The sequence below is a fragment of the Cricetulus griseus genome, chromosome 4, assembly GCF_003668045.3.
Source record: "Cricetulus griseus strain 17A/GY chromosome 4, alternate assembly CriGri-PICRH-1.0, whole genome shotgun sequence".
NCBI lineage: Eukaryota > Metazoa > Chordata > Mammalia > Rodentia > Cricetidae > Cricetulus > Cricetulus griseus.
This window is the reverse complement of record NC_048597.1, coordinates 91,889,296-91,950,243: the sequence shown is the minus strand read 5'-3', so window position 1 is coordinate 91,950,243 and position 60,948 is coordinate 91,889,296. Positions and strand designations below refer to the sequence as shown.

The following is a 60,948-nucleotide window of genomic DNA, read 5'->3' as shown; positions in this document are numbered from 1 at the left end:
ATTCCACCAGGTAACAGGGGCAGGCCAGCATAATGCCTGAACCTTTCAGTGGTGCATGCCTTTAATCCCAGCACTTGGGAGGTAGAGGCAGGCAGATCTCTGTGAGTTCGAGGCCAGCCTGCTCTACAGAGAGAGTTCCAGGACAGGAAGGATTGTTACACAGAAAAACCCTGTCTCAAAAAAACCAAAAAGAAAGAAAAGAAAACAAAAACTGCATGCACACCATAGGGGCTCAAGATAGTGAGAAAAAGGAGATGGAGGATGATAAAGAGAGAAATAAAATGATGGTAGGAATCGATGTTCCGGGTGGGAAATCTCCGCAGCTTGCCCTTAGAATCAGTCATGGAAGATTGGTGATGTGCTACAGAGAACCCTATCTTCAGAATCTCAGGCTTGGAGGGACAGTAGGAGCTACTGAATAACAGAGAGGAGATCTAGAAGGAAGCCATTCACGGGACACATCCCAGGGCCCAACAGAAGCACAAGCCAAATGCTTGTACCTCTGGATCATCCCAGGAATCCTGGCCCACAAACAAGCCAGTCTTCTTGCCTAAGATGCTGGCCACCTTGTGTAGTGGGAGGGGAGAACCAGACTCTGGGAAAGAGGCAGGGTGTAGGCACCATAGCGCTAGACCCAAGGAAGGCTAGGCAACATGATGCCTCTGTTTTTGAAGCCCCAGAAAGCCCAGAGTGAGGTGTTAGGAGGCCCCACCTTCTTTTTCACTTTCATCTCCTGCCCACTTTGCCTCCCAACCTGTCCCCATTTCTGCCCACACAACCACCAAGACACTGACCCCACCCCAGGATGCTTTGCTCCAACTACCATAAGTTCTCTGCACCTGTGCCTATACTCATGGAACTGCTAAGCTGCCAGGCACAGCTGTGCAAGCTGGCCACCACACAAGGTGTTGCTTCTACACTGCAGACATCACAGGCTGCTACCAGAAGTCTCTAGCAGGTGGCAGGAAGAGGCACCTGTTTTCCTTTAATTACCTATACATGGGGCCATCTGGGCCAGCAGGGGTCTGCTGTTTGCTCTGCCTACAATACAGCCTTCCCTGTGTTTCATGCTTCACAAAGCTGACTCTGGCTCCATCACTTGAGCCTCTTCTCCCAGAAGATATCCATAGCAACCCCCTTCTCGCCAGGACTGGCTAACGTCAGCCAATGCTAACTTCAGATAACAGGAGTCAATAATGCCTGGTAGGGATTTCCGGAAGACATAAGGTTGGACCTGTGGGTTGAATTGATTAGTCAAAAGTAACACACTCCTTTCAATCTTCATTGCTTAAACAGGAAATATATATATCGGCTGGTTTGTGTTTTTCTTCAACACATGCTAATGACTGGCTTGAGTCATGTCAAGAGTAAGCAAGGCCGGGGCAAAGCCCCCCCCCTTTAATCCCAGCACTTGGGAGGCAGAGGCAGGCGGATCTCTGTGAGTTTGAGACCAGCCTGATCTACAAGGGCTAGTTCCAGGACAGCCTCCAAAGCCACAGAGAAACCCTGTCTCAAACAAACTAACAAACAAACAAACAAACAAAAAGGAGTAAGCAGGTTAGAATCAGGGAAGCTGTGGCTGCTGCTGAGATTTACACAGCCCTTCTTCAAACTGAATTTGATCTCTTGGTAGGACTACCTTCTGTCTACAGTATCTGAGGCTGAGTTTTATTTACAAACCCATGGGTCTATTTAAGGTTCCAAGTGCAAATGAACACCAGATCATATCCAAGTTGAGTAGAAAGTCAATGGGGGGGGGGTTGGCTGAAAGGATGAGAGTGTCATGTGCAGGTTCTGGAGGCAGAATGCCTGTATTTGGGTGCAGCCACTCACTGTGGGGACTTGGGCAAGTCTGTTCCCATCTCTGGGCCTGCTATCCTTCACACTTTCAACTGGAAGGATTATGATGCTAATCTAAGTAGTCTGAAAGCTATCCTGTCCTGAGATGTTTGTGAAGACACTAGCAGCCAGGCACAGCGGCGCACATGCCTGTGGTCTCAGCACTCAGGGGGCTGGGGTGGGAGGATCCTGAGTTCAAGGCCAGCCTGAGCTACATAGCAAGGATGTGTGTGTGTGTGTGTGTGTGTGTGTGTGTGTGTGTGTGTGTGTGTGTGTGTGCATGAGTGTTTTGTCTGCATGAATGTATATGCATCACATACATCCCTGAGGTCTATGGAAGCCAGAAGAGGGCATCAGATCTCCTAGGACTGAAGCTATAGCTGTTTGTATGTTTGTAAGTCATCTTGTGGGTGCTGGACATTGAACCCAGGTCCTCTGGAAGTGTAGACAGTGCTCTTAACCACTAAGCCATCTCAACAGCCTTTAGACCTTGTCTTAATAAATAAGTAAACAAGCAGACAAGCAAATAGGCTGGGGATGTAGCTTAATTGGTAGAACGCTTGCCTAGAATGTGCAAGGTCCTGGGTTCACTTCTGAGAAGAAGGCAGCTCATAAATTTAGGATTATCTTCCACTACAGAGGGAAGTGCAGAGATCCAACGTCATCCTTGACTATATGGGAAACTCAAGGACAGCTTGGGACCTATGACCTGCTCCCTCCCTAGAAAAAAAATGGTCTTTATAGTGATTTCTGTGTTTATGACCAATTGTTCTAGTTGCTGCTACAAGTAGGTGTCCCAGGTGGACATACACTCTTCACAGACTTGAGGGTATTTCGGCTGTAGGAACTTTTATTAGCAGGGGGAGATGGGACATTGAGGTGGGGGAGGGGAGCTGCAGCAGGGAGGGGTGCAGCTTGGCTCACTTGGGGGGCTCAGCGGCCAGCACCGGGAAGCAGCCCTCATGATGCCACTGGCGGTCCCGCAGGCGACGAACAGCCTGCATCTGCGGCTGGAAGGCACCCCACTCATTCCAGTGTCGGAAATCTCCGGGCTCCAACAGATACTGGTAGCCACGGTAGCCTGGGTACTGGTAGCCGACCCATCTGGGAAGAAAGCAGGAAAGGTGTAGAGGTGGCCAGGGTCCCCCCACTCCTTCCCATCCTCTCTTTTGCTACCCATCTTGCAGCAAGTGTACCAGAAGGGGTCACATATCTGCCCTTGGCTTGAACTTTCCTGCCCCATTTCCCAGGTCATGACCTTCCCCTTTCAGATAGGCCTCAGTATTCTCCTCTGAAAAGTGGGCATAGCCTTGTGGGCACAGTCATGTGGATACTGTCTTGAGCATGCTTGGGGACCAGATGGAGCGAATGCCCCCACATCTGGGAAGAATGGAATCCTATACAGGAGTCTTGAACTTCCAGGCAATGAGGACAAGCCACCAGGTCTCCAAACCTGGTGTCCTTCACACGCAGGGAGTCTCTCTGGCTACCGTAAACACTGTTCAGAGTCAGATAACCTACAGGCAAGTCCAGGAGCTGAGCTGTGTGGGCCTCAGTTTACTCTCTGTTGGGTGGAGACAGCAGTGACTCCATTCCCTCCATTTCTGGTGAGGACTCACTTCATCTGATGGGCACCCTCACTGAGGAAAGACACAGGGATTCACTCTAATTTCTGTCCTTGCCTGAACACAAGCCCTTCTCTGACCCCGTTGCTTGCCATTGGCTGGTTTCTGTGGAGGAATAGCCAGATTCCATTCAGTTCCTTCCAGCCTGCTAGAGGTGGGTAGACCAGGCTGTGTGTCTCTCTGTGTGTGTAGGGGGAGGGGTGGTTACGAGGTCTTTCCCAGGGACCTGATGTGACATTTCATCTCTGACAGCCTTAGCCTCTGACTCTGCACTTGCTGTTGGGACCCAGAAGCCGGATGCTTACGTGCCACCAGAGACTGTCACACTGCCCACACGGTCACAGAAGCCATATACCCAGAGGCTGGGCACATCATCCTCTTGGATCTCCATGGTGTTTCCCTTGAAGTTGGCACCTTCAAACAGGCAGATCTTGTGCTCCTGGGAATCCTGGGGAGCCCAAGACCAGTCAGAAATGGAAGCAGTGTAGAGAGAAGAAAGGGGTGGGGAGGGACCCATGGGGCTTGTCCAATGAGGACCCTCCTCATCTAGGAAGAGGAGATAATGGTTGCTACATCTCAGGTGCCCAAGGATAAAATGAGGTCATCTACACAGGCTTAAGTTTGAATGTGGAAATGTGTGGCCCCACCCTGCAGCAACACAGAGGCTCAGAGAAGGTGAGCATGTTGATTTACATCACACAGCCAGCAAGGGATAGCACCTTTTAGAGGTGCAGTCTCCGAGTTATTTGAGAGCCCCATTAGATGTCTTTGTGTATGAACTTCTAATCAGAGTGAACTAGAACAGACCATGGGGTTGTGGGAGGGCACGTGGAGCATGGAACCAGGTTTGAATCTTGACTGTAGTCTGTATGCCCAATACCTTGGGCATCTCACTGTGTCCTTAAAGCCTCAGTACTTTCTCCCATAGAATGGGTTTGATGCCACTTTACCCATGGGAACGTGGGTAAGAGACTTTGTAGTCAAACAATAGACCTGAAAGAGACTGAGGTGCACCCCTGCATGCCAGCATAGAAGGAGTTCTGGATGGAACTGGTTGTTGTTGTTTGGGCTTTGCTTTTTGTTTTGAGGTGCTGGGGGTGGAATCCTGGTCCTGCTGCATGCTAGGCAAGTGCTCTTCCAATGAGCCCCAACCCCAACCCACACTAAGTTTTAGTGGGTAAAGTGAGTGACATAGAGATGAGCAGCCAACAGTGCAGAGTGAGGCCCAGCCCATTGCCTGCAAGCTGTGCAGCATGAAGAACTTCATTTTCCATGTTAGGGCCTCAGTTTCCTTATTGTTATAACGAGTGTTTTAATGGTTTCTGCCTGCTAGGGCTGCGGATTCCGCAAAAGGAAGAGGAAGCACTGAGTATACAACAAGTGCTCAATAAAGGATGGCTTCGGTCACCATGGTCAACTAGCAACAGGGGGAGGGCAGGGTACAAGAGCATCCTTCGGTGAGGCACAGTGGAAGACTGTAGGTGAAGTCAGTCCATTAGCTCTCCCGGAGGAAAGGACAGTGAATCAAGGGAGGTGTCATAGGAGAAGAGAAATTTAAGAGGGACTTTGTAGGTCAAGCAGCTGTATGAGAACCAGAGAAGGGAAGTAGGGCAGAGTTCGCACTGAGCAGAAGAGAAGGCATAGACAAAGGCTGTTGTGCTGGACCACAAACGTCCCTGAAAGAGGATGTGTGGTGCGAGGTAGGGATGGGGACACAGAAGACAAACCCACTACTTAATCAATGTCAGTGACTGTCACCTGTAACTATTGCCATTTTGAGAACCTTGAGGAGGGTCAGCCAGTCAGTGGCTCCCCACTGCAATGGTAGTGAGACCTCATGGTATCCCACAAGGCCCTATGGGACCCCACCTCTGGGATGCTCCTTCTCACCCTGCCCCCCCAACCCCATCCACTCTTGCTTCAGTCATGTTTGTCCAGGTGCTAGGACTGAGTCTGCTGCAGGACCCTGCCCTCATTGGCCTCTGGATAGCTTTTCCTCCAGCTCTCCTTGGGCGGCCTCAGCTCTTAACCCTTAGGTGCTTGCTGCCCTGCCCATTCCATCCAGCCCCAGTCCCCGTCCCCACCTACCCCAAGCAGCACAGGCCAAGACTTCTGGTTACAGATGGGCTTCCAGGGCCCAGGACAGAGCTGGCAGAGTTAGGCCACCCCAAAGTGCCTAATAGGGTCTCAACTATGTAGCCCTGTCTGGTATGGAATTCACTCTGTAGACCAGGTTGGCTGTAAACTCTCAGAGATCTGCCTGTCTCTGTCTCCTTGAGTGCTGGGTTAAAGGTGTGCACCACCACATTCAACCCCAATAATCAGGTTTGATTTTGGAAATAACTTTCTAATTTTCATGAAAGTGGGAAGAAAGGGCGGTAGGGACCCCAAGAGCGAGGTGTGTGGGGTATGTGGGGGGCAAGGTGCTTACGAGAAGGACAATGATGGTCCAGGACCAGGACAGTCACAGGGGACACATAGGACAAGTCAGACAACTGGACTATGGCCCTAAGTGTAAGAGACTACCTGGGGTGGGTGTGGGGTGAAGGAAAGGGGCTAGGGTCCCCAGGTGCGCCTATACATTTGGAACTAATTGATCTGGGGTGAGGTTAAGTGTTAAGAGTTTTCAAATTTTTCTAATATATTTTCTAATATGTCTAAAATACAATCATAATCTTAATTTGGCCAATGTGATCAGAGAGCATGATCTTTTACACCTGTGAGAAAGACATGGTGGTGTGTTTAAAACCAGGAGTGTGTTTCAGGCTTTTGGGCACATCTCCATCCAGACCAGACAAATTTCACAGGTTCAGTAACTACTTAGGATCTGATTGTGGTGGTGCACACCTGTAACCTCGGGAGAAACATGAAGCCCGGGCTACAGTGTGGGACCCTGTCTCAAAATGCAAAGCAACACACACAACAACAACTACTGCAAATGGTGAGTGCTTACAATATCAGATAGCAACTTCCAGAGCAGTGGCTCTCAACCTTCTCACACTGAGACCCTCGTGTCTCAGCACACTTCCTCATGTGGTGGTGCCTCCCCAGCCATAAAACTATTTTTGTTGCTACTTCATAACTGTAAATTTGTCACTATTATGAATCATAATGTAAACATTTTTGGAGCTAGAGGTTTAGGCAATGGGGTCACGGCCACAGGTTGAGAACCATTGCCCTCCTGTTCGTTGGTGCTGCCTGGTTGAGCATGCTTCCAGCTGCACCCATTACACAGATGGACATAGAAGGCCTTCAAGGGTTTGAAGCTAAGCTCTATGTTCTTACAGTGTGATCTCTGAAGGCTGAATTCCAGCCTGGGATTCTCAATATGCTTCGATCACTCTGGCTGCCCAACCCACAGCAACGCATTAGTAACTCCTCAAAGTCCTGGGTGAGCCTTCATGAATGCACTTTCTTCACAGATGTTCCCACCTCAAGAGGTGAGAGTCGGTGCCGTCAGAGACCAGCACGCGTGAGTAAAAAGTAATTGGCTCATAATCAGTTCATAATTCTGGAACAACCACACACCATGCGGGACTGTCTCCTCTAAACATCACAAAGCTAATTCAGCATGTTGTCACATTGTCAAGATGTCACAACTATTTCCCCCCCAAATCCCTTTCTTAGTCACTTCACAACTTTTTTCCTTTTCCTTTTTCTTTTTGCAACAATGTCTCACTTATAGCCAAGGCTAGATTTGAACTCATAATCCTCCTGCCTCCACCTCCCCTGTGTTGGGATCATGGGCCTGTGTCATCACACTTACCTGTTCACCACAGACCTCTGTCCCAGTCCCAGTTACTCACCATCCTGATGGGCCGGAAGGACATGAGCCGGTCACTGCGGTAACTGCTGGTCCAGGTGTCCCAGCGTGGGTACTCGCCCTTCTCCAGGACAAACATCTCCCCACGGAAGGCAGATTGCTCAAAGGCCACCCAGCTGAGCACAAGAAGGGCCAAGAAGGGCAGAGACAGAAAGGTGAATGTATCAGCAAGTGCCCTCCCCAGGGCATGATGGGAGTGCCCTCCTAGTATGAAAACCCATAGTGGGTCCAGCGTGTCTGGATTTCATTCTGTGCCATACCCTTCACTTCTTTTTTTTTTAAGATTTTATTTATTTATTATGTATACAACATTCTGCTTCCATGTATATCTACATACCAGAGGAGGGCACCAGATCTCATAACGGATGGTTGTGAGCCACCATGTGGTTGCTGGGAATTGAACTCAGGACCTCTGGAAGAGCAGTCAGCACTCTTAACCTCTGAGCCATCTCTCCAGCCCCATACCCTTCACTTCTGTGTGACTACAGACAAGTGCCTTTTCCTCTCCCAGTATCCATCACTTTATCTACACTAACATTTTCTGGAGTTTGCAAAGGATAAAATGAGATACTGTTCATAATCATCTGAGAAAATTATTTTAGCAAATATGAGAGTCACACAGGCTTTAAATACTATAAGGACCCTGGGCCAACTAACTTACCAAGAAGAATTTTCTTTTAAATTCACTAATAGCTGGTAGGAAGTCTCTGCCTGCTGCTAACATATGCATACTGGTCTAATGCATACTGGTCACTTCTTTCCAACCATGGGAACAGCAGGCACTGGCCCAGCCCTGCAGGCCCGGGTATGAAGTGCTGCTTTGGGTTCAAAGCAAGGCTTCTCACGGGTACCCGTGACTTGCAATGGAACTAGTTTTTTGACTGTCAGAGTGGTGTAGGCTTATGCTCAAATGATTGTTTAAAATAAAAGTCAGGATCCAGGAATGGTGATGCTCCCTGCAATCCCAGCACAGGGGAGAAGCAGTGAGATCATGATATCTGTGGTCAGCCTGGGCTACACCGTGAGACCCTGTCTCCAAACAAGGAAATGAAATCAAAGGAAGCAAATATGAGTAGAATGTGAGAGAAAAAATAATTCACATTTGCTGAGACCTAGCCTGGCAGTCAGGATGCCCACTGTTAGGGTGGGTGGTGCAGAGAATGAGCGTGATAGTGAGTCTCAGGTACCTACTGAATTCTCATGATGTGACACGGCACATGTGAAGGGCTTGGTCTTTCACAAAGAGTAAATTGGACATTCAAAATCTAGTGGACGATTTTTCATTGTGGTCTAATTAGGAATATTAGGGCAAAGATTCTGGGGGGAGGTGTGGTCCTCACTCTGTGTGTTTGGTATTCCAAGAGACCAAGAGAAACCCAGTGGAACATGGCTATGAGTATTATCTTCCTGAGGGCTGCTGGGACTTTCTCATCAGAGTGATGGTAATGAGGAGACACCATCACAGGCTGAGAAAGAAGCACCCCCAGGAGCCTCAGGATCTTGTCTGAGGGATGAACCAACCATTTTGAAGTGACAGAATGGAAGATGTGGATTTGCCCTCAAAACACTAGTGAGGTTTTGATAGCAGACTGGAGAAGAAGAGCAAAGGATGAATGGATGGATGGATGGACAGGTGAATGAATGGATGGATGGATGGATGGATGGATGGATGGATGGACAGGTGAATGAATGGATGGATGGATGGATGGATAGATGGATGTGTGAATGGATGAATGGATGGATAGGTGTGTGGACTGATAGGTGGCTGAGTAAGTGGATGGATGAATGAGTGAATGGATAAGTGGATAGGTAGGTAAATGGATGGCTGTATGGGTAGAAAGATGAATAAGTAATAACAGGAGGATAGTTGTTGGCTGAGTAGTTGGATGAATGAACAAATAGATGACAGGGATGGAAAGATGTATGAAAGAGAACGAATGGAAACTAGACTGATGGATTGGCCTGTAGATGGATACATAGATGGATAGGTGACACACATGATGAACAGAGTGGGTAGACAGGGAGGGAACCTCATAAGATGGTGCTACATAGGGATGAAGAAGACAGACCTGAGTTCTAATCCCAGCTCATCATTGACTTATTCACTACATGATTCAGAGCAGTCACTGATGGGAGTTAAATGTCAGTAAAAGAGAAGAAGTGACTGCATGTGCACCCCTGGAAAGTTTGAGGGTCTGAAACCAGGGGACTCATGGAGCACGAGCTCACACAGTAATCTCATCTATGATTATCGAGGAAAGACAAGACAGGTGCAGTCTAACCACCTGCTCCTCTCCCTCCACACTCCTCTGTCCTCTTTGGGTAGCCCAAGAGGACTCAATCAGCCGTGAGAAATGTCAAGTATGTGTCCCAGTGCCCATCCTCATTGCCTATGGCTCATCTGAGCCACAAGCAAGATGAGAGGAGGGCAGGAATCAAATGGAACCTCAGCCCTGAGAGGTGGCGCCCAACCTGAGTCATGCCATGGTGTCCGGTTTCAGGCTGAGGTCTTCCAGGTCTCATGGTACATGAGCTCTCCTCTCCTTCCCCTGCTCATCTCCTCTTCATCCTTTCTTCCCACACACTTGTCCCTGGATCTCAGCCCCTTGTCTGTCCATTTTGGGCACAACCCTTGAATGCACACACTCGTGTGCACACACGCACACACACACAAGGACATGGGCATAGCTGTCTCCTATTTTGAGGAGAAATACTCTGGGTTTGAGTCATCATCATCCCAAACATTCTGAAACCTCAAGATGGCCACATCCAGCAGTTCCTGTCTGAGACGGGCTTAGGGGATGGGTGGGGCTGACTTGGGGTTGACCACACCAGGGATGGAGTGGGCGCAAGAGGCATGAGTGGCCCCCATAACAGACCATGGTGTGCTGCTATAAAACCCACAGGAAAGTGGGGGAAGGTAGATTGGCATCCCTGCCATCTGTCATGCTTGGGTGTCTACAGTGCCGACCCCACTCTGCCACAGAACCATTCTGACTCTCCTTGCTTCAGAGTCAAGGAAAAAGGCTTGGAGACAGAACAAGATACAGGAAGGAATGAACTTTGGAACCCAAGCTGGTCCCTCCCTTTGTGCTGTGGGCAGCTTGAGATGCTTTAAACACTGGCTGACCACACCCCTTGGGTACTTCATGGTGGGGAAACAATACTAGAGATGCGATGGCCTCAGTTCTTGGTGATAGCCCTGGGGAGCTAGCCTGCTGCTTCTGAGATTGAAATCTGACAGCCTGTGACAGATGTGGGCTCTGACCCTCAGCATGGGTGACCTCACCCATTGACTCAGCCCTTCAGAGCATCAGTCTCCCTGTCTGTTGACTGGGGATGGGGGTAGCCCTCTCTCGGACAACTTGGTGTTGTTATAGCTGACATGCCATGCACCTTCTTTTTATACTATAGATGTTTGGGAGAGGGGATGGCTGGGGACATGTGGTTCCTCCCATGGTAGCCTTACACCTTTCAGGTCATGTCTGAGTCTGTTTCTTTATCTGTCAATGAGGGAATGCAGAGAAGCTAGGGAAAGATCAAGGGGTGGCTACTGGGTGCCAGGAGAATGGAGCTGTTTCGTGGCAGAGAATGTTCTTCCCCCCTCCAGCACTCACGGTCCTGAGATAACAATCAGGCTGCGCACTCGGTCAAAGCCACGGTCCCCCAGGTTCAGGCATTCCCCTGAGAATTCAACCCGACGGCCCTGGAAGTTTTCCTGCTCGAAGACGACCAGCTGCAAAAGAGAAGTCCCCCCATGCCCAGGGGGCAGATTGAGGGGTAGCCTAGCTCCATAACCCTGACCCCAAAATGAACCAAATCTGACAGACAGGAGCTCAAGTCCAACAACTCTTGAAAGGCATGTGTCAGTCAAAGCAGGTAAGGCCTGCAATTCCTCAGGATGCCTGGAGCTTCAGTTTGTGAATGAGCCTCCTCTCCCATCTCTCCACTACTGATCTCAAGATCAGTACCACAGTCAGGTGCAGGAATGGGTACCCATGTCTCCCATCCAAGGTCTCTCTATGTAGCCTAGACTGACCTGGAATTTATTCTGCAACCTGGGCTAGCTTTGAACTTGGGATTCTCTGGCCTCTGCCACCCACTGGTGGGACTAAGTGTGTGTGCCCAGTCCTTCTAGTTCCTTCCGTGTGTTACTTCTCAGCTTGTTATGACCTCTTCACCAGGAGTCCCCACTTGGATCTTCCACTTCCTAACTCATATTCCAGGCTACATGAATGGGCCTATCCTTGTTCTAGCTTGCAGAAGCCACTTTTCACCAGGAAGTCTTCTGGGATTGCTCCTCCTCTACCCTGGGCTGGGGCTGAATGCCTCCCACTGTGATGCCCCTTATAGCCAGGTACAACCCTGGGAAGTCACCACTGCCTCTGAGTCTCCATCTTCCACCTTCTTTTCCTCCTCCTCCTCCTCCTCCTCCTCCTCCTCCTCCTCCTCCTCCTCATCTTCCTCTGCCTCCTCCTCTTTTTCTTTTCCCAACCTTTACCCCCAAAGGTCACCTTCAGGGCGGAGCAGCTCTGTTTCCTTATTTGTGGACCCAGACATAGGTAAGGCTCACTCGTCTGTAACCCAGTGCACAGCCAAACCCTCCTTTCTCTCTGTACTTCTCATTCAGACTTTTACACATTTTCTGTCTCAAACAGCAACTCTGCCATTCAGTGGTGTCAAGGCATTTATCTGACATCAGGTGCAGGTAGAAGATGCTTGGAGTTGGGGAGATTTTGGTGGTGGTGTGTGGTGGTGGTGGTGGTGGTGGTGGTGGTGGTGAGGAACTAGTGTCCCAAGGGAACCTTAGGGCCAGGTAGAGGGTTTCCACCAAATCTTAGCTCATATATGGATTGTCATGAGTTTGCTTTGCTACCTTGTTAGAAAGTAAATTTAAGTCAATGGTTAAATGCAATGATGTAAATAAAACCAGGCACATCCAGGTTAGGTGTGAGTCATAAACCAAGTGTAGCCAGGGATCTACCTGAAGGTGAAGTCACAACAAATCAAACCCCAAGGGCAGAGAGTCTGACTTTCCAGAAGCTCTGCAACCTAGACCTTAGGGAAGAATTTCCAGAAAGATCACAGATCAGACTGGTGGCCTAGTGGCTCTCCTGGGATGAGGGGTCCCTGCCACCAAACACACTCCTCTCCTATTTCTGACTTTGCCAACCACTAAGCTCCTGTATTCAGGCTGGCCTGGCAGCAGAAGTCTTGCAGCACTAGGATTGCTTCACACTCTAGTGGATTTCTCCCTTCTTTTACAGGCATGTGGAACCCCCGTGGTTCCCATAATGTCTGGGAAGAAAGAGCCATGGAGGATGGAGAGCAGGCCAGGGAGGATGGATAGGAGGCCAGGGAGGATGGAGAGAAAGTCAAGGAGGATGGAGAGCAGGCCAGGGAGGATGGAGAGCAGAACGAGTTAGGAGAAGGAAAGCAGAAACACAGAAAGGAGAGAAGATCTGTAAAGGGGGGAGCATGAGGAAGGAAGGGGAGGAATAAAAGGAAGGATGATGAGGATGTGGATCTGTAAAGCCCCTGCCTCCATCCTTACCCTGTAGCTCCCAGGAGGCAGGTCCCCTACTTTGGCACTGGGCCTGGGTACAGAAGCTGGGACCGGGGTGGGGCCAGGGGCCGGGGCTGGCCCTGTGGTTGGGCCCCCCTTCCCCTTGCCATCAGGCCCTGGGTTCACTGCTGTGGTGGCCGCAGCCTTAGCAGCCTGAGACATGGTTCCTGATGCTGCAAAGAAAAATAAATCTTTGGGCTGGGTGGTTTTGGTGTGGCAATCCCAAGCTGCCCCCACCCTTATGCTTTTCACTCCGTGCCAACGAGCTCCTTCACAGATATTGACTCAACCCAGGAAACAAGCATGGAAAAGCCATCCCTCCCTTGATCTCTGTCCTTCCTTCGAGCCCCACACTGTGCTCTTCCCTTCCTTGGCCCTTTGTGCTTCTTTGCTGTCACATGTGTTTGTAGCATGTCACCAGGTAAGTGACAGTCACACTCAGGAGTGCTACATCAAATACAATAACGAATGTCTCATACCTTGACCTTGACTGTGGGCAAGCTGGGGTCAGGATCTTCCCCCTAGAATCTAGCTGGAGTAAAGGTGCCCTGCAGCCCACACAGCAGTCAGTCAGCTCCTTCCTCAGCCAGCAGATGGACAGGCACCTGGGTTACTAAATGCAACCCTGTAAACACTCCTGTCTGGTCCTCAGCATGTGGCTCTGTGCCAGGCACATGGGAATTGCTCAGCCGACATCTGCTCTGGGAGCAAGTGCGTGTGTGTGTGTGTGTGTGTGTGTGTGTGTGTGTGTGTGTGTGTGTGTGTGTGTGTGTGTGTCCTGAACCTCTCTCAGCCATCCACCCCTGATATTCTCCGAGGGCAGATGTGGATGTGTAAATACCAGCCTGGCACTAGGGTCTAGGAGGCACAAGAGAAGGGAGTAGTGTGCTTCCGGCACTCTACACTAGTACTGTGCCTTGTGGGCACTGGGTGGAGAGGACTCTGGTCCCTCAAGAAAGACAGACTTCTTGGCAGGGGTCATGCTTGACTGCACTGTCCCCTGGGGCAAGTTCACCCAAGGTTCTGCTGATAATTTACAAACCACTGGAGTACAGGGGCCCAGAGCAAGCTCCTTGGGTTCAGCCAGGTTCCCGACAATCTCTCTGACTGGGGCGAGCACACACCTTCTGGCCTTCCGCAGGAAGACTGGTTGCTCAGCTACCCACATATCTGGGCCACATCTGAGGGTTTCAGCCACCCTTAACCCTGTCCCTGTCCTAGGAAACACTCCCCAGAAGCTGGTTTTCTTTCCTGGCGTGTGTTCATCTTCCCTCCCCCTCTACTCCCTCTCTGGTCCAATGCTTCTACCATTGCTTGCCTCCCTCTCTTCTTCTCTCCTTGTTTTGAGATGGGGATCTCTCTCTGTAGCCCAGGCTAGTCTCCAATGCTCAGCAATCCTCCTGCCTCACCCTCTTGAGTGCTGGCTAGACAAGTAAGCATGAGAAAGACCTCTGGCTTTTGCTTCCTCCCATGGTCTGCCCAGTTCTTCATCACCCTCCCTCCCTTTATTTCCACCTTCCCCCAGCTCTCTGGCAGTGTGGAAGTCCCCTCTTACCTGTATTGGAGAACAGGCTGGCGCTGTGGGTGCCTCAGGGCCGACCCCCCATTTTATAACCTGGCAGACACCAGAGTCTATAGTGTGCAGCACAAAGAGGTAGCTGGCTCAGCAAGCCTGGACAGGGTCCAGGGCCGGCTCTGCCCCAGTACTGCACAGGCTAGCACTTTCCATTGTGGGCCTGGAACACAGAGAAACCCTGGCCCCAACCCTATTCTGACTCCAGTGTCCATTACCCTGGCTGGAGACAGGCCCAGGGCCCTGCTGGCTGCCAGCCTAGGGTAGGGAAGGGGCACCAGAGAGGAGGCGACCTGAATTAGAATTCAGACACAGCATGGCTTCAGAAGTGTCTACCTCTGTGTATGTGTGTGTGTGTGTGTCTAAAGGTACAGATGACATCTCTCCCTGTGGAATGATACACAGAACTGAAGACAACATTGAACAAGACATATTCCGTAAAGACAGAAGGGCTCTCAGTGCACAGACTCATTCCTGAGGGTTTGCAGCCTCTGGGGTTGTGATTGGCTCTGATGCACATCTGCTCCTCCCTGGCTCGCACTGTACCCATTTCTCAGATGCAGAAGGCTGGGTACAGAGGCCAGTACTGGCCAGGTCAAGCAGGCAGGCATTTGACCTTGGCCCTGACTGAGGTTTGCCGGACATCCTGTGATGGGGGTAGGTCTGGGTCTCAGGCTCATGTGCTTGGCATTCAAGGCCTGGGTCCTTCCTAACTGCCCATCATCCCCCAGGGACTGACCCCAGGGGCAGGGACATGGAGTCTCTGAGCATCTTCACATCCCACTGCACCTGGCTAGTCAAGGGGCCAGCTAGTGCTTCGTGCATGGCCTGGGTGGGTCCTTGCAGGTCCCTGACAGTACCAGGATAAAATGGGGGGATCAGGGGGCTCCAGTGTTCACTGAAGAGGGTGGGGAGACAGAGGTAATGGATGTCCAAGGTGAGGACAGAGTTCAAAGGGTGAAGAGTGATAGGCAGAAAGGGAGGTGGAGGAGACAAGAGATAGAGGGGAGAGCTGGAGGGAGCCCGGGACAAAGTAGGAAGCAGGGCAGCCATGTGTCCTGGTAGACTGGTGAACTCCAACAGGTGGAAGGCAGAAGGTCCACCATTTCCCCAAATGGAAAAACCAAAACCCACAAAGGACAGGTTTCAACCTTGTCCACAGTGTGAACTCAAAGTGAACTGGGGCATGTCTTCAGCTGCAGTGGGGTACATCCCTCTTCTGAGAAACCCTTTTTCTTTGGGAAGTCCATGACCCCCATGGAGCCTTGTGGTTACTCTGGCCCATGAGCCCCTCTCCCTACTAGCCTCCTATTTGCCTTTCATCCTGGGCCAAGTCCTTGAAGAGCTGAGTTGAGAACCACAGGATGGGGCAGCCACTGGGACTCAGGCCAAGATGCCTGTGGTAGGGGCCACCCACAGGTCTGGGTTTTAAGGGCAGGCATCTGGGGTAGTTTTATCCCCCTACCGTCCTGACAATGGGCAGTCTGCCAAAGGCTCTGGGACATGGGAACAGCCTTCCTTGCTGGCCAGCTCTTCTCTGAGCACTTTGTGACTCTCTGCAGCCAGCCTTTGTATGAACCATTTATAGACAAGAAAGTGGGTGGCTCCTTTGTCCCCTTCCAGCCCTCTTTCCCATCTGTCATGCGGAATTGGCACTCATGTCATCCTTTATTTCTTATTAGTGTATTGAGACAGGGTCTCATGTAACCCAGGCTGACCTCAAGCTCTCTATGTAGCCGAGGCTGGCTTTCCTGCCTCCACATCCCACATCCTGGGCGTGGCAAGGGTGCACCACCATGCAGGGCTGTGGGCTCAGTTCCATCTAACCTCCTGAGTCCAGACTCTTAGCCACTATGAGCCCTTGCTTTGGGGGAAATGCCATTCATAATGATAAGTGCTTCTACTGTTAGCAAGGATGGCAAAAGTGGCCAAGGCACCCAGGCAGCTCTCAGTATCCTGTGCTTTCAGGCTAACCATTAACATTAATTTTTTATTACATTGTGTGTGTGTGTGTGTGTGTGTGTGTGTGTGTGTGTGTGTGTGTGTGTGTGTGTGTATTCATGCATGCTCACATGCAATTCAGAGACAGCTCGAAGGAGTCAGTTCTCTCCCTTCCATCATGGGGTCTTCAGGATTGAAGTCAAGTTGTCAGGCTTGGTGGTAGGTACCCCTTTGAACCATCTCACCAGCCACCAGCCCCCACTTGTATTTTTGTTTTTGAGACAGAGTTTCTCTCTGTCTTGGAACTCGCTCAGTAGACCAAGCTGGCCTTGAACCCACAGAGATCTGATTGTCTTTGCCTCCCGAGTTCTGGGATTAAAGGTATGGGTTACCACCACCCGGCCCACTTTGTCTTTTTATTTCCATTTAATACACAATGTAACTGAGGCTCAGAGGCATTAGGAGCCTTCTCACAGATGTGGAGTGAAGAACCAGGCTGCTGCCTGTGGTGGCTGCATCTCATTCACCCTTCGCCAAGTCCTGCCTATGTGACAGATCTTTTGCCATTGCAGGAAGGAAGAAATGTTACTACTTCCTGGCCATCAGGGGACTCAGTTTTTATCTGGGTCACCTCACCCAGCAGCAGGGGTGAGTTTTACCACAAGCAGTTCCTGCTGTGCTACCCACTTCTCTGACAGGCCTTTCTCAGGATGCCCCAGAGGTGGGGTTCAGGGGGTTCCATGCCTTCGGTGTTTGTCTACCATACTTAGCTTCGTGAAGCATGTTTGCAAGCTGCGGTCCCTTGCTTCTGCATGCACAGCCACAGATGCTTCCCCAGATCTTGCAGACTGCACTGGCTCTGGCCCTGACCATCATTCTTAATTTCCCCTCTGAAGATATGTGTTCTGTCTCCTCTGTATTTGCTATCCAAAGCCTTTGCCCTTTGCCCCTGGGGTTTTTCTTAGAATGTCCCTCCTTCCAAGCCACTGTAGAAATTGCCTCCACCCTTTAAATAAGTGGTCTCAAGCCAGAGCCTGATGCCAGTGGGAAGAGGCAGGGGCATGTGAAGTGGTGAAGGAAAGCAGGCACAGCAGGCCTGAGGTCGGGCTTATGTCTGTCCTACCATGCAGACAGACAGAAAGTCACCCACCACCATCAAGGTAATGCTGGGCCCCAAGTCTAGTGTTTCACTGGTACTAGTCAGGAATCCTGTGGAACTCAGGGAGGTGGACTACCCGCCTCTCATCTTCTCTAGTGCTGACCCTAGGGCAAGCCTCTGTTCCCTCCCAGCTAAAGCCAGAGCTGCTGACATGTCCACCCTGGGCCTTGGCCAGGACTGGCTTTTGTTTCTACCACTGGCTTGCTGAGTCTGTGTTTGTCCCTTGGGGCCCCTGCCCCTTTCCTGCCTATAAGAGCCTGGCCTTGTCTGGTCCTAGTTCTGACATGTGCTCTGGGCCCTATTTGGTAAGTCTGGGTGAGAGGCAGGAGTGGAACTGAGCTCTCTGGTGGTGGCATCTTTTTTGGGATGTGTCACTGGTCACCACGAATGCCATCATAACCCAGTAGTCTCTGAGAGTCCAGAGTGCTGTCTGTGACTCTTATTTAAATGCCAAGGTCCCCCCACCATCATTCTGTGGCCTGTGTGTCCACTATTAGGGCCATGCATCAGGCTAGCACTGCACGTGTTTTGTGTGGTGGGGAGTGATGCATCACCTCATTCCACCCACATAGCCACAACAGCCCCACTGTGAGCTGGGGCTGGAGGTGATGACACCCAGATGTGGTTGAGGAGATGTCGTTTACAGGTGGGCAGGATGGGAGAAGGGTCACCCAGTCCAGGAACACCCAGACCCATCTGGATTCTGCCCCTGCTTCAGTCAATGATGCGGCCGATAATCAGGATGGAAGGTGACTGACTGTGTTCTCTCTGTAGGACCCGGCCAATATGACACTGCAGTGCACCAAGTCAGCCGGACACTGGAGGGTAGGGAGCGACCCATGGAGCAGGTGTCCTGGGAGGGAGGAAGCCAGCTAAGATCCCCTAGCCGAAGCTTCACAGGGGAAGGGTACCGACCATCATGCACTCAAGGTTCAGACCAGGGAGTCACACAACCTGAGCTTGAACTTGGGTTCTTCTGGTCCCCACCACTGAGCCGCTTCACACAATCTTCCTGATGTATTCCTTTGACCATGCTTGGCTTTGGGAAGAGAAACTAAAAGCTGGGTGTGATGGCACAAACCTGTAACCCTAGCACTGAGCAGGCAAGGCCAGAAGCTTGTGAGCTCAAGGCCAGCCTGGACCTTGTGAGATCTTCTCTCAAAACAAATAGCTTGGAGAAGCCACATAAAGGTCTTCCGTGAAGGTCTTGAGAAGCAGAAGCTCTAGCTGCATTCCCATGTGACATCAGTGTGGGGTAATACTATGGGCCTGTGCTATCCAGGACCCCATTGTTCACCCTGATCACCCACCTGGCCCTGGAGGCCCTGGAGCATGTGACCTTGGTTCACCTGTTCGGCTCCACCCTGAATCCAGGGTGAGACCCCCTCACTGATCACTGATCACCAATGTCCACACATCATCTTCCTTCTTTCCTGTGTAGATGGTGGTGTGGGATGAAGAAGGCTTCCAGGGCCGTCGGCATGAATTCACAGCTGAGTGCCCCAGTGTGCTGGAGCTTGGCTTTGAGACCGTGAGATCTTTGAAAGTCCTGAGTGGAGCGTGAGTCTGGAGGATATAGAGTCAGGATGGGGGGGGCGGGGGAGGGGCAGGAAGGGAGTTAGAGAGGGATGCTGGGACCCACGCATGTTCCCAGACTTGTCCTTCTAGGCTTTACTGTACCTGTGTGTTCCTCTCATGTGCAAAAGAGAATGCAGTGTTGCTGAGTCACATCACCCAGGTTGTACACATCTCACCTGTAAGGGACACCGTTACACACAGTCCCTGCCCATTAGATGAGGTCTGAAGATGTCCCTCTTAGATGAATACCGAAAGCTAGCATCACTTACACCCAGACCCTCAAGACTAGCATGGGAAGATTTATAAATCTAATTAATCCACTTGAGAGTCACTGGCCACACGTGGCCGTTGAGAAAGAATTTCAAATGTGCATTCTGTGACTTAAGACCTGATGAATTTTAATTTTTACTTTATCTTGAGATCAAATGTAATTAGCTGTGTGTGGCTGATACTTATTCCTTTGGGTAGGAGATGCCAGAAAATTAGGAGGAAGGACCAAAAGGAGGTCCTTTCTCTGTATGACTCAGAGCCAAGGCTTTGTCTGTGGGTGCCCCTAGATCTTGTAGGAAGGGTGGCAGCAGGATGCTAGTCTTGAGGGTCTGGGTGTAAGTGATGCTAGCTTTCAGATTTCATCTAAGAGGGACAGGATCACGAGGAGACAATGAAACTGAGGTCAGCCCATGACTGAACCTTGTCTACATGATGTGACCTTTATGGCCATGAATGTGTGAGGGCCTCAGAGCATCTGCCTAGGCAGTCCCTTCCTTGTTGGATACAGGAAGCCAGTGTGATGCTGGCCCTAGGCAGACTTTCCTAATTGGGGCTTAGGCAGGGTTTCCCACACTTGGCTTTAGCAAGGTCTAGGCATGGCTGCTCTTGGGTACGGTGACCTGGGTGCTGTCCCAGTGTTGGCTTCCACTTACTCAATGACCATTGTATCCCCTCCCAAGTTGTAAAGTCATAACTACCCAGTTATTGTTAAGTGGCCTTAGAGGTTGTCCCCCACCCCCACCCCAGAGCCCCGACCTAGTTTTCAGGCTGGTGGCTCTTCTTTCTTGCCCTGTCTGTTTGCAGGTGGGTGGGCTTTGAGCATGCTGGCTTCCAAGGACAACAATATGTGCTGGAGAGGGGCGAGTACCCAGCCTGGGATGCCTGGAGTGGCAACACAGCCTACCCCGCTGAGAGGCTTACATCCTTCCGGCCTGTGGCCTGCGCTGTGAGTCCTACTGTCTGTACCCCAGGTGATCAGAGCCCTGCTCATGGACACTTGGGAATCAGATCTCTAAGCTCAAGTTGTCATCTGTCATCAAGATAGTGATATGGGTGATCTTTCTCTTCCGTGACCTTCAGTCTCTGTAATTTGACATAAAGTGATAGTACACATCCTGTGGCTGTACCCCAACATGAAATCTCAGCCTGTAGCAATTTTGGCTATGGTGGGAGCCCTTTTGTGTGGTATTTCCATCTTTTCATGGTTCAGGGTCCCTGGGAAAGCTGGATGCCAGGGAAGGCAAAGCTGGCTGGGCAGATGGGTCCTATGTGTTGTCCCCAACTCATCATCTCCTCTCTGATGGGGGAAGTCCTTCTGTGTATATGTTTGTCTTATTGGTTGATAAATGAAGCACTGTTGGCCAATAGGGAAGCAAGTTAGGCAAGACTAGGAGAGAAGGAGAATTCTGGGAAATGTAGGAAAGGGGAGCGTCACCATGCGATCCCGGGAAGAGAGGACTCATGCTGCTGGTGTCCTCTATAAGATGTCTTTATAAAATATATAGATTAATGGCTATGGTTAATACTTAAGACAGAGCTAGCAAATAAATCCTAGTCATTGGCCAGCAGCATTGTAACTAATATTAATCTCTATGTATTATTTGGGGACCTTAACGTGGTGGTAGAAAGAGTTATCATTACACCTCTCTATTGTGCATTATTGTTATTGATGGAGCATGGATAGAGAAAGGAATGGCTCTCCCATTCCAAAGAAGAAAGGGAGATATGATTGGCTCTGTGTTACTGCCATGGGAAAGTGGAGCCTCAGAATTACTGTGTGATGTACCTGAGCGCAGCCATCTGGCAAAGGGCGGAAATTCACACAGTTTCCATAGCACAACATCCTATCTTCCTGCCTGGTCTTCTGCTATGGGACATTGATATCAGTTCCTTTAATTTTTTTACAGTTATGGTGGACTCCCTTATAGTTATTTGTTCTGTCCTTGCTCCTTTGGAAGGATAGAGGCTGAAGTAAGGCTTCCTGTTGAACTTCTCAGAGCTCTGCATGGAATGCTGACTTGGGAGACAGAGGCTGAGAAAGGGACAGTGACTCCTGTGTGTCTACTCTGTGGTCTGACCCAGTTCTTCATTGTCTGTAGAACCACCGTGACTCAAGGCTGACTATCTTCGAGCAGGAGAACTTCCTCGGCAGGAAAGGCGAACTGAGCGATGACTATCCCTCTCTGCAGGCCATGGGATGGGACGGCACTGAAGTGGGCTCCTTCCATGTTCAATCTGGGGCGTAAGTGAACCCACAGCTCTGGTTGTCAAGACAAAGAGATGTGGGAAAGTCTGGGACACTTTCTGTAGAGACTGTGTGCCCAGAGTGCCACAGAATATGGAGGCACAGAGGGCATCAGGCAGGATGTATGGGATTGCAAGTGACAGATGGACACCCAGGACAAGCTGGCTTAAGGACAAAGGACGTATGCGGGCTCATGTGATCAGCTTCAGACACAGATGATCCAGAAACTGATGGGGAATCTGCCTTTCTCCCCATCTCACTCCATTGGGCTCTATTCTTAAACCAGCTCTTCCCCAATGCAAAGATGGAAACTTCGGCTTTACACTCCACACTCAGCGCCAAAGAGGATGCCTTACTCTTAAATTTCCAGGAAATGGGCATATTGGTCCAGCTTTGGGTCGTCATGTGTTCTCCTCTGAACCAATCACCATGCTCAAATGAAAACGATGCTCTGATTGGCTGGCTAGGTCACATGCTTTTTGAGACCCTTGATTTCTTTCCCTCTCGGGATGTGGAGTGAGCGGGAGACCTGGTGTGTGAGCAGGTAGCTTCTTTTCCTGGGCGCTTGGGTCCTGCAAATGAGGATGAAGGTGTGAAGTGGGTTGTTTAGATTGGGAGGAACCAGATTCAGCATGTGTCTCAGTATGTCTGACACTGGGCTCTGCTCACTTTCCTGTTCCGGAGGCAGGAAGGTGGAGGCTGAGAAAACCCAAGTCAAGAATCCCTGCTGTGGTCCATGTCTTGGGACAACTGTGAGGGAGGGCTGGACAAAGAAAGACTTCCTGTCCATCCCTTCATGCGTTCTTTCTTCATGAGCCCTTCAATGGCTCCTTCCTCTGTGTACCAGTGTCTGCAGGGGGAGACTGAGGGACGAGCTCCAGGTGTCCTCTGCCAGGGCTTTCTCTAGGGAAGGCAGCCAGCTCATAAAGTAATTATCAAATTTTATGAGTGTTATGAAGGGACAACCAGGGCCTGGTGGAGACAGGTGGGTGGATAGTCTTGAGAGAGACTGTACACACTGTGGCCCTGAAGAGTGGCTGGAAGGGTGTTTCTGCCCCAGGAAACATCAGCAGTAAAGGCCTTAAGTGTGTGTGTGTGTGTGTGTGTGTGTGTGTGTGTGTGTGTGTGTATGTTCACGTGCCGGGGGTGGGGTGGGGGGGAGGGCTCCTGCACACACATGTAGAATACCAGGGCCACGAAGCCTACCAGGCTGGTTGGGCTTTTCAGTGCATCTCTGCTTGACTTGGTTTGGCCTCGGAGCCTCTATGTGGTAACCATCTCTCCCATTTTCCAGGTGGGTTTGTTCCCAGTTTCCCGGCTACCGAGGTTTTCAGTACATACTGGAGAGTGATCACCACTCTGGTGACTACAAGCACTTCAGGGAGTGGGGCTCCCATGCCCACACCTTCCAGGTGCAGAGTGTCCGCAGGATCCAGCAGTGAGCCCGCACCTGCGCACCGGGGTGCCTTCGTGAACAACTGAGTGACTGGCTGGAGATGTGGCTGTTCTTTCTGGCTACCCCCATGTCGCACCCTGGGAACCCTGCACCCCTGTCAGCCAGCCCATGCCCCGCCAGGTCACAAAGCTCAAAGAAATAAAATTACAAACAAAAGGCCCAGCGTCAGTTGTGCTTGTCAATTTTACCTGCCTTCCTGGTGAAGCAATTTGTAGCTTTATAAAATTTCTGTCATTTGTCTATTCTTCCTTCCTTCCTTCCTTTCTTTCTTTGCTTTTTTGAGACAGGGTTTCTCTGTGTAACAGTCCTGGCTGTCCTGGAACTTGCTTTGTCAACCAGGTTGGCCTCAAACTCACTAAGATCTGACTATTATGTGTCTGGGTGTTTTGGCCTCATGCAGGTCTGTGCACCATCTGTGTGTAGTGCTCATAGATGGCAGAAGAGGGCATCGGGTCCCCTGAGACAGTTGTGAGCCTCCATGTCCATGCTGGGAATTGAACTTGGGTCCTCTGGGGAAAGTCACTCATACAGTCTGCCAGCATTCACACTCAGACCAGAGGAAGGCTCTTTACCATCCTCTGAGCCTGGCCCAGGGCAAGGCTTCAACACTTCCATGGTCTGAGCCATTGGTTCTTGACATTTCATGCCCTTGTCAACAATACACACTCACTTGGGGCTTCCCCAGCTCCCTGCAAGGGAGGGTCTCTCAATCAAACCCAGATCTCCCAAATAAAGATAATCTTTGCTTCCTTAACTGGGCCTTCCCTTCTCACAGGCTACCATGCCCGCTCGGCATTCACACAGGTTCTGGAGATCTGAACTTGAGTCCTCAGGCTTTTGTGGCACATGCTTAGCCACTGAGTGCCCCATTGAGAGTGTCACTGTATGGCCCAGGTTGCCCCAGGGCCACCATCCTCTTGGGTTTTGCTAGGATTTAGTCATAAAACGTTCTGCTTATTTTCTGTGTGTAAGTTACAGGGATTAGACTGAAGTCCCAAGCATGCTAGGCAAGTGGTTTACAAATGGGCTCTATCTCGCCCTGTTTTGTCTATTTATGATACATCTTCCTCTCCTAAGACTATTGATAAACCAAGTATCATGGTACATGCTTGTTAGGATCAGCACTCAAGAGACTGAGGCAAAAGGATTGCTATGGAGTGGCTTGTGGGTTCTTCCTGAACCACCTCTCTCTTTCTCTCGGGCCCGTGGCGCCGGCAAGATGGGCAAGTGTCGTGGTCTCTGTACTTCCAGGAAGCTCTGCAGTCACTGGCGGGACCAGAAGTGGCATGATAAACAATACAAGAAAGCCCACTTGGGCACAGCCCTGAAGGCCAATCCTTTCAGAGTTGCCTCTAACCTTTCAGAAGTGCTGGAAAAAGTAGTGGTTGAGGCCAAACAGCCAAATTTTGCTATCCTGAAGTGTGTCAGGGTTCAGCTCATCAAGAAAGGGAGGAAGATCACAGCTTTCCTGCCCAATGATGGCTGCTTGAACTTCATCGAGGAAAACGATGAAGTTCTGGTTGCTGGGTTTGGTCGAAAAGGTCATGCTGTAGGTGATATTCCTGGAGTGTGCTTTAAGGTTGTTAAAGTAGCCAACGTGTCCCTTTTGGCCCTGTACAAAAGCAAGAAGGAGAGACCAAGATCCTAAATTTTGACAGTGGAAACAGTAATAAATTTTCATATTCTGAAAATAAAAAAAGGATTGCTATGAGTTTGGGGCTAGCCTGGACTATACAGGGAATGTGAGTCTCAGAGAGGTCAAGGAATTTTCCTGAGACCACCCAGCCTATTGGATCATTTAGCCAACTGTGGGTCATGCAAGATTTTGGGAGAATGATAAAGAGATAAAGAGGATCGAATGTGGCTTGTAAACAGTAAGTTTGCCGGGTTCACATTTTCCCCTAAGAGTTAAAGATGCAGTAATCCTTACACTTTGGTGTGAGTAACGGTGTAGCCTCTCACATATCATAGGAAATCTTTATGTCTTTGGTAGCAAGGTAGGGAATATTGGTGGAAGGGAAAAAAAAAGGAGGGTGAGAGTAGTCTCTGGAGTTTTATGGTTTCTATGAAGAGCCAGCTGGAACCAAAGCTGGGAGGGAGGCTGGCCACTCTATTTAAAAAAAAAAAAAATCCCAGATGCCAGGCTGTGTTGGAGCAATAGAGAAGAAAACAGCTGACCCGGCAGGGCTGTCTTGGGAGGGAAGCAGAGAGCATGAAATTATTCTTCAAATCTTCCCAGGAGGTCAATTTCCCAAGATTATAAAAGAAAGGTAATTAGAGTGTTGATGCTATTTGGACCAGAGCAACCGGCAGGCAGGGGACACCTGTCACAACTGCAAACACTGCTTAGCAGAGAGGTTTGATCACAGTGTTCAGGATAGAGGAGCCACAAACCAGTGAAATCTTGGCCTAAAGAGGGCAAAGGACAGGCCCAGGGTGATACAGTGAAATGCACCCGTGCCTCTGCCCTTGGCAGCCTCTTTCTGCTACTTATATCTCCCCAGGAAGTATTCACACCTGGGGTTGGATCCTGGGCGAGTGACCAGGTGGTCTCTTCTTCGACATGACATGCCTTGGGTTCCCCTCCCCATAAAGGTACAGATTAGAAGTCCAGGGGATGGGTAAACAAGAAAGAAAATGCTGTGAAAGAAAGACAAGTATGCTTTGTGCCTTTGTGCTCTCCTCCCACACTGGTCTCCTCTTGGTGGTTCCTCCTACTGTTGCTCTGAGCCAGTGCAGAGTAGAGACCAGAGAGCAGGCTTCAATGGCGCCAGACGGCCAGGAAGGAACCTGCACAGCTTGAGTATGAGAGCGCGAGAGAGGACTGCACTAGAAAGAGGAGGCCGTTGTTTGACGCTGCTCCCAGGGAACCGTGAACAAATGACCACACACCCCAGATAGGGAAGCAACACTGGACCATAGTTCAGATACCATTGAAGTCAGACTTGGTGAACCATGAGTTAGTTTTACTGGGGTTGCTTACAGGAGCCGAAATGACTCCAAGACAGCTGCATCACCAAAGCCCATCCCAGCACGGGTGATAGCTCACAAAGCTGGGCACCTAGAGCATACTGCACAGCCTGCAGGAGGTTCAACAGGTGAAGAGTATCCTTTCCTGATGCCTCAGTTGATTTCTGCCTCTTTCAGGCAGAATGGCTCCTCTAAGAGTGATTCTCTTTACCACATATATCCTCCTGGAGAAGGAGGGGCCTAGTCAATCTGCTCAGTTTCAGGAACTTCCTGAAGCTGTCGTGAGTTGTTTACTTCCTGGGCCTAAGGAGATTGTCTGCAGGATGGAGTGTTTCACTACAAAGAGCTTCCCTCTGAGATGGAAGGTTGTAACCTCAGAGGGAACTTCTGCACAGCTGAAAGAGTGGGAGGGTAGAGAAAAAGGGGGAAGGAGTGGGGAAGGGGGAAGAAGAAGAAAAGAAAGTGAAAGGCAGAGAGTAGGAGAGGATTGGGGGGAGCCGGCCTTCCTCTCCACCCCCTGTGCTCTTGTCACCCCTCTTCCCCAAGAAGGAGCCTTGCATTGCTGCTCCTTGGCCTGTGGGTGGGGATCTGCCCGCCCTCCTTCCAGGGCCATAATTACCAGATTAATGATGGGAAACCACAGGTGGGTGGGCGGTGCCTCCTTTTCCTGACCATCTGTGGCTCTGTTCCAAGTCTTCCCCCAACTTGCTAACATAAAGGCTGTTTTGGTCCATGCATTAGGGAGGGAGAACAATGGAGCAGCATTGGGGGCATGGGCATCTGAGTCCCCGAGGGAGAGGCTCTGTCCTTGCACACTGTATTAATCAGGGTTCTCTAGAGTAACAGAACTTTTAGACTGAATCTCTCTCTCTCTCTCTCTCTCTCTCTCTCTCTCTCTCTCTCTGTTTCTCTCTCTCTCTCTACACACACACATACGGTATTAATTAGAATGATTTACTCGCTGTGGACAGCTAATCCAATAATGGCTGCGTATGTATGAAAGACCCAAGAATCCAGTTGTTCAGTCTATGGTCTTCAGTATATGCCTGGAGAATTCTAGTGAGTCCTAATTCTAGTGACTTATCATCCAGGACTCGAGGAAGCAGGCAAAGAGAGAGCAAGCTTCCTTCTTCCATGTCTTTTGTAGAGGCTGCCCACAGAAAGTGTGACCCAGATTAGAGGTAGATTTCCCCGGCTCAGAAGGTCTGGATTAGTAACGAATCTTCCCTGTTCAAATGGTCCAATTAAGCAAGAGTCCCTCACAGGTGTACCCAGCCACTTTTGGGTTTTAGTTAATTCCAGATGTAGTCGAGTCGACAACCTGGACAGTCATCATGCATGCACCTACCCAGCACTTGCTAGGCTTGGGTTTCTTGTGACATTTAAAGAGGAAAATTCTGTTGACATTTTATGTGGTAGCCCTCTGTTTGTGGGCCTTCAGTCCAGCCGAGTTGCCCAGTTTGTATCTGAGAGGGTGAGTGTGGATTGAGAAAGGGCCAGTACAGATGCTAAGAAAAAGACAGAGACACAGGATAGAGTCAAGAGGGCAACCCAGTGAATACTGAACACCCTAAGTTTATCTTCAACATTCTTAAGTACCCCAACCAAAAGGGGGACATGGCAGAAGACTTTTCCATCATGCATAAGTAACAAACAGACTTTCTTCCCTTAATCCTCCAAGCATTTGGTAACCACACCTGTCATCCGCCCTTGAGGATCAAGAGTAAACACACCTTGGCCAAGTCAGTTGTTATTTAGAGAAGACATCCGTTAACAAGACCAAAATATTCTGCAATAGCCAAGCCTTAGACCTTTAGGTCTTTTGACTTACTAAAGACAGTTTTGAACTCTCTGACCTTGAGGCAAGATGAAGTGGAGCCATCTTTATGGGCACCGACAGTTTTCCAACCCTGACTTTACTTCCCCAGGCCCCACCCCAAACATAGGCCCTGTAGCTTCCATCATGGGATGGAGGGTGTCCTTACTTCTGCCCTGAGCTCACAGTCTCAGCCACAGAGCCCACAATCCTTCAACACCCTGTCCTCTTCTTCCTTGCTCAGATGGGAAGACTGAGGCCGACAAAAAGCACACTGGTGTGTTCAAACCCACACAGAGGACCTGGTAGAGCTGCAGCACAAATCCTGGGCACCCCATTCTTTCCAAGAACCCCTTCCCCATCATGAGTATGCCAGGTACCTTGAGCCAGCCAAGTGGGGACTAACTTTTTAAAAATTATTTTTATACTTAAAAATGTGTTATTATTATCTCTGTGTGTGTGTGCACCTGTGCCTCAGCTGGCATGTGGAGGTCAGAGGGCAACTTTTGCAGTTGATGCTCTCCTTCCACCATGTAGGTTCCAGGGTTCAAACTCAGGTTATCAGGTTTGGCAGCAAGTGCCTTTATCTGCAAGCCAAGGGTGGTGGGGGGGCTGAAGGGAGAGGGAGGGATAGAGAGTGGAGGGGGAGCAGATTTTAGCTTAGGCTGGACAGGAGTTCAAGTTGATCCTCTGCGTGACAAAATGAACTCTATCTATCACACTCTACATCCACTAACCCCAGCTCCGCTTTTAGTTGCCCCCCCCAACGCCCCCTCAGCTGGTTCTGGCTTCTTTACTGAGGCCAGGGCAACTTCCAGGCTCCCCAGCATCTGGGTCTCTCTTGTGCCGACTCAAATCAGAACCTGCGCAGCACTGACCCCTGGTGGTGAAATGTGAAAACCCACCCACCCAGACGCTGCTGAAGAGTCCTGCCCCTGGGTGTGGGGTGCTGGAGCAGAAGGGGCTGGGCCAGTCAGAAGGGAAGAGCTGGTGCCAAGGAGAGAGGGCTTCAGGGGGTCTGAGCTCCTTGCTCTCAAGGCAACCATAGCAGAGTCTCCGCATCTGGGTGTTTTCTGGCCCACGGTGGACATGTGTGAAATCGCATTCCCCCTTTCTCATTGGCTTCCAGGATGCTCAGAACCAATGACCAGCCAGCTCCCAGCAGCTGTTCAGGGCAGAGCAATGGGTGTCTAGAATAATTACATCTCTTATTTTGTTTTCTTATTTTATTTTGTCTTGTGTAGCCCAGGCTGGACTATAGCTGGTTTTCCTGCTTCAGCCACCAAAGTGCTGGGGTTACAGACATGTGCCACCAACCCTAGGTGCCCTAGCTTATTTTATGTAATATTTTATTACTGGTATGTATAACTGAGTGTGGGTGTTGAGTGAACGTGTGTGCCTGTGTCTCAAAAGCTGGAGAGGTGGGGCAGGGCCATAGAGTCATCCTCAGGGAAGCCTCCTTTGAGGCAGGGTCTCTCATTGGCCTAGAGCTCTCCGATTAGATGTGGCTGGGTGGCTAGTGAGCTCAGAGGACCAGTTTGTCTCTGTTTCCCAGGGCTGGGAGATTAAACACAGTCCTACGGTTGTGCAACAGGCACTTTACCAACTGAGCCATCTTCCTAGTCCTCATAGTGTGTGTGATACTGGGTGTCAAATCCAGAAATCTGTGCGTGTTAGATTAGAACTTCCCCACTGGTCCATGCGCAGGTCTGATAGAATCTTTAAGGCTGTCTTAACTCTCCTCTTTGTGGAGTTAGGGGGACAAAGTCCAATACTGGTTTGGAGAGAGAATGCCCACACCCTGCATACCCCACACCTGCACACCCACAGCCTACACACCCATGCCCTGCACACCCCACACCTGCACACCCACAGTCTACACACCCATACCCTGCACACCCACAGCCTGCACACTCACACCCTGCACACCCACACCCAGCATGACTGGCTTTCCTCTCTTGTGACTGGACTATTGAGCATCTCAATCTGCCCACCCAGCCCCCTCCTGGGCTCTCTCTCGCCTGGGACAAGCCAGAGAACAAAGGTTACTAGAAGTGTCCCACCCCCATCCTGTGTTCCCACCCCTGCTCTGCTTCAGCAGACGCCACCCTAGAGCCTGAATCCAGCCCAGCCCCCTCCTACTGGGGCACTCTGGCTGCAGAGCCCTGCCTCCTCCTCCAGGCGCACGGGCAGAGCTCGGCTGGTCCACAGAGATCCAGAGGCATTTCGTACATACAGAATGCACTGCTGTGCAGCGTGGCTGTGGAGAGTGGATGCGGCCAGGTTGAGAGGATCTCCTTAGGACTGCTGGACAGGATGGTGGGAGTGGGGGCTGGGCTGCACTTGGGTGAAGAATGCCAGGGCTGTGTCTTTGTTCAGCCACAGTTTCCTTGTCTGTAAAGTGTGCCTGGTGCCAATCCCTTTCACATCTGTATAATGTGTCCAAAAGGCCTTCCAGACCCCAGCCTGTTCAGCTGTCCTGCTACAGGAAGACTTGGAGGGCCTCCACCCTGGCAGACCCTTTGCCAAGCTGAGAAGTGAGAGGAGGACAGAGCAAATGTCTTCTGTGAGGAGTTTCACAGGCTAGCAAGTGTGTGGGCATGTGTGTGTGTGTGCATCTCCATATATGTGTGCCTGTGTGAGAATGAATGTGTGTAGGCATGTATATGCATGGACTAATAATCTCATGTTCAAATCAGTCTAAAGGAAAAGTTGTCATGAACCTACGAAGACTGACTTTATCTGGAAATGAGCAGGACCCCCAGAGAACAAGAGACTGGGCTGGACATGCCCAGTTAGCAATGCCAGAACTAGGTAGGGGATCACAGAGCCAGCAGGCAGCCAAGGCCAGGGCAGGACTTTGAAGGCCATAAAGCTTGTTACTCATTGTGAGGCCCGAGGGGCTGTGGCAGCAAAGCGATGAGGTCAGCCTGCATTTTCAGAGACTCCTGGAACTGGCGAAGAGGAGAGGTTGGGGGCAGCCGGCAGGGGTAGCAGGAGCAGACAACATGTTTGGTGATTCACTGTGGGGTGGGGGTGGGGATGACACAGTGAGATGTTGGAGAGGATCCCGTGATGGGTCTGGGTGGGAGGAGGGAAGGTACGCTGTGTGAGCGTGTGGTATCTGTGAGCTCTTCCACTGGGCTCACCTCCCCCAACCCCAGTCCCTTCTGCCCCCTCTCTGGCCCCTCAGCATCTGTCGCATTGGGAAAAGCTGAAAGACTTTGTCCCTGCTTCTGGGATGCAGAGGGAGCAGCTGGAGGCCTGGCCGGTGCCTTTCTCTCTGCAGTAGCTTTGTGATTGGCTGGGTGGCACCTGCTGGGCGGCTGGGAGCCCAGGAGCAGGTGCAGGGAGTCTGCAGGACTGTTTGCAGATAGATAATGAGGCAGGATGGAGGAGGCAGGCGTGCTCTGCCCTGCTCTGTGGTCCAGACACAAAGGGCCAGCCAGACAAAGAGGCTGAGTGAGCAAGGGTGGAGAGGGGGGCAGGGCGGGGGCAAAGGGACAAGGTGACAGAAGGAGAGGGGTCCGCATTCAGCCCTAGGCACACAAGAGTGAAGGGGCAGAGATGACTCAACAGGGAACCAAGTCTGCAGGAGGGAGGCCTACAGAGCTGTCCCTGGGAGCAGTGTCCTGGCCTCTGAGCCTTGCTGTGGGCTTCCTAAATGAAGTGGTGGGGTGAATCCTGGATGCAGGGACTTTACTCCACAAAGCAGGTGTAGTTCTAATACTGCTGATGCAAAGAGGCCTGATGAGTGACCATGAGCATGGTTCAGGGAAGGCATGGACACACACACATGTGGGCAAGGCTCAGTGCTTTGGGCTACTGTGTAGGGTTGCATTTATTTCTAAGGCCCTTTGCAATAACTGCCTGGGAATGGGGATGTAGGGTCTTCCAAGTGTGTGTGTGTGTGTGTGTGTGTGTGTGTGTGTGTGTGAGAGAGAGAGAGAGAGAGAGAGAGAGAGAGAGAGAGAGAGAGAGAGAGAGAGAACTAGGCCTCTGATGTCTCCTGCTTCCATGTGTGACAACTGCCTACCACGGAGGCACCCACATGATGTGTCCAGCAGGGTCACTGAGGCAGAGCCAATGCAGGCTGCTTGAATTCGGATGTTCCACCAGAAGAACTGTGGTCTACATCAGGGGGGTCTCAGACTTCTCCCAATTCATGACACTTTCATCTGAGAAATGTTTACCTGGGTAAAGATATTCGAAATAAGCTGGGCATGTTGGTGGTACATGCCTTTAATCCCAGCACTCAGGAGGTAGAGACAGGTGGGATCTCTGTGAGTTCGAGGCCAGCCTGTCTCAAAAAAACAAAAAGAAAAAAAAAGATATGTGAAATAGATATATAAAGGAAACAATCACCAAAGACACATCGCAGATAAAGTAATGTCAAAGCTGAGGAGATAGTCAGGAGGTTATAGAGCTTGTTGTGCGCAGGTGAGGCTACACATATGCAAAACACCAATATACATATTACATCACACACACAAAATGGAAAAGTATTTTTAAAGGTTTTTAATATATTTACTTAATTAGGCATAAATGATGGAGAATGGTCTTCTATTCATGTTTCTCTTATTGGTTGATGAATAAAACACTGTGGCCAATAGGGCAGCAACATAGGTGGGTCTAGGAGATGAGGATTCTGGGAGGTATAGGCAGAGGCGAAGTCATCATGTGAGCCCAGGAAAGAGAGGACTCGAGTGAGGTGTTCTCTGGTAAGATAAGACCGTGTGGAAATACTTAGCTAGCCAATAAGAAGCCCTACTCATTGGCCAACAGTATTATAATTAATATAGGTCTCTGAGTGTTCATTTGGGGCTGACGCAGCTGTGGAACCAGGCTGGCAGGAAGAATTATTTGTAACATATAAGTGTGTGCGTGCGTGCGTGCGTGTGTGTGTGTGTGTGTGTGTGTGTGTGTGTGTATCCCCATGAGCGCAGATACCAGTGGAGGCCAGAAGAGGGCATTGGATCCTCTGGAGCTGGAGTTAGAGCGGGCTTGTGAGTGGTTTGATCTGGGTGCTGGGAACAGAACTCAGGTCCTCTGTAGGAGCAGTACTTTTTCTTAACCACTGAGCCTTCTCTCTAGTCTCTCTTTACTTTAAAGCATTTCTCTCATATGAAAGCTTACCTTTTATTAGGAAGAAGGTCACACACTTGAGAGATTTAACCAAGATGTCTGCCTCTGCAGGACCCAGGACAGCTTCAGCTTTTCAGAGTTGATTAATAGTTTGATTTTATAACTGTCAAACCTGAGAATGCTATTCCACATATAGTACACATGGTAGAAACATTAAGATCATGGCACAAAGTTCTGAGAATTCTTTCCAAACCCAAATTCATATTTTTTTTTAAATAAAGTCCAGGTCAGCCACTCAAACTGCGATTTTTAAAATCAAACATTCAAACAATCCAATCCAAAGGTGTGCTGATTGGTGCTGAGGAGCAATGACAGGAAACCAATAAATGCTGGTTTTCCACAATTCAGTCACTGTGTTTGAAAGAGAGCAAACAACCATGTGTACAGTCTGTGCTGCAGTTCCTAAGATAGAACAGTCATAGGCCTCGGCCTGGGCACTTCAGGTGTGTTGTATGTATTGTGTGCTTAGAGCCAAGGCTCTGTAGGGAAGCCATGAGATGCAACAAGGGGGGTGCTGCCAGAAGCATCTTCAGGTCTTACATGTTTGATTTGGGGTCCTTTTTTAAACCTTTGCACTTCAGAAACCTTGTACCGATGCCTGTGGTTTCTTTTGTGAGCTCATGCACATAACCCCAGTATGAGGCTGTGATACCGAGTTTAAGCAGCTAGGATCAGGGCTGGAGCCATGCCTCAGTGGGTGAGAATGCTGGCTGCACAAGTGTGAGGACCCCTTCTCTCCTCATGAGACCTGTGTGTTCCAACGTGACATCACATGTGGCACTGTGAACCAAGATCCACCCATCCCAGAGAGGGCATGGAACAGCGACCAGATCATGAGACCACCTAATGCTCTGGTGCTGACTCTGAGTCAGTGTTCCTTCTGAAGGGAGGCAGAGGTTAACTTTAGGATGGCGCCTGCACCCAAGAAGTACTGCAGCACAAGGATGCATTCATGCTCAGCTGTGTGTGGCTCACTGCTTCCCAGGGGACAATGGGCTGAGCATGGGTGCAGATGCTCTCAGAATGCCATATTCCCCTAACAGCCCTGACACTCACTCACCTGCTGGCTCACCCAAGGTAAACCGCTTGCTTTCTCGGAGTCTTCTAGACTGTATGTGTCAAGCGAAGATGATACCAACAGTTTCTCAGAAGTTTGGAGAAGGGAACTATGATAAAGCATTCAGAAGAGTGCCCTACAAGGATGTGGACATTAAGTGGAGTTCACTACTTCTGAAAGGGATGCTGGGACCAGGGATTAGTTGCAGAGCCTTGACCGGCACAGCTGTCTGGACATCTCCTTAGGGATGAGGGAAGAATGTGCTCTTGTTTCTTCTTTAGTGGACACATTGTCACAGCCTGAGTCCCCCTGGAATCATGGATTGCTTCCCAGGAGCCATAGTATCCCACGTGAAGGGTTGGGGTACCAGGTCCAGATTAGGGCACCGGTTTTATTCTCCAGTGCATCTTTTGAAGTCTGATAGTGCCTCTTCCTGTTGCCCTGACAAACAGCACCCAACAAGAATTGGCTGGGGTAGAAAGGTAGAAAGGTAGAAAGGGCACATGGTCTAGTGTGTGTGTGTGTGTGTGGGGGGGGGTTAGGTCTGCTCAGGGACCCTTAGGGCTCAAGGTACCTGCATCTGTGAACATCTCCCACAAGACAGGGTCTTTGGCTAGCAATGGTGATGTTGGTTGTGTTCTCTCACTATCTCTACTTGGGCAATGATCTGAGGGTCAGAGTTACACAAGTGGGAGGGTGGGAGGGATTCCATCTCTTACTGCCAGGCCGGCTGGGAATCCCACAGAACATGCTGTGTAGAGGGAGGAGATTAGAGGATGCTACACACACCATCTTGCTTTCAGCAAAAGGAAGTCAAAGGTCCAAGAATATCCCTGGAGACCCAGACCAAGAATGACTCCATATGGAGAACTAGGTCACATTGGGCAAGCCCGGGCTGGCTTGGGGATCTGCTGGACGTGGGGCCCTCCTTACACCAGTCAGTGTACATCTCATCTGTGTACATCTCATCTGGAGTCTATCAGTGCTAAGCACAATCTCTTTCACATGGAGCCTACAACGCCCCCTACTGATTTGCACTGTTGCTCTCCACCCTGCCCACTTGCTTGCCTTGGCAAGCAGGATCACAGACATGCTGCTGATTTTTGAAAGGACTAAGATAGGGGCAGGAGAAGTCAGGCAGTGGTAGGCAGGTGCTTAGAGTTTTTTCCCTAGATGGATATTGGAAACTGGGCTGGCAGAGGATTCAAGAACATGCATGGTATGAGAAAAGACGGTTCATCTTTGTGGTCAGCTTGTCTGAATTTGGAGTCACCTGGGAGACACACCTCTGGGTGTGCTGTGAGGATGTGCCTAGAGAGGTGTGAATGAGGAGGGAAGATCCACCCTGGGTGTGGGCAGCTCTGATGGGGGATGTCCTTCTGGAGATATGTTTCTCCTATTGGTTGATGAATAAAACACTGTTTGGCCACTGTGGCAGGAAGACAGGTGGGACGAGGAGATGAGGAGAATTCTGGGAAAGGTAGGCAAAGGAAGACCGTGAAACAGTTGCCATGTAAGGACCGGGAAGAAAGGACATACCAGGCTTTCTCCGGTAAGATAAAACAATGTAGAAATATATAGAATAGTAGTTATGGGTTAATAATTGAAACAGAGCTAGCCAATAAGAAGCCCTAGTCAATGGCTAACAATTTTATAAATAATATAGCATAGGGTCTATGTGTTTATTTGGGGCCAAACAGCTGCTGGGGGGAGCTCCAGCAACAAAGCCCCATCCTATGGGCTGGAGTTCGGGACTGACAAAGAGGGAGAAAGTGAGTTGAGCAGCGGCTTCACCCCTCTTTGCTTGCTGACTGCAGATGAAGTGTGGCTGCAGCCATGCCTTCCTCATTGTGCTGGACGGTACCCTCAAATTAGGAGCCAAAACAAACCCTCCCTTAGGTTGGTTTCACCAGGTCTTTGACTATGGCAACAAGGCTGATAGGGATTCCTTGGGAGTCTCAGAGAAGAAAGAGGCCACCTATGTGCTGTGCAATGTCCCTGTTCACTGCCAACCTTTTGGCTTGTATCATGGTCAGGTCAGGAGGAGAAGCCAAGGTCAGGAGCTCTGATCTAGGAATCATGACTAAGCGCATTTGATTTGCTAATTGGCCCATGTGAGGGCTTCATCCCTTGCAGGGGAGCATCCAACACTATGCTGATGCTATTAGTTATCCTGTGTTGACCTCCAGCTCTGCACATCTGACATGTGCTTGTGGGTCTGCTGAAGGGCAGGCTGGGGCTCTCAGCAAGAGGTGTGCATGAAGATGACAGAACCTAGAAGCATGAGTTCAGATCTCTCTTGGGTCCCTCACGGAGCCTGTGTGCAGCAGCATCACCTCTCACAGCCCCTGGATGTGAGCCGTAAAGACAGACACCAAAGTGTGAAGATAAAAGGTGAAGGCTGGCTGGGGAGACAGCTCAGCGGGTCACCTGCTGCTAAGCCTCATCCAGCAGAGCTGCATCCCTGGATCTACGTGGTAGGAGGAGAGACTACACTCTGTTGTCCTCTGTGTCCCACAGGCAAACTGTGTGAGGTGTGCCCACCCAACCCTACTGAATAAATGTCTTTTTAAAAATTTAAAAAGAAAATGAAAGGTGATCTAGCTTAATCAGGAGAATGGCTTGGGGCTCCAAGTGCCATCTCCTGCTGGATGCCCCTTCCCTAATGAACCCCCTCCCCCCAAGACTGGAAAGGGATAGAGACCCAGTTTAGGGAAACACCCATGCACATATGGTCACATGTGGTCAAGGGCTTGCATGGTCAGAGCCGAGGACCAGTGCAGATTCTAGAAGTAGGTAGAATGTTCTAGCACAACAGTTCCTCAACTGGAAGGAGCATTAGGGTTGCCCTGCGGTTCTATTTCATAAGTTTTGGTTCAGTGGCACTATAGTGGGGCCTAGGAAGTGACAGTTACATAATGGTCTCGAAGGGGGTGTGGATGGTGCTGGCGGAGAGCATCGCAGAACCACAGTTCCTGGCGACTGCGGCTCTTTAGCACCCCTGTGGAGATCATAATGGTGCGAAGGAGTGCAGGTAAAGCAGATACCAAAACTATAGATGGCCGCCACAGACTTGGGTTCAAATCTTGCCACCGCTCTGACCAAGGGTCTACCTAGCAGAGTTCCCCAGGAGCCACGCCCCGGGCCCTGCAGGCTAAGGCCGATACCCTGTCCTCCTCTGGGATCCAAGACTGGGCTTCTCTTGCTTTAGCACCAGGTCGGTGGCTGTGCCTCTCCACTGGCCAGTGTTGCTATGGCAGCGCTGCAGGCAGGGATGCTGAGGCTGAAGCTCGCACTAGCCCCTTTGTGGAGCGAGGGGGAGATGCGCACCCCACGTCTCGCTGCCCCGAACCCCGGACAGACCGCAAGCTGGGTGCTTGTCGGGGGCGCCCCCACCCCCATCTCCGAGGCCGGGTGCCGCATCTCCGCCCGCCAGCCGCTCCTGCATTAAAATTTCATGGGCGCTGCAGTAAATGCGAAGACGACGCCGGCTGCGCTGGGGGGCCGTAGGGAGGGAGGCTGCGGACCAGTGCGGGGAGGAGTTTACGAGGGGAGGCGCTTGCAGGGGCTCCCCCAGTTCTGTTGAGAGCCGGGCACAAAGAGCCCTCTGCACTCTAGCCGCAGGAGCCAGGAGCTGAGGTAAGCCAGGGTCGCCATTCCCACTCCCCGCCGAGTGCACCTGATTTTCGGGAGGGCGACGGGGGTCTCTCAGTCCCAGGGCAGTGGTGACCTGCGCTGGGTGGGTGACGGGACTCCCAACCCGAAATGGCCAGATGAGGCTCCGGTGGATGGGCCATGAGGATGAGGACATGATGGGGGTGGTGTTCTGGGGTCTCGCAGTCATGATCTGAGGGGGAACAAAGACCCTTCCCTTCCCCCACAGCTACATGGGCGTGGGGACTCGAGTACACACCAACCCACAAGGTTAGCAGGTAACTGTCCAGGCCTGGGACTTCGACCGGGAGGTCTCAGCATGGAGGATGGGGTAGCGGGTGGTGTCCCTGACTCTCCCTCCCTTCCTTCCCGCCCAGTCCTTACCCTTCCTCCACTTCTGGGACTTATCCCAGACCTGGGGCGTCCAGTGCAGCTTCAAACCGAATGCACCTCCGCACCCTTGTTGCGCCATCGCTCCAGATGATGATTGCACATCCCGGGGGAGCCACCGCGTTGACACAACAGCTCCGCGAGGTGGTAAGAACCCATTTTAGAGATGAGGAAAAGAAGTCCAGAGAGGGGTAGCGGCCCGTTTACAGTCACACACAGTTAATGATTTTTTTTTTTGAGTCCAGACATGATGGACTCTGGAGCCCACGTGGCATTTCTAAAATGAGGTCTGGAGCGACCCTAGTAGCTTCTTGGTTCTCCAACCTTCCTAGGTTCTGAGACATTCTCTGCAGAGGCTGAGGATTTGAGAGGGGAAGGTCCAGACCTCCCTCATCCCGGGCATGAGCGAGATTATTTCTTGGACAGAGGGATTCCGGGAACCCCAGCCTCCCCACTCTGGTCCCAGGCTCCCAGCATAGGCCGCCAGGCACCGGGGATTGCTGGCGCACACACCCCACTGCGGAGCCTAGTCGCGCCAGGAAAACGCCCCCACCTGCTAGAGGGAGGGGCGCGGGGAGCGAGCGCAGAGCGAGAACTTGCTGGAAGCAGGTTTGTTTTTCTTGGTGTGGAGCTGGGCGCAGCCTTGCTGCTTCCCCAGAGCGCTCTTCCCAGGAGAGCCTCGGGCAGGGATGAGTAACCCCACTCAGCAGACCGGGGCCCCACACTCCCGGGGCTCCCCGAGCTGGTGTTCCGCCACCACGTGGCCCCGCGCTGCGTCAGCACATCTGGGGGCAAGGCTGCATATCTGGAGGTGCTCAGAATGTCTTCTGCTCCCAGAGGGGGGTCCACTGGAGTCCAAACACTGCCCCCCACAACTGAACAGCAGTCGCTGCAAACAGGTTCCTGAGGCTACTCCTTTTGCTCCCTGTTTTGGGAGGACACTGAACTCACCCCACCCCGAGTTGGGCTGATTTCCCATTGAAAAAAATGTATGTTAGCAACTTTATCTCCTGCTCAGTCCCACATTGTGTCCTTTTATATCCTTTGGCTCTGAAGTCTGCCCTGTGTTGACCTTGCAGAAAATTTAATCCATCTCCCCACCCCGTAAGAGCAAGGGTGCCCTGAGGCGGAGAGGTGGGCACGTCTGATATCTTCAGGGCTCCAGAGAAGTTCCCAGAATCTTTCCAAGCAGGGTGAAGACAACCTCTCTTATCTTGCATAGAAAATGAGTATTGGCCAGGCACCGTCCCTACCGTCTCAGAGCTTGGTGGCCAGAGGCAGGAGGATGCCAAGTTGGAGAATAGGCTAGGTTACAAAGTGAGTTTGAGTCAGTCAGGATTAGTGAGATCCTGTGTAAGAAAAAAAAAGAGGGGGGAGGTGGAGAGGGAGAGAAAGGAGGGAGAGAAAGGAGAAAGACCATGTAAAAGTCAGGTTGACAGCTCACCCTTGCTATCTCAACACTTGAGAGGATGAGGCAGGAGGATCACCCCCGACCACTCTGTTGACCAGGATGGCTGGAACTCATAGAGGTCCCCTGCCTCCCAAGCGCTGGGATTAAAGGCATGCTCTTGCTCCACCATATCTGGGTAAGGATCCTAAATTTAAGGCCAATCTGGGTTAAATCACAGCACTCTGCCTTAATCTACTATTTTTTTTTTAATTTTCAATTTTGGAGCATTTTTTTCTTGAAATCTTCTTTCCTAGATTTAATAAAGCAAACAATAGTTGTTAAGCTTCGGAAAAGACAAACATAAGAAAAACTCCATTTTCACTAAAGCAGTAGGAAACACCAGCTGCTCTCCCTTCTTCTAACCCCGGCCCTCATCGGTCCATCTTGTAGTAGACTGCTTTCCTCAGGCCCAGTTCACACCATCCCCAAGTTTACTCATTGGAGTCCTGGAGAAAGAGCCTAGAGCAGAGGTCCGTGTGAGAAAATCCTTCCCACCCGTGTCCAAGTGAGGAAGGAGTTTTCCAACCTCAGTCTCTTAGCTGTAGTGTGGGGTCACAGTCTTGGGTGTGCAGGGCTGTTGGCAGTGAGCCATTGTCAGGTGCCCATACTGAGGACAGTCCCTGTTACATACTTGCTGGGCCAGCTCACGTATGTGTGCGGCACCTATGTGGCTGTGTGCCTCTGTGGGATGTGCTGCCCTTCTGGACGACTTTCCCGCTGTTGGAAAGTACACTTTGGGGCACTGGGCCTTTTGTGAAGGTTCAATGGGCCAGTGAACAGCTTGAGGCTCAGCCCTCTGTTCCCAGGGGACACCGCCTCTGCTTTTGAGTTCTGGCTCATTTGTCACTCTGTGAAACAATAGTCAAGATGTTCGGGGACACCAGCAGGCTGAGGGTGACATCTGTCCCTCATCCTTTTCTGCATTGATGGGCTCAGATGAGGCAGGTGTCCCCTCTCTCTCTTGGTGCCAGGTGGCCCCCCTGGAGGCGCCAAAGGGAATGAAGGCCTTGACATTTGTGTCCCTGAGGGTGCAGAGTAGGAGAAAAATGAAAACCAGCCCTAGCTACTCCGGCACAGCCACTCTGCGGACATCTGAAGATAAGCTGCTTAGCGCTGGGAGGTGGCATGTGTCTGTGATCTTAGCACTTGGTGGGGGTGGTGGAGGCAGGAGGATGAAGAGTTCATAGTTATCTTTGGATACATAGAAAGTTCCAGGCCAGCTTGGGCTACATGGGATTTCCCCACTCCAAAATAAATAAATAAACAACCTTGCATTTAGAGTGTGTGTGTGTGTGTGTGTGTGTGTGTGTGTGTGTGTGTGGAGAGAGAGAGAGAGAGAGAGAGAGAGAGAGAGAGAGAGAGAGAGAGAATAGAGACTTAGGTCACACAGCAAATTAGTTTGAAGTCGGGTTTCAAATCTGGATCTAGCATGTATTTGTGACAGATGTGGTGCCACTTGTCCCTTAAAAGGGGATGCAATGAGTTAGCCTGGGGGCATGAAAGCAGCTGGAGTAAACTGACCCCAGGTGGACATTAAACATGGGGCTGTCTATAGTGTCTGCGGGCCTCTCTCATTCATCCCATCTCTGTATTCAGAGCCCAAGAGGCACTACCGCCTGAAGTGGGAGTCAAGGGCTTCAGTCTCCCCATCTGAAGAAGGGGAATCACAATCCCGCTCTGTGTCCAGCTCAGCACCCTTTTGCTTTTATGCCCCACTCCTCTGGCTCCAAGCACTCCCTTACATGCTCTGTCCTCTGCTCGGGTTGCTCCCTGCAGATCTCTGAACGCCTCCACTCAGCTTTACATTCCCAGGGGCTTGCAGAGCTTAGGTCATCAGAGCCTCCAAAGCCATTTGGACCAGTGTTTGGGCCAGTGGCTTTTGTGTGGCTCTGCAGTGTGAGCAGGGGAAAGAGCAGCACCCAGGACCTCAACTGCAGCCCTTGGCCATCTCCTTGGCAGCTCTTCACTGTTACAGGAGCCGTGTGCATTTCTTGTGATGTGCAGTCAAGCGCCACACCACCAAGAAGGTGGTGGTCTGAGGGCTGGTGGCCAATCCTATCGCCTCACCTAATACCCATAGAGGTGTTGCTGCCACCCTAATTCTGTGGACAGGGAGACTGAGAAAGGAAGACCTCAAGTTTGAGGGGAGGCTGAGTTCAAGGCCAGCCTGGGCTACATGGCAGGACCCTGTCTCAAAAAAAAAAAAAAAAAAAGACAAATTCAAAGCGCAAAGTAATGATAGACTTCCTTTGGTTGCATGAAAGCCTTGGTGTAAAGTCTATGCCATTCCCACCTCTCTCTGAGGAGGGTTGTGGTGATACTGCAGTGTGGCCAGCCCCGGTATGGCTCTCCAGTGTGCCCAGTGGTATATACCCACTCCTCATTCCTCTCTCTCTCTCTCTCTCTCTCTCTCTCTCTCTCTCTCTCTCTCTCTCCCTATGTTTGTGATAGCTGGAGGCCTGTCTGTTCACATGCACATGGCTGCTGTGTCTCAGTGGTACCTGGGGATGAAGCAAGTTTTCATCTGCTTGGATGCGGGCAGCAGAGGCAGCCATACCAAGATGGCTGTCTCAACACTCGTGGGGAGTGAGCCTTCCAAAGTTCAAGGTAGAAGAGATCTATGTCTTCTGGGGGCTAGCCTTTTGTCAAACATTCCATAAGGGGCTCCTGGTCTTGACTTTTGGTATGTGGGGCAGAGCCATGAGCCAGTTCCACAATCCACACAACCTTTGACCATGAACTTCTCAGCTCCTGCCCATTTGTCATGCATGAATATCTTTTTAGATATTAGAAATATCTAATATCTAGATATTAGATATTTAGAAAATAGTGCCATAGAAGTGTGATTAGCTTGTTTTTTAAAAATTAGCGTACAAAGTAATGGGTTTGGGCAGGTAGTGTGTTTACCCACTGTTCACGAAGTCCTGAGTTTGAGTCCCAGGCACAGTGTGAACCAGGTGTGGTGGCATAAGCCTGTATGTAATTCCAGCCCTTGGGAGGTACACACTGGAAGATCAGAAGTTCAGAGTTAACTCTCACTACATAGTGAGTTTGAAGCCAGCCTGGGCTATTTGAGGGTCTAAGACATCAAACAGGGGCTGGAGAGAAGGCTCAGTGATTAAGAGCACTGGCTGTTCTTCCAGAGGACCCAGGTTTGATTTGAAGCACCCACATGGTGGCTCACAGCTGTGTGTAACTCCAGTTTCAGGGGATCTGACACCCCCTTTTCCAGCCTTCTCAGATACTGCACACACATGGTACACAGACATGCATGCAGGCAAAACCCTCATATGCCAAAACTTCAGGAAGCTATTCAGGAAGCTGAAAATAAAAAAATAAATTAAAACAAAAACAAAAGAAATATCTGTGTGTCCCTTGCCTGAGTGTCCCCTCCCAGGCTCAGCCTTCAGAAGGCCAGTGGCTGTGAGCTCCCCCTTCCCCACACTCAGTCTTCCCCTGTCGCAGTAGCTCAGCCCTTTCTTGTACAGTTTTTATCATGATGAAGCACCTCTGTTTCAAGGGTGCAGCACTGCTGTGCGATGTTTTACTCTTTTTGCTTTTTGAGGGGCCCACAACCCAGCTCCCAAATCACTCACACATGGAGACTTATTCTTAGTTACAGATGCCCGGCCTTATCTTGGCTTGGTTCTTTCCAGCTTTTCTTAAATTATCCCATCTATCTTTGGCATCAGGACTTTTATCTTTCCCTATTCCTGTATACCTTTTCATTCCTTCTTACTCTGTGTCTGGCTGTGTAGCTGGGTGGCTGGGTGGCTGGGTGGCTGGGTGGCTGGGTGGCTGGGTGGCTGGGTGGCTGGGTGGCTGGGTGGCTGGGTGGTTGGCCTCTGAAGTCCTTCTCCTTCCTCTCTCATTCTCAGATCCTCTTTTTCTCCCAGACTTCTCCTCATAGTTACCCTCTCTGCCTGCCAGCACCTCCTATCCTTGCTCCTGCCTCACTGTTGGCTGTTTATCTCTTTATTAAACCATCAGGTGTTTTAGAGAGGGAAAAGAACCACAGCTTTACAGAGTTAAACAAATGCAGCATAAATAAAAACAACACATCTTTACATCATTAAACAAATGTTCCACAGCATAAACAGAAGTAACACACCTTAAAATAATATTCTACAACACAGCCAAGATATTTTTTTAAAATTTTTGTTTTTTTCTGGACAGGGTTTCTCTGTGTAGCTTTGTAGACCAGGCTGGCCTCGAACTCTCAGAGATCTGCCTGCCTCTGCCTCCCAAGTGCTGGGATTAAAGGTGTGTGCCACCAACGCCTGGCTTCACAGCCAAGAGATTTTGATCACACCAAGTCCTGTAGCTGTTTTTAGTGACATCGTCACATGTCCATTGCCCTAGAGAGATCCCACATACCTGGGATCCATTCCTATTCCACACTCAGCCATGGCAAGCGATAAGCTACTTTCCGTTGCTCCCATCTCCCTTCTATGGGCATTCTGTATAAATTTAGCTGCATCCATTATATTTTTAATTTTTGAGAGAGAGAGAGAGAGAGAGAGGGAGAGAGAGAGAGAGAGAGAGAGAGAGAGAGAGAGAGAGAGAGAGAGAGAGAGAGAGAAGAAGAGAGCATCTTATTACTCATCCCAGGCTAGCCTTGAACTCATACTCCTCTGGGATTTAGGAGGGTATTACCACATGCAGCTTGGACCTGTCTTTCTTTAGCAGAGCCTGTGTGGTTTGTCCAGGGTGTGTCAATAACCAGCTACTTTTCACTGCCCAGCTGATCCCACTGTGGGGCTGTACATCTCATCTGTTAGTTGGAGATTTTAACTTGACCCATGCTTCCTAAATGGGGTGTGTCCCCTTTGGGGTTGTATGATGCCTGAGTATAAAAGCAGCCTATGTTCCTGCATTATCCTCAAGGCTGAAGGGCTGTGGTCTGTATTCCTGAATGTAAGTCACTGATCGGTAAAATTCCTGGCTAAGCTTCCAGAATAACAATTCAGAGTCACACATCGCATGTGTGGGATTAGAGAGCCATAGCCTCATCCCGGTTTGTCTGGCTCCCAAGCCCATGCTTCCTTTCTGTGCTATGAGACCCAGGAGCTAAGGTTCCCTGGAAACCTCCACTGTCCCCACAATTGCCAGGATTCTGGGTCCTCGCCCTGTGACAGGGTTGGTGTGGTTTTATTTGTAGAGTTCCTGCTGGTTCCCAGGTCACAGAAGAGAGTATGGAATTGGAAAGGGTCGTCTCCACCCTGCAAAGCAAGTGGCCTTACAGATAAGTATTACTTCACCATCCTACTGTGCACCAGTGTGCTTTCTGCTGGTGCATGTGTGAAGGAGGGGCAGATCTAGAACCCCTAAGAGGGAGGGCAGATGTCCTGTGTATGCCTCTGGCCCTTGAGGATGACATTTGTAAAATTGGACAACTCCTTGGTCTTACAGACAGTGGAAACCTCTGCGGGTTTCCCATGGGATACATTGTCTTCACTCAGCTCCTGGCTCCCATGACAGCAGGTTCTAAGAGATGCCTCCTTTTCCCTGGCTTAGGTGCTGGAGGACAGATGTAGTATGATTGTCAGGAAATAGCAAATCTGAGTCCTGGGTTGAGGTTTAGGGCATGCACTCCACCCTTACTGTAGTAGCCTTGGATGAGCCCTGTACCGCCCTCTGACTCCAGGCAGGTTCTCTGCTGTGGGAGTGACGAAAGGGTGGGGACTGAAGTGGGCAGAAGGGCTGCTTTCATTTCCCAGCCATTGCCTTGAATGGCTATTACAGTGCCCTTGTGTGACAGGGCAGGATGTGTCCCAGGGTCCAGAGAGAGACACAGGCTTCCAGCAACTCAGCAGTACTGAGTTCCAGATCCCTGCTCTAGTCAGGGTGCCCCCTCTGCTGTCCCTAAACTGCCCAGCTTGCTCTGAGTTTTCCTGGGTCACAAAGGAAACCACAATGTGCCCATGTTTGTGAAGGATGCTCTGGGTGGCAGGGAAGAAGGAGGCAGGTGACTCTTGGGTCAAAGCAGGGCTTGGGTGTGGTCCTCTCCTGTGCCGGGCTTGGCTCTTCTATCTTCCAGAGTCATCCTGTGATGTCTGTATGGGGAAGGAGCTAGGAGCTAGGCCTATGATGATGCAGATGATGATGTCAGGTAAGAGACAGAGGCATGGTTCCTTTTAAGAGGGTGGCCAGAGCCCTTCTGCCTCTGAGGAGGCCTGGGAACCACAAGCAAAAGGCTTGCTGTGCATGGCCACGGTGGGAGAAGGGGATGGAAATGATATGAACCTCACAGTGGAGGCTCTTGCGGGGGGGGGGTGTCATCATCTCACATAGATAAGAACCTGACCCTCCTTAAGGTGATGCTGGATGCCCAGAGGTGAATGACAGAGACATGATCCAACCCCCCTGAGATCTTCAAGTAAGAAAACGTTATCACCACAGCCCAACGAGGGGGTGAGCTCTCTGTCCTGTGGAGTGTATGTGTCCATGTCTGGGGTTGGGTGTACATAGGGTCTCATCTCAGACTCCTGGGGACTCTGGAGGTCTCTTCCTCTCTTCCTGCACTTGGCCACTTCTCTGCCCCTGGCCTTCGGAAGTCACTCTGGGCCACCTGCCATTGGCTTTCTCTGCTGATCCCTTGGGTGAATCCCACTTTCCCCTCTAAGTTTAACGTGAAAGGTTTGTGTCCCAAGCTCTCTCCCTTCTACTCCGTGTGTGTGTGTGTGTGTGTGTGTGTGTGTGTGTGTGTGTGTGTGTGTGTGTCTGTCTGTCTGTCTGTCTGTCTGTCTGTCTGTGGTATCTGTGTATGTGGTGTGTGTGTGTGTGTGTGTGTGTGTGTGTGTGTGTGTGTGTTGGGATCACAGGTCTCAGATTGGGTTATCTGGGGTACCTCACTTTCCTTCGTTGTGTCTCCCCCAGATAGCTCTGCATGTCTCCAGACACTGGTCTGGTTTGGAGCCCTGGGGATCCCCTGGATTCTGACCTCACGGAACTGGGGAACAGCCTGTCTCCATGAAGATCCTGTCCATGCCAATGCCAGCGATGGAGCCTCCTGGAGGAGAGCCATACCTGGAAGATGTGCTGCTTAACATCCACCCTGCCTTTGATGGACCGATCCAGGCTGGGAGAGGCTTCAGTTTAGAGCCCCAGGGGAGGGCATTGGAGGCCCCTCCTGATCCCATGTGGACTGGAATCCTCCTCCAGTGTTGGGAGGTGGGGTGGAGCTGAGCCCCCTCCTAAGGACCTGTGGGTAGGGCAGGGACTCCATGGGCATGGAGGAGGAGCTGCTGGGGAGGAGCCTGATGTCTGTCTTTTGTCTGCTGTGATGGTTCTGTTTGGGTGCTCCCTGGGTGAGGCTTAGCTCCCTGCTGGTTGTAGTAAGAGGATAGCCAGTCCTGGCCTGGGAGGAGCCTGGTTAACTCATGTGCTGTCCAGCACAGCAGAGGACCCTTGGAGGAGAAAGGGGGAAGGGGGAATCCTGAAATGAGGAGGCCCAGTAGGGAGGCTTGCAGGCAGACTCACAGCTCCAACTTTCTCAGTCACTAGGAGTAGGTTACAGCCAGTATGTAAGAGTTGCAGAGCCTTTGCCCAGTACACAGGGCTGCTTGGCCAGCGCCCCTATCTGTGTTGAGTAGCTGCGGAGAGACTGAGGCTGGCAGAACCTACACCCCTGCTCAGGGTGAAGTGCTCCAGTGTAAATGCCCCTGTCCATTTTGTCACCTCTGGTGACAGTCTGTCCTGGAGATGGTTCTACAGTGTGTGGCCTTTTTTTGGGGATAGCCTAGAGAGTCCTCTCCCTGGGACAGGAGGGGCTGTGTGTTTACTATTAGCTCTAGAGGCCCACACCCCCAGGCTTGAGGCCAGCAGAGCAAGATCAAGGTCTCAGAAGTAGCTCTATGCCCTCGTGTGGCCTCTCTGTATCCAGAGTAAGTGGGCTACAGGGATTTGTCCCATAAGGGCACAGTCTTGTCTTTTGAGGACCCAGGCTTATGACCTCATCTGAGCTTAGGCATACCTTTGATGGTCTTGTCTCTCCATACCTTCATATAGGAGCTGGGGAATTCACTCTGTGCCTCTTTGGGGACACAATTTGGACTCTTAACAGGGTGGCTCCACAAACATGAGTAACTAGAGCCATCCCTCTTCCAGAATTCCCCATATAGGGAGGAGCAGAGGACTGCAAAAATAGGTACAGAGTTGCAGGTGCTGTGCCAGAGGACACAGGAACATGTGTCTTGGGAACATGGTGGCTGCAGCTGGTGCAGAACCAGCTCAGGTCTTGAGGTACCCTCTGCTGTACACATCACCTTGCCTTGATTTCCACTTTGTCATGTGGGCCATATGCTCTTCTGGGGGCTCTGTCAGCATTCTGAGGGGTCCTGTGCCTGGTTCAGTACTGGGCTTCTAGTAGGTGCTCCATACAGTCAAGTCCACTTGGGAATATAGGGAGGTTTAGTTTGAGCACACATCTGGTTAGGTAGGGTGCTCTCTGATCCAGAGGTGCTCCTGACTGGCCACTGCCATCTGCCTTCTTGACAAGCCTGGGGCTTCAGCTACCTTTAGTCTCTGTTGTAGCTTGCCCTGTTTTCCAGAAGGAAAGGAACCTTGTTTCCTGATGCCAATATGGAATCCACTCTGGCTCTTTGCTGTGAGCTAGTCTGGGAACCTGGTGCTGTCCAGCCATGCTTCAAACATTTCCTAGTCAGAGGGGAGAGAAACAGTACCCAGGGAGAAATAGACAATGGGCAGTCAACAGATATACCCAGTGGGAGGGAGACTCCAGCTTTGGCACTCTGGAGGGGCTTCCTAGCCAGGCTGACCCAACCAGGGTCTTGGAGGATGAGAAAGGTACGGTTTAACTGAGTGCTCTTGGGAAGAAATTAGAGCAAAAAGCGGGGCCTTTCAGAGCCCTGAAAACACTGGTGAGCATACTTCTGATACTCAGGGCAGGACAGAAGGATGAAGCTTTTCCTGTCTTTGCTGGCTACAGAGTTATTTTCATGCCAAACACTGTCTTGAATGCTGGGAGACACAGGATGGTCATTCGGAGTGCCAAGAGTGATAGGTGGTATCACTAGGGCATACTCAGACAGCTTGGGGGTTGCCTGGGAAGGAAGAGAAACTGGATGGGAAGGGTAGCGGGGTCTAAGCTTCAGTTAGGACTGGGGCTGTCTCCTTGCAGTGTTTGTAGAGGAAGGCCAGGCCAGCGATGGGAGCAGCCAGAGGCCCGGGAGTTGGTGGTAGAAGAGATGTCCATTTCCAAGCATGGCAGCTCTGGGGTGGGGTGGGGGGAATAGATGTTTTGTAGAAAGATGCTGATGCGTGCGTGTGTGCGTGCGCATGTAAGTGTGCGTGTGTGTGCACGAGCGCTTGTGTGTGTGTACATGTATGAGAAGATCTTTCTGGGAAGGGGCTGGCCACAGTCAGGCAGGGGGTTTGCACTGAGGACAAGCAGGGCATATTTTCAGCAGAGCCCGAGTGTTTATGGGGCTCTGAGACCCATAGCAGAGAAACAGAAGCCCTGGGCTTCTAGCAGGGGTCACTGGGATGAGGCTTGATTCCTGAGGGGGAGGTGTTGAGGGGTGTAGAGGCAGACCCCCTGCCCTGGTCAGGCCCCATGCCCAGGCTGGTGGGGACATGGCGTCTGTGGTAGGTGGTGGGGGGTATGGAAGGGGAAGGCTGCATGGTGTGATTAACCTACTAACCATCCCAGGGCTCGGCCAGGACTCTGTGGCACGCAACGAGATGCCTGGCCTTCTGTCGATTGACTAATCCACTAACCTGGCCCGAGCATGTCCTACTAACCCTGTGGCAGCCAAACCTTACTAACTCTGCAGCCCAGGGGCCTTCCCAGAGGCTGGGGAAGACGAGGCTCTGGAAGGCCCTGCCTGGGGCCTGGGGTCTCTGTGCAGACCCATCCTGCAGGGCAGGGCACACTAAGACTCACCAACTCTGTCACTTGCCACTGGGGGGTGGGGGTGGGAACTGTGTACCAGCCACCTGCCCTCTGAGCCGCTTTCCTCCATGGTAGAATGAAATCCTTCTACTCCCCTTGATGCCTGTGGTGGGGCAACAAAGGAGTTGCTGCCCAGCAGGGACTTCAAAATGGAAAAAGACAGGGTGAGGGCAGGCTGCAGGGAACTCGGTGATACGTCCATCTGTCCCCTGATCTCGGGTGTTCTGCACACAGACCCTTCTGCCTGGAGCAGACATGTGCTTTGAACCCCCTAACCGTCTCTTCCTGTTCTTCCCCTCTTGCCAGCTTTCTCTCCCATAGGCAAGCTCTTTTGATTACTAATTATCTAACCCTGGGGCACCCTACCTGCATCCGGCCGCCCCTTAACTAACTAACGGCCCTGCTGCCTTCTTCTCTCCTAGTGGCTCCTGTGTGTGTCTGCTGAGGTGCCCTCTCTGCTGGTGCTGTGCTCTGATCTACTAACCCGGCCTTACTAACTGGTTTCTCTAACTAATCCAGCCCTGCCGAGCTCTGGGGCTTCTGGGGGCTGGTCCCTCCTTCTGGCAAACAGACGTTCCCAGGCTGACCAGGCCAGGTCTGAGGCAGGGGACAACCATATTAGTGATGCCCAGAGGAGGAGGAGGAGGCTGTCCTGTGGATGTGGGACACTGGGCTCCGAGCATGACCTCTTTCCTCTGTGCACAGGTCTGGTTGCCACCAGGAGTGGATGGGACCAGGGGATCTTGTGGGAGCCAGTGTGGGGCCTGCGGGTCTAGAGTAGGGCCCTACTTAGCTTAGGCCCTCTGTGATTTAGACCAGGGAGAAAGGGTAGGAATCCCAGGCACTGTCCATCTTGTACAGGAGCTCACGGGTGTGTGTCTGAGCCTGAAGCCAACAGAGTGGCACACCCTACATGGAAGCTGTAAGTGAGAGTTTCCCAAGTAGGAAGTATGTGAAGGGGCCTTTCCCTGAAAAAGCCACAGAACAAGGTCAGGCATTTCCCATGTGAAGTCTGTAGAGGCGGCATCTGGACACTGGGGGTCTTCGAGAAGAGATGACCAGTGACCAGGGGGAAGGTTCTTCATATAGGCATTCAGCTTAAGGGGCCTTCCCCACAGAGAGGGGTGGGAACCTCAATCTGGAAGCAGATTCAGGATCATTTTCACACAACAAGGTGTGAGGATATTCTCCCTCAGGAAGTGTTTGGAAAGACTCACCCCACACTTAGGAAGGACAGACTGCCGGTTGCCATGGTGCACAGGTGTGGTGCCGCAACAGGCCGCTGGGACTTATGGGAAGGGGAAATAGGTGCTGGGACATGAATCCTAAGGGCCTAAAGGCCACTGGGGAAATCATACCAGCTGTTTATATTTTGTCCTGTTTATGCTCATGCCTCTGCCCCAGCCAGCCTCCCCCAGAGCCCGCCAGCTGCTAAGCCAGGGCCACACCTGGGGGTGATTCATGCCTCACCTCCAGTAGGCTCATGGCCTGTCTGGGCTAACTTCTGGCTCCTTTGCACTAACTTTAGCTCTTACCCAGCTAATCCCTGCCTCTCCATGGCTGCCCCAGGGGCTGACCACTAACAGCCAGCCTTGCCTACTAAGGGTGGGGGCTAGAGGGAAGGGGGTTGTCCAGGTTCCTGGCCTGGCTTTGGCCGGCTCCTTTGAACTACCCCTTTCTCTGGACTAATTCATGCCTTTCTGGTCCGTTCCTTTTGGCAGAAATGAATGGCTGTGGCTTTCTCTCTAACAGGTCTCATCTTCCTCTCACTGTCACCACTAACAGCTTGGATGGCAGCATGGCCGGGAAGGGGATGACACAGGTTCTGTGCTTGGTTGATATGGGGGGAATGTAGCTAGTGAAAGTAGATCTCATCACTGCTCTGGGTTGGAGCTTCCAAAGTCAGTCAAGGTGGTACCTGGGCCGGGGTGTGGCTCCAGCCAGAAGGAAGGATACTGGCATCTACTGAGGATCTCGGAGGGGGTCAAATGTGCCGTCAGCATTCTATAGGCAGGGCCACTGGCCCAATTCCATGATCTTATGATCTGCAGTGAATGTTAGCTCCTGGAAACTACAACTCCAGTCTTTGTAAGCAGACACAGCTCATACAGGAACCTAAGACATCTGTCTGGTTTTTTCAAAGGATATGTTATTTACAGAATCACTGGACATGAGGCCAGGGCCTGCTTTGAGTTCTTGTTAGAGAGACTTACAGAGTTTTTGTCCCTATAACATCAAGCTCCAGATAGAAATATCCATAAGGGCTGTAAAATTTCCAGCCACTCAACCCTACAGTGAGATACCTCATTCTCTCCCTCCAACTCTTCTAATGTAGCTCTTTCACACAGGGTAGGTGCACCAAGGGAAGGGAGTGTGACTGGCAAGGAGTTGGGGAGCAGAGACAGAAAACCATGAGGCCAGGGGACTCTTGTGGAGTGTGCTGGGGTGATGCCAGGTTGAGGGGGGCAAGAGTCTTGTTTCATTGAGTTGATCTGGAGGTCAGAGCCTAGAATATTGGAGGCTCAGCATCACTGTTTAGCCTATGGGACAGATTGTCTGGGCCAACGGGTGCCGGGAGAGGTGCTTTTCCATAGGCTTTGGGCTGACTGTGTTGAGCCACCAGGGAGCTTGTATGAGGTCCCTAGGGGCCTGAGCCACAGCAGAAAAGGAAGAAATGCCCCTTAGGGAAGTGGGTTGGCATACAAGATAGGGCTGGGATATACCGCTGCTGCCCTCTCCTGGCCACTGTGCTTTATCTTACTCACAATGCCCAGAAACTCCCACAGCAAAGGCTGCCCTAGGAGGACCTATGCTGCATCAGGCTGTACTCCAGACGCTGAGACGGAACCTCAGCCTTGTCATCAAAGGCATGACAGGGTCTCGCTGTGGGATGCTAGCTGGTTCTCTGGCAGCAATTCTGTGTAGTGGGTCTAGGACAGGGTCAGGGATCAGGAGAGCTAGGATGAGGCAGGCACTGGGAGAGCTCTCAGCTAAACCTTTACAAGCCCCACACAACTCAAGATCAGAGAGAATCTGAACAGATTCTGGGGGAATCCTGGGGAGTGTATTAAGTAAGGGGCTCAAGATGTGACAAGTCCCAGGCCTTGTTGCCAGCAAACACCGGCTTCGTCCCAATGGGATGCCAGATGAGGTCTGCACTTATGATTCCAGCGCTAGGGTCTTAGAGACAGATCTGTGTGGTCCACTGGCCTGTCAGCCTAGCTCATCATAAGGTCTGAGTGCATGGCAGGGCTGGAGTTTCAGGCTGCCTGGTTTGCCTCAGCCCAGCCCAGCAGGGAGGGGCTTGCCCTGTGTGTCGGCCATGTTCTAGACTGCGCCAGAGATTTTGATTACTAGGAAGGCCAGTTGGTCCAACTGGAGAGAAGCAGGGTTCATAGTGCCTGCCCTCAGCCCTCTTTGGGGTTCATGGGAGACACCTGGAATGTGAAGGACAGAGGTGACAGTGAGGAAGTAAAACTTAACACAGACCCCAATGGTGTATTCCTCCTCCAGACGATCTGGAGATAGGTGGTGTTGATGGTGAAGGTGTGTGTGTGTGTGTGTGTGTGTGTGTGTGTGTGTGTGTGTGTGTGTGTATGCGTGCTTGTGCATGCATGAGAGGGGTAGGGGAGAAAAGAGAGTATGGCTAGAGGAAGCTGAGCCACGGAAGGCACATAATTTGTCCCTGGACTGCTCCTGCCCTCCACCCCATTCCACTGAACTTTAGGCTTGTAATGAGCAGGACACTACAGGCTGCAGACCAGCCTCCTGTCTGAAGGTGTTGGTACCTCTTTACAACCTGCCTGGAGGGAGAAGCCACTGTGGATCCTGCCCCAGGGTGGGGCTGGTGGCAGTGAGGACAGCCTGGAAATGCTCATGTTGGGAACCCTGTTGCAGCCTTCAGGGTCCTCCAGGAGCCCCTCTGGAATCTGTCCAGGGGCCATTGTTTTATAACTAGCCCAGCAAATATGTCTGTTCCAATTTGCCCTGCTGGGGGATGCTGAGTGTGAGCCCTGGAAGCCTGATGCAGATTAAAGTCCATGGGTTCAGCCACGGTTACGTGTGATCTTCATGATTGTAGCTGCTTCTGTGTAAGATGCCATTTGATATTAAAACCAGCACACACTAAAGAGTGACTGGTTTATGAGGTGGAGGGATGTGTTTGTTGTCTTGGGAAAGGGGCAATCAGTGCAAATTCCAAGGTTGGTGAGCGGAGTTGCCAAGTCAGCTGAATGAAAGAATCACTCATTTTTATTTTGTTAAAATATTTGGAGCCAGTATGGTGGCATACATCTTTAATCTCAGCACTTGAAAGGCAGAGGCATGTGGATCTCTGAGTTTGAAGCCATCCTGTTCTACAGAGTGAGTTTGAGGCTAGCCTGGTCTACAGAGTGAGTAGCAGAGCTGTTACACAGAGGAAACCCTGTCTTGAAAAACTAAAATCCAAACCAAACCAAACCAAAACCCCAAACAAACAAAAACCAAACAAACACAAGGCAACTGGCTCAGCAGGTGGAAGTGCTTGCTATGCAAGCCTGGTGGTGAGTTTCCTAAAACCCACAATAGGAGAGAACAGCTTCCTGAAATGTTGTCCTCTGACTTCTCTACATGTGCATCTGGGGTGTCATTCACCCCCACCCTCTACCTCACCATCCCCCACCTCTCTCAATCTACAAAATAGAACTTTAAAAGTTATAGGGCTGTGGAGACAGCTCAGCGGGTGAAGAGTTTGCTGGACAAGCATGAGGACCTGAGTTCAGATCTCAGCACAGATATGATGTGTGCTTGTAATCCCAGCACAGGTAAGATAGGGACAGGCAGGCAGACTGCTGGAGCTCACTGACTAGCCAACCTGGCCTAGCTGGTGAGCTTCAGCCAGCAAGAAGCCCTGTCTCAAAATGTAAGATGGAGGCATGATACCTGAGCTTGACTTCTGGCTTCTACACACATGTGTATGTGCACATATGCATGTACACACCTCAAACATCACACCTGCTTGTTTTCACTAATGGCCTTTGTAATGAGAGATTCTTTGTCCCAGCTGGTCTTGCTACCCTTCAGCCCCAAATGAACACATGGACGCTATGTTAATTATAAAACTATTGGCCTGCGGCTTGGGCTTCTTATTGGCTAGCTCTGTCTTAATTGTTAACCCATTTCTATTAATCTATGTATTTCCACGTGGTCTTGGCTTACCTGAGAACGCCTGGCACTTCCTCTCTTTCCAGGCTCTATATGATGACTCCTCTGGCAGGCTTTCTCTGCCTCCCTTTGCCAGAATTCTCCTCCCCTAGTCCTGCCTATCTCCCTGTCTCATTGGCCAAGCAGTGTTTTATTCATTAACCAATAAGAGAAACATATATACAGAAGGACAACTCCCATCAGGCCTTTCTTTGTAGGACTAGGCCCTCTTCCACCTGGCCCACAAGGCCATCGCCTCACATTCGAGGACAATCTGCTTGAGAAACCCACCTGTAGTCAATGCTTTTCATCCCCTTACAGTGACAAAATGCCTGGCAGAAACCACATGGAGGAAGGAAGCCCTTGTTTGTCTCATTTCAGAGGATTCAGTCTGTCACCTGTTGGCTGCTTGGGCAGAACATCCTGGTGGCCAGCATGTGTGATGAGGTCCTCACCTCATGGTGGACAGGGAGCAGAGCAGGATAACTACAGGAAGGGGCAAGACCTGGCACGGTTCCAGGTCACCCACCTCCCCACCTGGCAGGAAGTGAAGTCCCAGCCTCCCAATAGTGTGTTCACACCTTGAGTTCACATGTTCACACCAATGTTCATACCATGAGTCTTGGTGGGTGCCCCCATGGGCTTTCAGTCTGGTCAGGTGGGATCCCTCACACTGGGTCTGTGATGTGAAGGTCAGCTTTGTCAACAAGACAGTATAGAGTCACCTGGGAAGGGAGTCTCACCAAGGGGTTGTCTAGGTTAGGTGGCCTGTGGGTGAATCTGGGTGACTGTCCCAGATCCATTAACCGATGTGGGAAGGCCTAGTTGCAAGGCTGGTGGCACTGCTCCCTGTCTTTGGAGCCTGAACTGAGTGAGTCACGATACAGTCATAACAATAGTGCACACATTGACGGCTCCCTGCTTGTGACTGTGGGTCATGTGACCTGCTCCTTCTAGCTTCTTCTCTGCAATGATGGGCTGTAGCCATAGGAGGAACAACCCTTTTTTTCCTCTCAAGTTGTTTTCTGTCGGGGTATTTTGTCACAGCAACAGAATGAAACTAAGACACATGTTTGGGTTCCATGTCTTTATCCTACTCAGCACTGCCACAAGCTTGGGACTCAACTGGCCATCTTCTTACAGACCTCACACATATGGCTGACTGCTGGCCTATGTTAACCAAGGTGATGGACTCACAGGGCACAGGCAATGCCTGCGGGGAAGGACGGGGTGCTTAGGGTAGGGTGGGGTACTTTAAATGAGATGTTGTTGAGAAACTGACTCAGGGCAATGGTAATAAAAGCCCCCTCACACATGAACATAAAGCCACGCCTCATGAAAGTAACTGTTTTCCAAAGTACAACATGGTCAGTGTGGAGATGGTGAATGTTTCTGGGGTCTCTTCACTGGATGGCCTGTTGGGAAGTCTCTGGTCTCTGACCCCATTCCAGTGTTAAACACTGGGTGTACAGTCTCCAGGGGAGACTACGGTCCATAGAAGTGGCCAGCATGGGGCTGGAGAGATGGCTCAGAGGTTAAGAGCATAAACTGCTCTTCCAGAGGTCCTGGGTTCAATTCCCAGCAACCACATGGTGGCTCACAACCATCTGTTATGAGATCTGGTGCCCTCTTCTGACCTGCAGGCATACATGCAGGCGGAACACTATGCATAATAAATAAATAAATCTTTTTAAAAAAGAAGTGGCCAGCAGATGGCAGCATCACACCAAATCCTCTGCATCTCTTTTTACTGGATTTGGACTGGATCCTCTCCAGCCAGGGGCCTTTGGTGTTGCTCTAATGGGGGCAGCTGTGGGGTCCCAGCCAGGGCTTAAGGGATCTTGGTGGGGCCTGGATGAGGAGGCAAGGGGCTGGAGTGAGTGCAGCTGAAGATGGAAACAACAGAAGCATCTTGACAGACGCTCCATGAACCTCAGGTTTTCCCTCTGTAAAATGGGCACACTGTTTCTAGGTCCCATGCTGCCAAACTGCTCTTGGCAAGGGTCATTTTATTTTAATAACACTGGTATCCCTCCCAACCTTCTCCCCAATGCTCAAAGACGCCAAGACCCCACTGATGCTGGGGTTGTGCCTGCAGTTAAGACTCTCTCCCCCCCTTTCACCCCTAGGCCTGTGGCCATCTCCTACTGGGTTGACAACAGGTGGTCAATACTATGCTCTTTGCTATTGCTTCTTGGATGCCAGCCTCAGGCTGAATGAATGATTGGGATGACTTCGATATGTCATCAAGTCTTCCCTGACCCTATTGCCTAGGGGTTTGGTGAGAGCGGGTAGTACTGCTGATGTTCAGAGACGGCAAGAAACTCATCCAGCAGCACACAGCAGGAGGACTGGAAAGCTGCTTCAAGATGGCTGCCACACACATGGGATGAATGCAGCCCAGATGCAGAGCCAGTCTTCTCAAGTCTGAGGCTGCACTGGGGCTGTGTCCCCATAGTAGAACAACACACACACACACACACACACACACACACACACACAAACACACACACACCACCACCACCACCACCACATCAGACTGACAGCCTAAAGGCTCCTGTACCACTGTTACCTTCTCTACTTCTTCTCTGTTTTGCCCTGGGACCAATCAAAGTTGGTTACTTGGGTCTTTGATTTCAGCCTCTCACCCTGTGCCCTGTGCCAGTGCCCTGTAGTCACAGGCCAGTCCTGTCCTGGTCACTACAGTATAGCAGACAAGGATGCTGAGCTCTGCCTGAGATCCCTGGAGACCTGCAGGATGCTTGTCCTGGGTTTAGGTTCTGTGCCACTCTGGATAAGCCATTCCCCCTGGCTGAGCCTGTGTGGACAGGCATTTGCTTCACGGGGTGGTCCTGATTGAGTGGAGTGAGAGGAACTGGAGAGTCCTGTACTCGGGGAGGCCCAGGCCCAGGCAGCATCTCAGGCTGTGGGACTGTCATCTATAAAACGGAACAAATTTGTGTCCCTGTCAGAGGACATGAGGGTCAGAGGGCGCCTGGGTCTCACAGTCAGGGAATTGCCAGACCCTTCTTTTCTTTGGTCCTGGGAAGAATGTTTTTCTTGGCAACAGAACCAAGCAAGATGGTGGGAGTGCATGAGGATCATCAGATTGGTGCCAGGACCACATCACTGAGCTATGTGGTGTCCCCTGCTGTCTATCTCTGAACCTGCCCAGCTGTGCTCATCTGTGAAGCCACAGTTATGTTAGTGGTTCAGTCCCTACCGGTGCCCATCAATAGATGAACAGACCCACCTGTGCAAGGGGACTCGACCTGGGAACAAACACAGCTGCCCAGGGAACAGAGATGCTGGTGGGTACCAGGTGACAGACCCAGCTTCTTCATCTTCACATAAGAGGTCTCCTCGTGGGAAGTCTTCCTCCACAGAGATCTTGGAATTTGAGGAATGTACTGGAGTCCTCCGGCAGGCCCAGGGCATCAGGCCTTGGATGTGCAGGATGGCTGGGGCACTTTCCCAGCAACACAGGCTGCTTGTCTCATACCAGAAGTCACCTTCTAGCTCAGGGGTCAGGCCTCAAGCTCCTCAAAACTTTCCCAGGTTCTCAGTCCCTGGGAGATTCTCACAGACTAGTCTGATTTCACACTCTCCCCTGTGCACTGGCTCCCTAGGGTCCTGGAACCAGCTCTGTACTGAGCACCGAGGTGTTGGGAAATCTTCCAGAGACTCCTAGAGGCTAGCAAGATATAGGGGATGGCCTGGGCTCAGGAGCTGAGAAGTCCTTAGGCTTCTGGGGGTGTAGCCTGGGATACTGGAATCTTGCTCCACCAATCACCTGTCCTGAGGCACCTCCTTACCACTGTACCAAAGCACCGAGGACAGTTATCTCTTGCTGAAGCCCCTGAGATTGTGAGCCAAATAACCTTCCTTCTCTTTAAGCTGGCTAGCTCAGGCATTGTGTTACGTCACAGAAAGCTGACGAATACAGACTTTAGGAGGTAGAGGACACGGATAGAGGGACCAACCAGGCCAAGTCCCACCGTGGGAATGGATCTGGTGAGAGAGGCCAGAGCACAAGACGCTTTGGGTGTGGGGGCTGGGGTTGGGAGTGGGGGAGGGGGTGCTGAGTCATACAGAGCCCCACTCGTCTTCATGAGGGTTGTTTTGGCACTAAGTGTGTCTAGAAGCCATAGAGCATTTGCGGACAACACAGTCAATGAGTGTATCAGGCCTCCAGCCTGCACAATGAGAGCAGAGCAAGGCGCCCAGGAGAAACATGCAGGGGACTCAGTGGGAGATGACAACCATGACAGACATTCCCCACAGGTGTCACTGGCCTGAGTGACTCCCTTTCCTCCATAGCGGCCCTGCTGTTCTGAGCATGGTTGACTGTCACCTTTGTTTTTCTTCCAGACTTATCCAGCCTTTAGCCACATGTGAAATGGTGATATTTTGGTAACTCAGTTGTACCTTTCTCAAGCGTGAATTTTATGGATGACAATGTCAACGTCACAGAATCAAAAGGTTGGACCCACCTGCCTCCCCCTCCTCTCCTTTTCTTCTCTCACCTTTCTTTTTTGTTTTTGCTTTTATTTATTTTATTTTATTTTGAGACAGAGTTTCTCTGTGTAACACCTCTGACTGTCCTGAAACTCACTCTGTTGACCAGGCTGGCCTGGAACTCACAAAGATCCACCTGCCTCTACCTCTCAAGTGCTGGGATTAAAGGCGTGTGCCACCACCAGCCAGCTACCCCATCTCTTTTGAGATGGTTTTGCAATGCAGTCCAGGCTGACCTTGAGCTAATGTTCCTCTCCCTCGGTCTCCTGAGTGTGGGGGTCATGGGCTTGTGCCGCCATGCCTGTAACTTTGTCTCATCTCATACTCCCTGTCCTCGTCCACTTTGAAGGGCTATGTCCTCCCATGAGGTCCCCATGGCATTCATAGACTGTGAACACTGAATTTGCCCTGTCATTCAGATGCCCTGGACAAGTAGCTTCCTCACAGCCTCAGTTTCCCCATGTTCATGGAATCACTGTTAGCTTGAGAAGCCCGGGGCCGGTGAAGGATGGCTGCCTGTGTTGTGAGGGGCTGTTTGAATTGAGGAAGGTTCTCCAGACTGTTTATGCGTCTGTGTTTCCAGCAGGCTTGAAGGGTAGAGACAGACCCTCACTGCCATCCTGGTGGTCTGGAAACACTTCAGGTACATCACCAGCACCCCATAAAAGTTATCTTTGTCGAATTTCAAGGTCACCATGTACATGATGGCCAGACTCCACCCATCTCTTTCCCCGACTCCAATGGAACCGGAACAAGAGCATGGAATTGTCATTTCCTCACATGTCTTGGCTCTTCTCTCCTTTTCAGACCTGTGTGTCCCAACATGACAGCGTGTGACTTTGTACATGGAACTGTGAGCAAGGATCTACTCATCCCAGGTGGGGCATCAGTGACAGATCAAAGAGGCCATTGCATGCAAGTCCAGCTTAGGGGACCAGGGAGTTTATTGGGGTCGCTTACAAGAGTGTGGACCTCTGGAAGGCAGCTGTATCACTGAAAAGCATGGGTAGAATTTCCTGAAAGCAGCTTCCAGGGAGTTGCAGCAGGTGGTAGCAGAGCCTGCCTCCCCAGCCATTGTTTCTGCTCCTCTAACTCTGAAGCCTGGGAATCTGGTACATGTGGCTTGTAGGTTTGTTTACCTCATGAGCATCCCTCAGAGAGGGAGCTGCTGTGCAAGCCCAGAGTCCAAAGAAATCCCTTTGCCCCTGAGTCCGATTCCTGTGAGTTATTTGCTTACAGCAATGAAAAAAGAAAGCCCCAAATATAAAGGCTCCTTAACACCCCTAAAAATATGCGCCCTAGGACTCACACAGCATGGAGAGGGGACAAGGCTCCACCTCTTTATAGAACACTTGCCAGGAGTTCTGAGGCTCAGGTGTTATGTACCTTTCTCAAGCATTCTGAAAGAGAGGGTGCGGGGGGGAGGGAGAGATAGATAGATAGATAGATAGATAGATAGATAGATAGATAGATATGCCTCTGAATGCCCTGCTGGAAGCCTCTGCCCAGTGGATGTGTGTTGAAGAAATAAACTAAATTTGAGGCAGGGATGCGGGCCATGAGCTTTATCCCTTACAGTTCTCAGTCCTCATGGAGAGTGCCTATACGGGACATCAGGTCTTACTGCATTTCCATGCTGCAGGGAAATGTCTCCACCTCCGTGGGCATTAGCTGCTCATTAATACACAGTGCTGGAAGAGTCATCTGTAATCAGATGCTAACCGAGTTTGCCGTGGGAGTGGGCGGGCCAGGTCATGGACGAAAGCCGAGCCAGCT

At 51.0% G+C, this 60,948-nt stretch overlaps 3 protein-coding genes across 4 annotated transcripts; 2 read left to right on the top strand and 1 right to left on the bottom strand.

Annotated features, from left to right (window-relative positions):
* Positions 1–2,662: 2,662 nt before the first annotated feature.
* On the bottom strand, positions 2,663–13,015 carry Crybb1 (crystallin beta B1). Its single transcript, XM_035443237.1, has 5 exons — positions 12,842–13,015; positions 10,905–11,023; positions 7,271–7,403; positions 3,770–3,912; positions 2,663–2,943 (listed from the first exon to the last, which is right to left on the bottom strand). Exons 1-5 carry the CDS (start codon positions 13,013–13,015, stop codon positions 2,760–2,762), a joined length of 753 nt encoding a protein of 250 aa, XP_035299128.1. The 3' UTR covers positions 2,663–2,759.
* A 5,297-nt stretch (positions 13,016–18,312) lies between these two features.
* Positions 18,313–23,230, top strand: Cryba4 (crystallin beta A4). Of its 2 annotated transcripts, XM_027415942.2 has the most exons (5): positions 18,313–18,351; positions 18,968–19,086; positions 20,179–20,320; positions 21,474–21,616; positions 22,914–23,230. In XM_027415942.2, the coding sequence occupies exons 1-5, from the start codon at positions 18,313–18,315 to the stop codon at positions 23,059–23,061; spliced, it is 591 nt and encodes a 196-aa protein (XP_027271743.2). In that variant the 3' UTR covers positions 23,062–23,230. The 2 variants fall into 2 exon arrangements, 1 of the variants encoding a protein (XP_027271743.2); XR_004769490.1 differs by lacking the exons at positions 18,313–18,351; positions 18,968–19,086; positions 20,179–20,320; positions 21,474–21,616 and adding an exon at positions 22,085–22,163 and having other exon boundaries at positions 22,914–23,049.
* A 1,037-nt stretch (positions 23,231–24,267) lies between these two features.
* Positions 24,268–24,756, top strand: LOC100772755 (40S ribosomal protein S23). The gene has a single exon (XM_027415941.2). The coding sequence runs from the start codon at positions 24,295–24,297 to the stop codon at positions 24,721–24,723; it is 429 nt and encodes a 142-aa protein (XP_027271742.1). The 5' UTR covers positions 24,268–24,294; the 3' UTR covers positions 24,724–24,756.
* Positions 24,757–60,948: the final 36,192 nt, after the last annotated feature.

What these genes read in the sequence shown, in the direction of transcription:
- Crybb1 (XM_035443237.1), bottom strand. Translation starts at nt 13,015, where the DNA reads ATGTCTCAGGCTGCTAAGGCTGCGGCCACCACAGCAGTGAACCCAGGG. An exon ending in CTGATTGTTATCTCAGGACC is followed by an intron (nt 7,404 to 10,904) that starts GTGAGTGCTGGA and finishes TCTTGTGCTCAG; the next exon opens with CTGGGTGGCCTTTGAGCAAT. An exon ending in GTGACAGTCTCTGGTGGCAC is followed by an intron (nt 2,944 to 3,769) that starts GTAAGCATCCGG and finishes CTTTCTTCCCAG; the next exon opens with ATGGGTCGGCTACCAGTACC.
- Cryba4 (XM_027415942.2), top strand. Translation starts at nt 18,313, where the DNA reads ATGACACTGCAGTGCACCAAGTCAGCCGGACACTGGAGG. An exon ending in AGTCAGCCGGACACTGGAGG is followed by an intron (nt 18,352 to 18,967) that starts GTAGGGAGCGAC and finishes TTTCCTGTGTAG; the next exon opens with ATGGTGGTGTGGGATGAAGA. An exon ending in TTCCATGTTCAATCTGGGGC is followed by an intron (nt 21,617 to 22,913) that starts GTAAGTGAACCC and finishes CCCATTTTCCAG; the next exon opens with GTGGGTTTGTTCCCAGTTTC.
- LOC100772755 (XM_027415941.2), top strand. Translation starts at nt 24,295, where the DNA reads ATGGGCAAGTGTCGTGGTCTCTGTACTTCCAGGAAGCTCTGCAGTCAC.